The following is a 71,938-nucleotide window of genomic DNA, read 5'->3' on the forward strand; positions in this document are numbered from 1 at the left end:
CCATGTCCCCTGTGGTCAGGCAGGCAGTTTCTTCTTGGGGTCGGCGATGTCTGGGAAGTCGGGGCTCTGAGGCTGGAATTTGGAGTCCGTGGCTACTTGAAGGTTGCCACCCTCCACCTGGACCAAGCCCTCTTCTTCCAACAGCAAATTCTGCATCATCCAGTGTGGGAGGCAGCAGACGCCCTCGTTGGCCACAAACTCACAGTGGGCCATGCGCTCTGAGTTCTGGTTGGTCAGTTTCAACAGCATGGGGTAGGTGATGTTGAGTCCGCTGGGTAGATGGAGGCTGAGGGCAGCATAATTATCTTCCCTCCTTTCTCCACATCTGCCCTGTCATTAGGCCCCGCGATCATGGACCCCCAGAAGCAGCGGTACTGCGTGGCGAAGCGGTTCTGGAAGACCCGGGGAATCGGCTGGTCAAACACGTTGGAGGAGAACCTGATGGATCCTTGCGCCTGGCAGATGCCGCTTGGCCCAGAGAACGTTAGGATGCGAGCCCACCGACTCGCTAGGCTCACAGCCGCCGCCCAAGGGTTCCAGTTTCATCCAAGTTCCCCTGAGCTGGGGTCCTCCCCTCGGAAACCTATAGGGGGCACAATTCTCCTCTATTTGCTCACCACGCCTCTCCGATCTTGATCTTCCAATTTGATAACCAGGGGCTCTCATCCGCTGAAGTGGGAGGAAGGGCAAGGGCGTGGGCAGAAAAGTTCTTACTTAACTGGTATCGTTGGAAGATGATTCTCCACCGTCTGGGCTTGGAAAATGTGAAAGGGAACTTCCTTTCCAGGGGTTTCAGAGTGCCCCACCGTGACAATCCAACTACGCTTCTCACGCGGAGGGAAACGTATTTTTCGCCCGTTGCCGCCCGTGGGCTGTGCACGTGTGTGTGTGTGTGTGTGTGTGTGTGTGTGTGTGTGTGTGTGTGCATGCGCACACGCGCGCGTGTGTATGCGTTTTTAGTCGCTCACTCCACGCGTAATCTCTGTTAGAGACCCATTATTCCTCCAGGCACTCCCTCAGCCGGCATTTAAGAAGACTCTAAGCCAGCCTTCCCTCCCTCCTGGTCCACACATGGACTGTTTGTCCTGACGTTCTGGGAGTGCAAGTTGATTTTAATACAGCAGCAACTCTGCTCTGTTAATGATGCTTCGAGCCGATCCTTCTCTCCTCCCCTCTAGATGGCTCCAGATACAAGCCAGACAACCATCCACTGTGCTTCCTCATTGCGCAGAACGCATAGGAAGCTCCGGATGTCCCAGGGGAAGCCCTTCTTAACTTGGGATGAAGAAGTAAGCCATAGGGAAAGGATCCAGAAAGTGCCTGTCTCCAAATACACTGTCTTCAAACATTTTCTCACAGTTTCAGCTCTTTTATATATTTGAGTTGGCTGAAATAGTTATGAGTTGTATAACCAGTTTTCAATGGAATCCTGCTTTGAAAGCCCTCGGGGGTGGTCTTACAACTCACTTTGATATTTAATATCTAGGGTTCTTATGCCTTAGGCCAATACTGGGAAAGGAAGAGACCCATTTTTATAACCTTTACATGTGTATTTGAGGAGCATTTTTAACTGTGCTTAGTAAATATCAGCTGTTACTACTATCCTGGATAGGAAGCAAGATAACACCAGTAAAATAAGTAGAACGAAAACGAAAGAATTACTCATGTTGTCCTTCTCTAACAAATAGCCTGGGATCATTGATTTGATGTTGTGGAATATCTTTTCCAGTTTATTTCTGGAGTAGAAGAAATGTCCCCCTCCTTGGAATGAATTAACTATAGCTCAACTTAAGCAGGGCAATGGTGCGTCCTGTGACCTCTTATTTCCGGTCAGAAACTGTACTTTGAGACCATGCCACAGGATGCAAAGGCGTGTGTGTGGCTGAAAAGGTGGCCAATATGGGGCCAGCAAGCATACAGGGCGATGGCTCTCACACCAGGAAGATGGTTGAAAGACTGGCATCCAACCCCTTTGGCATAACGGTGATTAGCGCGTCAGCCTATGTAGGAGGGAAATTTGATGGTGCTGTCCACACTTTTGGAATGACTCCCTCATGGTTGACTTTTCTAGGGGAAAGGGCTTATTGCTTTTTAAAACTGAAAGATTTTCATAGATCGGGAAAGACATGATTTGTTTTTTTGTTTTTGTTTTTGTTTTTGTTTTTTTGCTGTTGTTACATAACTATAGTTTCTTTTTTCTATTTTCTTTTCCAAAGAATAATGAAAAGCTTACTGGATTTGAAGTAGGGAATGTAGTTTTTTTTTTTTTCTCTCTCTGTTTCTTTCTTTTTATTTATTTATTTATTAAAAAAAATTTTTTTTTTCAACGTTTATTTATTTTTGGGACAGAGAGAGACAGAGCATGAACGGGGGAGGGGCAGAGAGAGAGGGAGACACAGAATCGGAAACAGGCTCCAGGCTCTGAGCCATCAGCCCAGAGCCCGACGCGGGGCTCGAACTCACAGACCGCGAGATCGTGACCTGGCTGAAGTCGGACGCTTAACCGACTGAGCCACCCAGGCGCCCCTCTGTTTCTTTTTTTAAATGTTTATTTATTTTTGAGGGGGAGAGAAAGAGTGAGTGGGGGAGGGACAGAGGGTCTGAAGTGGGCTTTTTGCTGACTGAGCCCCCCCAAGGTGGCCCTAGGGGATGTAGTTCTAATTGGACCAGTCAACTCCCAGCTATGAGAGCCTGAGACGAATGTTCTCTGAATCTCTTGGCACCTACCTTCCCACTGCATCAAGTGGGACCACAGACGTGGCCTAACTCAGGGTAGTTGTTTTAAAGAATTTGATTGGCAATGTGTATAAAAATATCAAGAGTACTATTTCATCATTAACAAAAGTACTTAATAAGTACATCAAAGGGACCAGTTTTCCTGTTGTGTTTGGAATGGAATCTGCTAAAGGTACACTTTATACTGAACAGGCTGAAACAGAAAACGAAGCCCAGAGATCCTGAAGTTTTCTGACTAATAGAAGAACCTACTGCACAAGAATATAATCAGTCAGTTAACATATGCCTGGTGAGCTCATTTACTTTCATAAGCAAATTCCAGTTTCTTCAATCAGTATAATCTATGGAACAGAAAAATCAATTCCATGTTTCATAACAGTGCGCTCCTCACGTATTTTGTGACTGAAAGTCACATTTTCAGGAGATTGAATGACAGCTAAGTTTTTAGCAGTTAAGTCTCCCATGGATTATTTTGAGAAGCTTGTTTCTTGTCAATAAGCACAAATAATAGATTCTGCATAGATTTAAACTTAAGTAAGACACCTGAGTGAGGAGACCATAGGGCTCATGGAAATCGAGACAGTATGGGAGGGATACAGGAATAACCCAATGACTACACTGAGAATAATGGGAACTGGGCTTTTACTGTGGGAGAAGAGTTTACAAATATGAGAGGGGGAGATAAACTCTGAGGTGCTCGGCTGAAACTGATGGCATTGATGTGAACTCATAGTTTATATAAAGACTGGTAAATATAGAAATAGTCATGTAGAGTATGTATATATCTTCTAGCTCTGTTCATGACAGGGCTCATCTGCAATGGTGTCCCAGTAGAAATGGGCACATGGTTTCCAAATATTATTCTTCAGTAAGATGAACCAGGACTCCTTAGAGAAATGATTCCAAAGCCAGGGCCAAGGTGGGTAAATATATGGAGTGTTTGAAACATTTTGTTGCACAGGAAGTTGGGAAATGCTTTGAAAACAATGGAAACATGCCAAAAGGACACAGGAACTGGCATGAAAGGTCTCCCTTGGGCAAATCTGGGTCAATTTGAACATTAAACAATGATAGTCATGGAGTACACCCCTTGAATAAAATAGGAAGCCACGAGTCCACACTGATGTAAACAAAAATGCATGTAAATTGGTACAGTCATTATGGAAAACAGTAACAAAGTATGGAGGCTCCTCAACAAATTAAAAATAGAATTACCATATAATCCAACAATCTCACTCCTGGGTATATATATCCAATGGAAGTGAAATCATTAACTTGAGATATCTGAGAGTGTCCTTGTTTGGGTACACATTTATGCACGTAGAAGCTTGCACTTACTAGTTCAAACACAGACTAAAGATTAAAGTGGGGGGAGGAGGGGTGGAGAATGCGGGAGCAAAGAAGGTAAAACTGGGGAATCTGGATGAAGTGGATATGGGAATGCTTTAAACTATTTTGCAACTTTTCTACACACTTGGAATTATTTCATAATAAATCAATTAAAGTATTAATAAAACTGTTTTAGCATCTATCTTATTTCCACAACAACATACGGTCAGTGTTAATATGTACTTGGAATCTCTAAAGTGTTAAGTGAAAATGAAGATTCTGAGGATGCCCAGATAATGTTGAAGTAAAAAAAAATGAAATGAGGACCAGAAATCTACATTATTACCAAGCTCTCGGGTGATTTTACGCACACTGAGATTTAAGAGATCTTGTCACATGGTTTCTATGGTGTTGAGTTTAATACTTTTGATGATGACCAAAGGAATGCCTTCATGATAAATAAAATTATATCATGAAATGTTCATTTTAAATCTAATTATTTTCCAATTGCATGGAGTACTTATTCAAGTTTTATTTTTTTTATTTTTTTTATTTTATGGGCCCTTCTATATCTGAGAATTTCTCTTCACATCACACATGACAAGAAACTTGTTGAGCGAAAAATTCTTGGGGCATAAACTTTTCCCCTCAAAATGCTGCAGATATTATTAACTGACTTGTAGAATATATTATTTCAGAGAAATCTGAATACAGCTTAATTTTTGTTCTGTTTTTGTTGTTGTTGTTTGTTTTTTAATGTTTATTTTTGAGAGAGAGAGAGAGAGAGAGAGAGAGAGAGAGCAGGGGAGGGGCAGAGGGAGAGGGAGACACAGAATCCTAAGCAGGCTCCCGGCTCTGGGCTGTCAGCACAGAACATGACTCAGGGCTTGAGCTCACTAGCAGTTGAGGTCATGGCCTGACCTGAAGTTGGACACTTAACCAACTGAGCCACCGAGGCACCCCATTTCTATTCTTTTTTTATAGCTCTAGTGTTTTTCTGCCTGGATGTTTCTATAATCTTTTATTATTTTATTTTATTTTATTTATTTATTTTTATTAAAACATTTTCTTTTTATTATTATTATTTTTTTAAGTAGGCTTCACATCCAGCACGGAGCCCAACACAGGCCTTGAACTCATGACTGTGAGATGAACTGAAATTGAGAATCCGATGCTTCACAGACTGAGCCACCTGGGTACCCCTATTAGTTTAGTTTTTAAAATTTACCCAGATGTACCATTGATCTTGCCTGTAGTACTATTAAGAACGTATAATGCCAATATACTATAATACCAAGATTTTTTCAACGTAAGATAATTTCCTTCCACTGCATCTCTGGCTATTAGTCTGGTGAGTACCTTGCCAGTTACCTTCAATCCTCTTTACCTTTACTCATACTGCCATGCTGGAATCTTCCTGCTCCATCATCCTGGGGACTCCCCTTGTCTCAGTCCTGTGTTAGATCTCGTGTCTTCTGAATCCTAGATCTTCCTCTTTCTTGGCTTATTCTCACATTTTGTGGAGCACATCCTCAGTAGGGAAAGGAGACACAGAAGATAAGAAATCTTGTGTGTCTGAATACAGCTTTGTCCTACTCTCATGCTCTATAAATAGTTGATGAGGTATGGAATTCCACATTGCACATAATTTTCTTGAAGATTTTGAAAGATATTACTCCAGGGCTTTCTTGCTTCCACTGTTGGTAGTGAGAAGTCAGCAGCCCTTCTGTTTCCTAATACTAGGTGTGCTACAATTTTTTCCTGTCTGGAAATGTATAATATCTTCTTTTTACCCCTAGTATTCTAATATTTCACAGGAATATGCCTCAGAGTGACTCTATTGAGCTAAACACATTTTGGGCTCTTTTGACCTGGTAATTAATATCATTCAGTCCCAAGAACTTTTCTTAAATTTTTTCTTTTATTATTTTCTTTCCTCTACTTTCTTCTTTCCTTCTGGTACTTCTATTATTCATTTTTTTTTTTTTTTTATCACTTGGATGGTTCTGATTTTTTCATCTTTTCCCTTTGTCATCCTTTTCCTTTCTTTCTTTCTTTCTTTCTTTCTTTCTTTCTTTCTTTCACTTTTTTAATTTGAGACAGAGAACATGAGCAGGGGAGAGGGGCAAAGGGAGACAGAAAGAGAGAGAGAGATTGGATCTTAAGTAGGTTCCATGCTCAGCAAGGAGCCCTATGCAGGGCTCAATCCCATGACCCTGGGATCATGACCTGAGCTGAAATCAAGAGTCAGATGCTCAACTGACTGAGTCACCCGGGCGCCCCATTCTCTTCCATATTTACAGAGAACTCCTCAAACTTACCTTCTCAAGTGCTATCGACAGAACTTTCTGCAGTGATGGGAAATGTTCTATCTTGGAGATGTCCAATATTTAGCAACTAGCTGTACGTGGCTTTGATGATCAGAAATGCAACTATTGCAAATAAGGAGTTAAATATTTAATTTTATTAAAGTACTATGAGTTTAAATCTAGTGGCTAGTGGTTACCACATTGAACAGCACACGTATTTGTTTTCTGCTACTGTATTTTTAATTTCCAAGAGTTCTTTTTAGTTTTTTGTTTTCCTAAATTGTCTATTTCCATAGCCTTGGTTCTTGTTTAATGGATGCAATATCCCTTCTTATCTCTTTGAGGATTTGATTATAACTGTTGCTTTTAAGTCTTGAATCATTTGTTTCCTCCAAGATACTGCTTCTGCTTATGTTTATTATTATTATTATTATTATTATTATTATTATTTTGGTCTCTATCTTTTATATAACAGACTTTCATCAGATGTCTGATCTGATGTAATCCTTGGTGGTCTACTTAAAAATAAGAATGAGCTACAGGGCACTTGGGTGGCTCAGTTGGTTGGGAGTCCGACTTCAGCTCAGGTCATGATCTCACAGTCCGTGAGTTCAAGCCCCGCATCGGGCTCTGTGCTGACAGCTCAGAGCCTGGAGCCTGTTTCAGATTCTGTGTCTCCCTCTCTCTCTTCCCCTCTCCCACTCACGCTCTGTCTCTGTCTCTGTCAAAAATAAACATTAAAAAAACTTTTTTTGAAGTAAGAGTGAGCTTGTGAGTTTCACTATAGGGAGGTGGTGGGGAGGCATTTGGGAAAACCTTGATGTCAGTATCTTTAAATACTTTCTTTTTGGATAGCCAGATTCCTCCAAGGAAGAATCTTCTAAGTTTCCACCTACAGGGTAGGGGTCTAACTGCTGCTGCCTTCTGGGGACCATTCTGGGGAAGGGATTGGGACGGGGGTGATCTCTTAATCCCCATCATTGATTTGTGCCAGGGTGAAGGAGGGTCTAGTGCTCTAATTTCTTCTCAAATAGCTTTCACCTTGGTCCTCCTGATATTAGGTCTTCTCTCCCTTTGACCTCCAGTCCTCTACCTGTCATTCCTAACTTTAAGAGCCTAGGAATTGTGCCCTTTGCAGATTTTGCCGTGTAAATATAGTTAGTTTCTCAACTTTCCCATTGACAGCTTGGGATTTTGTTTTCTCAGGTCTGTCAAATCCCTTACCAATGTTACACAGGTTCTTCAGCTTCCAAAATTTTTTGCTATTGTTTCATCTCCTGCTTCCATAATGCTTGTGGGTTTAGGTCTGAAAACAAAACACTTCCTATTTTTAATGTTTGTTCAAGAAGAAAGAAAATTAAATGCACATGTTCAATCCACCCCTCTAACCTGGAAATTCAGTGTGTCTATTCATTTTCAAAGGTTCAGTTCTGTGAAACATTCTTCTCCCATATTTGCCTTTAGCAGAATTAATCCTGTCCTTCGCTGCATTCAATATTTTGTGTGGTACACAACAAATTGGATACTAATCCATTTGTTTATGTATCCCTCTTTACCCAGAGAAAATATTAATAGTAAAACGTGAAGACCAAGTTTTATCAACTGCACCTATCATAACATGAGCACTCAATAAATGTTTGCTATATTCAGAAATGTATAATTTGATTCCAGAAAAGGTAGTGATGAAAATTAAAAAATTAAACACCTTTTCAGATACATTTTCTACCAAGCTAAGACATTTCAATTCCTTTTCTTTCTTTCTTTCTTTTTTGCTGTCTTCCCACACTGAAGTTGAGAACCTGTTGGCATCTCCACAGCATGAAAGCCTATTTATAATAGGATAGAGTAATTTTTGGATTGATCGCCCTCTGGTGGCATTTTAAGAAACTAACTTCTTGTACAGCCTGGGGGTCAGGATCAAGGGAAGATATTTGCTGCTATTGTTATTACCATCTCAATGGGATGCATGTTTCTATTTTCTTAATTTTCCCAACTGAACACACATGGTTTTTGTAATCAGCGAAAATCTATAATTTTCTAAATAGTTTGATGAATTCCTGAGGATCAATCTTACAATCTAAGGATATTAGGAAGCTTAACAAAAGTACAAAATATACATTATAATGTGTTTTTAGAATACAATTTATTTCTAATGTTTACTATATTTTTCTTATTTCTTAATCTGACTCAGTTGAATTACAATAACCCTCAAAGGAATCATTTATAGTTCAAATGGTAAGTAAATATCTGAAGTTCTTTGTCATAGTAAATCTATTTTATTTTATATACCAAAAACCCAAATTGATTTCCTTCTGCTCAACTTCAAAATAAGTCTGACATCTTTAACATGCAGGTTTAGGCATGCCTATGTAAACAAACACATATAAAAATGTGCAAAATTAACTTTCATGGGTGATCTATTTAACAAAATGGTCAAAATTTGTACATACCTCCCGTCACTGGGTCATCATGTCTACGCTGCAGGTTGAGCAGAAGACCTATTTGTTTTGCTCAAAATGAGACATGACATGACTTATTCCAGGTCACATAAATGTTTCTCCGTCTCTTTTTTAAGTTTATTTATTCATTTTGAGAGATTGAGAGAGGGTGCGTGCGCGTGCGCGCGCGCGCGCGCGCGCGCGCGAGAGAGAGAGAGAGAGAGAGCGCGAGAGAGCGCGCGCGCGTGCGCGCGTGCGCATATGTGCACAGCATGAGCGGGGGATGGGCAGAGAGAGGAGAGAGGGAATCCCAAGGAGGCTCCGCACTGTTAGCACACGGATACCAACACAGGGCTCTATCTCAGGAACTGTGAGATCATGACCAAAGCCAAAATTGAGAGTTGGACACTGAACCCCCTCGGCCACCCAGGCATCCCCACACAAATGTTTCTAAGCAATTACGTGATACTATGCGAGAAGAGGAGGGAACAAGGAATTAAGGTACAAATTATATATGTATATACGTTTGTACATGCCTGTCTATAAATGTAAAATATATGTATATATAAAATTATATGTAGTTAATAAAATATATAAAGTAATTATAAGTCACCCAATAAGTTTTATAACTATATGTAAGAATATATATTATATATAAGTAATTTATAGGTAAAGTGTATTTTACTTTATGTATGATGTACCATATATATGCATGCATATATATCTAAACTGAATAAAATTATATAAATTAAAAAAGTTTTTTAATGTTTATTTATTTATTTTGAGAGAGAGTTAGAGAATGTGTGTATGCAGCAGGGGACGAGCACAGAGAGACGAGAGAGAGAATCCCAAGCAGGCTCGGTGCTGTCAGCATAGAAGCCAACACAGGGCTCTATCTCACCAACGGTGAGAGTATGACATTAGCCAAAATCAAGAGTGAGATGCTTAACCAACTGAGCCACCCAGATGCCCCTGAATCAGATAATTTAAACTTTCAAGTGTTTTACACGGCCAAGGCGTTCTGTCAAACAAATATAAGGAAAATGGATATTATCAGATGGGAGCCACAGAAGGTAAAGATGAGAGAGATAAATCTTCCCAATCCCCCTAAGAGCGGAAGCAGTGTTTGCCACGAGTTTAACCAATCTGGGCCCAGAGTCTCTTGAGTTCCTTGTTCAGCCAGTATTGGTCATTTGCACGGCCCAGTGACTGTCTATGTTTTCCGTTCTTCTTTTTTCCCCAAAGAAGCGTTCTTATTCCAGTTATCCTGGTCTTACTCCCACTATTTATGTCGGGTATGGTCAGAGCACATAATTTATCTTTTGGGTTTTAAGTGGTGGGAGCAAGAGCAAGAGCCCCGTCCGGGCCTGATGGAAGGGACTGCACATCAGCCAGAGACACTAAGGGTTGAGCTGGAGGCCCTGGCTGCTGAATGGGATCTGGGGGCGGGGGGCGTGGTCTCCACTGGAGAAAAGATGAGTGCGCTTCCTGTGCAGGAAGAAGGGTGGGTGTGGATATGTGCATTCACCGGGATTGTGGCAGGGACTGCCAGTCGACCGAATATTTGATCTGCCCTCTTTCAACAACGTACTTCCGACTCTCCGTGGCTAACTCTTCACAGAACCCAAGACAATATTTTCACCGGTCTATTCTGTGACTAGCGTGCGGTGATGTGACTAAGTGTCAACAGATGGGATCTAAGCATAAGTCGTATGCAGGACTTACCGGTGTGACTTTAACAGGAAACGCACATTCTCCCTTTCAATGCCCCCCTTTTCCGCCAGCTGGGATGCACACGGAATGCCAAGTTGCCTGTAACAGGGGGATGAGGTCAACATACTCTGAACTGTGGAGCAACTCGGTAAAATGACTCTGGGCCTTGACATATTGCACCACAGATCCCAACGAGGACTTCTGAGAGAAATAAAATCCCATACCATTTAAGCTACTGCTACGTAAGGTCTTTTCCTTACACGGTCAAATCTTTATTCTAACAAACATGCCAAGGAAGGAAACAGATCTCATAGAGGGCAGAAACGAACAAAATCTGGGAATCTGAGGGAAACATTCTGGAGAAGTGAAATTTAAATTCTAATCTGAAGAATGAGAGAAATTAGCTGGAAGATGCCTGAGATGAGAACCAGCATAGAATGCTGAGGTACTGAAAGAAGTATGGAAAGACACAGAAGGTATTTCATGCTAAACCTGGAGATAAGAACAACCCAGGTCATTCTGAGCTTTGCAGCCATATTGATTAAGGAAGGTGAAGAAGAGGAAAAATCAAAAGTGAATCCCACGTTCCTGGTCTCATCAACTGTGTGGATGGTAGAACCATTTACTGAGAAAAGAAACCACAGACAAGTGGTAGGTTTTGGTGGGAAGATGATGAGTTCACTTTTGGAAATGTTTGAGGTGTTTGTGAATAAGCAATTAGTTATGTGGATTTGGTGCTCAGAATTAAGACCTTGGGTAGAAATGTAAGTTTGGGAATCATTGGCAAATGGATGGTAAATAAAGCTAGAAGAATGGGTAAGAACACCTAGGGTGAGAGTCTACACTGAGAGAGGAATAAGAGAAAAGAAGAGGGTCTAGGATCCAGCCATGACAGAACCCTGCTTTAAACAACTGAGTACAAGAGGGGGGACTGACCACCGAGATTAAGAAGGAATGGACAGAGAGAAAGGAAGGAAGCTAGGCAAACGTGTTGTCATACAGACAAAGTAAGAAAGTGTTTCAGTACATAAATAATGGCCAACAATGCCGGATGCTGTTGAAAGGTCATGTAGGATGAGCTCTGAAAGGAGCTTACTGGGTTTAAGTTAACCACATGGAGTTAACTGGTGAGCTCACTGGAGAAGTAAAGGCCCTGGACTGTAAGGGTGGAATCCAAACTAATGCAGATTGTATAGTGAGTGGATGGTGTGGAAAGACAGACATTTCTTCCAAGAAGTTTCGCTCCAAAGGGGAAAACAGAGAGAGAAGACAGCAGCTGTAGGGGTTCTGAGGTTGAGGAAAATGTTTTGTTTGGTTTTTTTAAGTTGGAAAATTTTGAGTTGAGCCCATTTAAGTACAGAAGGGAAAGGTCCACCTGCAAGGAAAACATGGAAAATGCAGGAGAGAGAACGGGTAGTACAAAATTCAAGCTTCCTGAGAAGGTAGGAGAGGAGGGGAATTCAGAAAAACCTGTGGTGGTATTCACTCAAAAATTGATGGAGGGAAGGAAGAATGGATGGATGGATCCGGGGCGGGACTAGGGTGAAGTAAATGAGGCACTCACTCACAAAATTTAAGGAAGCACCAAAAACTCAGAAATTAAGATAAACATTATTTTGTATAATAAATAAAAAAGAATGCAAAAGATCTATGATGAACAAAATATCAAAATTTTATTTTTTTAAGTTTTTTAAAAATGTTTTATTTATTTTTGAGAGCGAGAGAGAGAGACAGATTGTGAGCAGGGGAGGGGCAGAGAGGGAAGGAGACTCCAGGTTCCCAGCTGTCAGCACAGAGCCTGACACGGGGCTCGAACTCATGAACCGTGAGATCACGACCTGAGCCAAAGTCAGACGCTTAATCTACTGAGGCACTCAGGTGACCCTAAAATACCAACATTTTAAACAAAAACAAGATCAGGTACGCATAGGTGAAGATTTGGGGGTGGAAAGCTAACATGGTTTTCTTTAGAAGGTTACTATTTCCTTTGTGAAGCAGGAGGTGAACATAAGCAGAAAGTAGATTGGAGGTTGGAGGTGAGAGCAGAGGTTCACAGTAGGAGTCGTGGACAGGAAAGGCAAGATAAGGAGAGAAACGTGGTAGGGGTGCCAGGGAGGATTAGTGCCCACAAGACTTGGTGGTCATTAATTTACCATAGTACTGATCTACCTGTTGTATGACCTCTAAGGCATCTCCCAGAACTCAGAGCAAGCATGGAGAAGGTAGCCAGAGTTACCATCATGGGGGGTTTTGTTAGGGAAACCAATTTAAGATATTGGCAAGAGACTTAATATAATGGACCAGAGAACCTGAGGTGGTGAGAGAGAAAGTCAAAACATGAGAAACAAGCTAAATCAAATGGGAAATGATAGCTCCAAAATAGAATGTAAATGCCATATATTAGGGGCTGAGTTGTGTACCCTCCAAATTCATGTGTTGAGGTCCTAACTGCTGTATTTCAAAATGTAACTGTATTAGAAGACAGAGGTCTTTACAAAGGTAATTATGTTAAAAGAAACTTATTAGGCTGGGCCCTTGTCCTACATATTTGGTGTCCTTATAAGAAGAAGAAATGTGGACACAGACAGAGGAAAGACCATGAGAAGACATAGGGAGAAGATGGCAGCTATAAGCCAAGGAGAGAGGCCTTGGAAGACCAACCTTGCACACACCTTGATCTTGGACTTCTAGCCTTCAGAATTATAAAAAAATAAATTTCTATTTAAGCCGCCCAGTCAGGGATACTTTGTTATGATAGCCCTAGGAAATGAATACACCATATATCTTACTATTATAGAAATAATGAAATAGCTTCAGAACTCATTAGCTTCCTTTCTTTCCCATGAACCCTAGAGAAATTCTAGAATTGGAAAAAGAGCATGGATTTGAGAAATGACCAACCACCACTACAACAAAAGGAGAAACCCCTTGGGAGTCTGAAGTTACTTTTGAAATGGTGTGGGAGGTACGTGTGTTTATTTGGGGGTGGGTTGGGGCAGGCTCAACCCGGGGTCGTGGGCAGCTGGGAGCGGCCATGAGAAGGCTTAGAGGACACCAGCAGCAACCTCCTAAGCCTTCCCATGTCTTACATCAGGGTAGAAGCATTAGGGCGAGTGGCAGGGGAGTGGAGTTGATGAAAAGAAAAACAGGCTGTCCAGCTCGCTTCAGACATTCGCTTCTTCACCCTTTCCTTGCACCCCAAATCCCAGAGCTGATGGAGTATGAACTAGGGAGTTGGTTTGTCAAAGATACTTCTTCCCAACAGATTAAAGTCCGAACTCTTAGAGTAGCTACCTGGTGGAGTGTCAATAAATGGGAGTGATTAGCATTCATTTTGCAGTGACTGGGGCTCAGTAACTTCCTTCTTAAATCCATCTGGAGGGTCACACATGCCTCCTCCCCAATTCATATTACCAGACGCTCCCGCGGGCACATGAGCTCACAAGCCAAAATAACCTGGCACCTGAAGTGGGACAAAGAGATCATAAAATGCACAACAGGTTGAATCACACATACCAATTGAATCAAAATTATTAGAACAGATGACCCCAAAACGTAAAATATGCATGATGAATATACGTAAGGAGTTACAGGAAGATATTAGCAATATGAACAAGAATAAGAAATAATTTCAAAGTGGGAATGTGAGTTTTGAAAAAGGAGAAATTCTGATGAGGGACATGGTGCAGATCTGGCCTTGACAAGGTGCCACGAAGACACTGGCAGGCATGACAGCATGGTACAGGCTCCCTAGTTAAGTTCTCAAGGTTTTCCAAAAGTCCACAAGCCACTGAAGTTGTTTTCTTTGATTCCCCCCCCCCCCCCATTGTCTCATTCAAGCTGCTGGCTAACCACATACCCCAAATATTGTGTACAACGGTCACTCCAGAATGTCTGGGCTTTTTCCTCTCTGCTCTGTCTTTTAAGTTCAGTTTTTGTCTCTGTTTCTTAACAATAGTTTAATGACTGCCTTCCTCGGGTGACTAAATTCCTGAAGCAAATTTACTGAAGGTCCCTGTGTTATTCTTTGACTAAATAAAATAGTTGGAGGGAAAAGACAATAAATAGATAAAAATGGCTGGGCGGATACAGCTGGAGGACAAGTTAGAGATTTGTAAAATCAGATCTTTTCCCAGAAGGTGGCAGCAAAAATATAGATATAGAAAATGTAGAAGTAAGTGATGGGGTTTTGGAGTGATGGAGGTTCAGAGATGTTGGCCAAGAAAGAATCCTTGAAGAAGTCTTTGGTGCAAAAAGGTGATTTTTATTAAAGCACAGGAACAGGACCCATAGGCAGAATGAGCTGCACGGCGGGAGGGGGGCGGGAGGGGGGCGGGAGGGGGGCGGGAGGGGGGCGGGAGGGCTGTGAAGAGTGACTGGTTATATGCTATGCAGTTGGGGAGGTAAAGTCAAGAGGAAGTTTCTTAAAGGGATTTCCACATGCTAAAGAAGACTCCCAGGATCCTGGAGGCCTAGCTGTTGTCAAGCTAGGGTTGTTTTTCCCTCTAGCAAAGCATTGACATTAAGACAGTAGGGAGTTCCTGGAGATTACGCTATTGATAAGATTGTCTTTTTCTTGTAAATTTACTAATTTTCTTGTAATTTGTTTAACCGTTTGTTTTCTTTCCCTTTCTTTGGTCCTTGGGCAAAAAGAAGCTCACACTAATCCCACCGGGGCAGGGTTGGGGGGGGGGGGGTTGTGGTTGCGGGCTGTCAGCTTGCTTTATGCTCCCTCATCAGTACCATTACTATTAAGAAATTTTCAAGGTTCCTGGCCAATGCAATAAGAAAGAAAAAGGTAAAAGTGGTCTAAGGGTAGGAAGGGTAAAACTAAAACATTATTTGTAGAAATAGTCATTCAACTTAGAAAAAAACCCAACAGAATAAAAAAATATTAAAGTTCATAAGCAAGTTTAGGAATTATAAAAATGAATAGTATTTTTTTCACCCCAAATAACCAATCTAAACTTAAAAATATTATACCATTTATAACAGCAACAAAAGTCATAATATAGCTAGGAATCAATTTAACCAATAATGTACAAGACTTTTACGGACAAAATCATAAAATTTTAAAGACATATAAAATTATCTGAATAGTTATATTTTTGAATAGGATGACTTAATATTAATATGTCCATTCTCTTCAAATTAATCTGGTAAATTCAATTAAAAATTTTTTTTCAACGTTTTTTATTTATTTTTGGGACAGAGCAAGACAGAGCATGAACGGGGGAGGGGCAGAGAGAGAGGGAGACACAGAATCGGAAACAGGCTCCAGGCTCCGAGCCATCAGCCCAGAGCCTGACGCGGGGCTCGAACTCATGGACCGCGAGATCGTGACCTGGCTGAAGTCGGACGCTTAACCGACTGCGCCACCCAGGCGCCCCAAGGTAAATTCAATTTTAATCAAAGATTTTTGTTGGATTTTTGAGGACTAATAAATTTGTCCCAAAATGTATGTGAAAGACCAAAAATGCATAAATAACTAAGTCAGTCTGGAAAAAGAACTGTAAAGAGGAGGAGGTGTTTTTAGAAAATATTGTTGCAGACATGTTGCAGAGCCAAGCAACAAAAACAGCGCAGAAAAGGTATGAGAACAACCACCACAGACCAATGGAACAGAGCAGCGTGCTCAGATACAAAGATAAACATATAGAGCAAAACATACAACTTGTGGCACCAGGAGGCAATGGGCAAATGACTTAGAAACAAATTCAATTCCGCAAACCTCATGTATGTAGTTCAGCCTAGGAAAATCTACAAATTCCAGTATCTAATAATATCTATACACAGATCTATCGCTGACAGTGGGCTAATTCAGGGACACTGTACCAAAATGAAAGGCGGGTATATTTTTATTGGGGTTAACAAGAGAATAACCAATTCTAAAACTCTTTTAGGCTGTGCCATATCTTAAATGTTCAGGGAGGCTTTCTTCTTTAGCTGTCCAACCAGGGCACATATTTTCTTAGGCAGAAGGCTCTAGGATCACTGACATTTCTCCCTTACTGGTATGTGAAAAGTAACAACAAAGTCAACATTGAAAAACATTTGTGTCTCCTACATGCAGATATCATATAATCAAAGGAAAGTATCGGATACTGGTATTTCCTGAATAGTCCAGGCACATTCTCAGCTCAGGGCCTTTTTACTTGTTGCTTGCTCTGCCTGAAATTCTCTTACCCAATATCCTCACAGTTCACTCCCTTACCTCCTTCAGGTCTTTGCTCAAATAGCACATAATCAGAGAGACCTCCTATAACCACTTGATTTCAAACCCTCACCCAGAGGCACGCCCCATTCCCCTTACCCGCTTAGTTTTTCTCCACAGTGTGAACATATTATTCATTTCTTTCATTGTCTTTTTTTAAAATGTTTATTCATTTTTTGAGAGAGAGACAGAGCATGAACAGGGGAGGGGCAGAGAGAGAGGGAGACCCAGAATCTGAAGCAGGCTCCAGGCTCCAAGCTGTCAGCACAGAGCCCGATGCGGGGCTCGAATCCATGAACTGTGAGATCATGACCTGAGCGGAAGTTGGACACTTTACCCACTGAGCCACCCCGACCCCCCCCATCTTTTGTTTATTGTCTAATTGCACTTTTCCAATATAAACTCCGCCAGGGCAAAGGGTTTTTGTTATTTTGGTCAATGCTTATTCCTGACACATAAAATTTTGTCAATAAATAGTTATTGAATGAAAGAATGGTTTTGGTATCTTATTCCCATAGATACAGGCAACAGTACTAAGTGTAAGCCCGTCATTTGCAGTGTAGATAAATTACCACTCCTTGATAGTGAATCTTTCTTAACAGTTGACACACCTAGATCAAAAAGTTCGAGTGCAACAGTTTGTAACTAGTGCTTATTAATGTTCATGTAATGTGGATCCTGATAGTGTTCACTGGGTCCTTTTTTTCTTCTTTGAGAGAAACAGCATCTTCTAGGTGACAGGGAGATGAGATTAGGATTCTCATCAATTTCTCTGCAGTTGTGTGTCAGGACTCAAAGTCATAATCTAAGGAGAAAATGAATAAATCTGGCAAACAGAGATTATCAGTTCCGTCGTATCTTAGAAATCCTTTTAATTTCTGAGCCTATAAACCTTATAAACACAAAGGTAAATCTGTAGTTATGAGGGAAAACATACAGTCCACTAAGGAGGAAGCAGGTGATAGCAGATCTGATAGCAGAGTAACAGATCTGTAGGAGATTTCCAATTATGCCCTTTCTCCAGTAAGGAATTATATGTCTTCACTGCTTCGAAGAATGAAGAGGTGGACACAGAATGAGCAGCAGGCAAAAGTTGATTAGAGTACAAGCTCAGAAAGTAAGAACAGTATGAAAACTCTCTTTACAGAGAGGGGACATTCGAAAGTGAATGTCCACGGACTATAGGCAAGGGTCCTTGCTTTATTTTTTTATTATTTTTTTTAATTTTTTTTTCAACGTTTATTTATTTTTGGGACAGAGAGAGACAGAGCATGAACGGGGGAGGGGCAGAGAGAGAGGGAGACACAGAATCGGAAACAGGCTCCAGGCTCGGAGCCATCAGCCCAGAGCCCGACGCGGGGCTCGAACTCCCGGACCGAGAGATCGTGACCTGGCTGAAGTCGGACGCTTAACCGACTGCGCCACCCAGGCGCCCCAAGGGTCCTTGTTTTATAAGGTTCTGGATGCCCCCCGCCTGGCCTTCCCTTACCCTTAGTTCCTTCTCAGATCCTACCCTAATGGCTTGATAACTCTAGGTGCTGGGTTGTCCATTCCAAATTGGCTCGTTACTATTGTATGAGGGGTGGTCTATGGCCATATCATTTCTTGTGGGTCATACATTTTATAGGCTACTATTTCTTATTTATTTATTTAATATTCTTTTTTTTTTTTTGAGAGACAGATCATTAGCGGGTGAGGGGCAGAGGGAGACACAGAATCCAAAGCAGGTTCCAGGCCCTGAGCTGTCAGCACAGAGCCCCTTGCGGGGCTCAAACTCAGGAACCATAAGATCACGACCTGAGCTGAAGTTGGAAGCCCAATGGACTGAGCCACCCAGGCGCCCCTACTACTTATTTTTAGTTATGTCTTTTGTCGAATTCCTGAGGGAAATCTGAGGGGAGAGTAGGTGGTGTCTGTTACATTCTTAAGAGGAACCTCATGCCCGAGGGGGTTTGCTGCAGTCAGACACTCCCAGCATTGTTCCAAAAAATAAATGTTTTTCCCCACCCAGGGACCTCAGAACCTAGCCTCTGCCGACTGAAGCCTATCTTTTCCTATCATAAAACCACCCCAGTGGCTTACAATAAGCAATTATTTTTCTTCCTCACACGTCTGCAGGTCAGCTAGGATGACTCTACTTCAGGATGTGGTTTTCCTGGGCTTGTTTATCTGGAAAGTCTTTGTTTCGCCCTGCTGAGTATAGACTTCCAAGCTGACAGTTGGTTTTGTTTTTGTACTTTAAAGTTATCATTTCATTTCTTTTGGCTTGCGGAGTTTCTAATGAGAAGGCCATAAAAATTCTTACTGTGCTCTGTGCCTTTTTTTCTCTAGCTACTTTTAAGCTGACAAAATCCAAAGGCAGAGAAACTAGTGGTGGTGAAACATGAGAGAAATTTGTTTCAGTGAGACCGACACCAGGAAGACTGTGGACTAGCATCTCAAAGACTGTCTCCAAAGTGCTGAAAATACCTATAGGGTTTATATATAGAAAATGTGAGACACTGGTCAGTGAGTATATCCAGGTGGGCAGTGAAGGTCAAATTGATTTTTGTCTGGAGGTCAATCATGGGTGGTGGGGTCTTGCTGGCTCAGGGCGGTCCTTATTCCTTGAGGGGGTAGTTTCAGGTCCCATCTGGGAATACTCTGCCCTCAGTGTTTTCTGCCTAAGTTAAAAGTAAACTGGAAGGAACTTAGAAAGTTTGAAGGTCAAAATGGAGGCAGTGGAAGTCTTCTCCTAAATGCATATATAGCCTCTTTATATTGTCCCATAGGTCACGAGAGGCTCTGGAAATTTTTTTTTTTCCTATTTTCTCTGAGCGTGTCATTTTGGATTGCTACCACTGGTATGTTACTTCTTTTTTCTACAGTTCCAAATGTGGTATCCATCCTCTCTAGAGATTATTTATTTATTTATTTTTGAGGGAGAGAGAGGGCGCATGCTCGTGCAAGTGGGAGAGGGACAGAGAGAGAGGAAGAAAATCCCAAGCAGGCTCCACACTCTCAGCACAGAGCCTGACACGGGGCTTGAACCCACGAAATGTGAGATCATGACCTGAGCCGAAATCAAGAGTCAAAGGACACTTGACTGACCCAGGTGCCCCTGCCCAGAGATTTTTTTTTTTTTTTAATTTCACATATTTTTCATCTCCAGAAATTCTATTTGCTTCTTTTTAAAAAGCCTCATTTCTCTCCCATCATCTTTTTCCTTTAAATCACTGAACATAATGAGTACATTTATAATAGATGTTTGAAGTCTTTGTCAATGCCACCATTTGTATCCTTTCTGGATATGTTTCTATTGCCTGTCTCATATATTCTCCTAATTACTTGGCAGGTCTATTAATTTTTAACTGGTAGATGCCTGATATTTTCAACCCAATGTTGTTGTAGTCTTCTAGAGAGAATTAGCCTTTGTTCTGGCAGGCAGTCAGGTTAGTTGCTGAGCAAGTTTGATCCTTTCAAGGTTTTAAGCTTTTGAAGAACCGACAATAGCTTTTTCTCTAGACCCCAGGGTCTCAGGAGTTGACCTCACAACTAAGACATGACACCTCTGGGTCTCAGGAGCATATTCCATGTAGTCAACGGCAGTGGGGAACTCAAACGAGTCCTCTTCCAGTGTGAACTCTGAGAATTGTCTGCCTTAACTGTTCCCCATAATTACTCTTTGTGGGCCTTGTGGAGGTTCACACCACATACCCGCTGATTTTTATTCAGCTAAAGATTCAAGGGTATGCCATGTGGATTCCGAAGCTCTTTCTCCAGGAACTCCTCATCAATTCCAACCAGCTTGGCCTCCCCAAATCCCCTTAACTCCGATCCCTGTCTTTTCAACTCAATAAGACCTGTCTTCTCAGTGAGATCTTAGGTCTTTTTTTGAGTTCCCCTTCCCTGCGCCTCAACTTGAAAACTAAACTGCCTTTAGGCAGAAAGCCAGGGCGATATAGGGTCGATCTTGTTTCTCTTCTCTCAGGCACAACGGTCCAGAATTTCCTATTGCCCAATGTCTGAAAACAGTTGTTTATATATTTCCTTCAGTCTTTTAGTAAGTCCAGACCCATTTTCTCTGGTCCAGAAGCAGACGTCTTGCACTCCTCACGGAAAACGGAAATTGTTTTACAAATGTTATTTGCCACGGTGGAAGTTCACCGCTCCCCCTGGTACCCCTCGTTTTTCTTCTCAGGAAATACGGTGACGGGATCTTGCATCCTGGCGGTATTCTTTACTGACTGGTGTACACTGGTGTAACGGCAGCCGGACACCTCGCCGCGCAGCGACGTCTAACTCGTAGCCTGCCGCGCGCGCCTCGCTCGCCTTCCTCCTCCCTCCCCCATCGGCAGATGCGCTAGCGTTCCGCGCGCGCCCGCTCACTGCGCCTGCGCGGCGTGTGGACGCCACACGCTCCCGGAAGTGGGAGGTGTCCGCTCGAGTTTGTGTGGCCGCCGCCGCGGGAACGCGAGCCCGGTAATTTTTCAACGGAGAAAGGCGAGGCTTTCGGGCTTGGCCGAGTGAGGGTGAGCGAGTGTCGGGCTCCGGCAGCGCTCTCCTTACGTGACAGCCGGCATGGAGCATGAGCGGAGCAAACAGCCTGGCAGCGAGGCCGTGGCTCCCGCGCGGCTGGAGTCGCCCCGGTCCGAGTGTGGGGAGGAGCCGCGGAACCCGAATCCTGAGGTGAGTCCGCCGCGCCCGTTCGTCGGTGCCCGGCCTTTCCGGACTCCCGCGCCCCTGCCTTCTAGGCTGTTCCGCAGAAACGTCAGCCTTTCGACTCCCAGCCCCGGCCGCTCCCCTTGTTCCCATCCCCGGCGCCTTTCCTCGGGTCGGTTGTCTCCAAGCCCCCTGTCGCCCGAATTATCCTCTGGCAATGTGATGGGAGGAAATAGTCAAGACGGGAAGTGTGTGAACTGTGGTTTTAGAAGTTCTGAGGGGAATTCTGCTCTAAATACTCAGGGCACGCTGTTGCTGTAGTCATTCTGTCTAGCCCTTTTAGGTAGGTTATGTTTTTAAAACTCGCACCATACGCTCTAGGCGTGTCATTTCTAGGACCCGAAGTCCATTACCCGCGCCCCGCCCCCCAGCCTTAACGGAGGGTGATTGCGCCTATTATCGGAGCTTTTTGCCCGTTTGCTACTATTTCATATAGATATTCTACACGACTGCTTTCTGTAGTGATTTTGACAACTCATTGGTAGAACCCCGTACGGAGCAGAACTGTAAAGACGGCCTCAAAACTTCCTTGTTCATCTCATTTGGCAGGTATACATGATTGGTGACTAGCGCTGCAGATTGTAAATAATCCTAATGCTGAAGTTGGCCCATTTCATTTGAGTAACGTATGTTGAGCACTTCATAGAGTGGGTACTTGCACGAGGCTTCCTTGCTCTTAACTCTTCCATCAACAGCCAGTTCTCCAAATAGCAGCTAGAATGATCTTTCAGTGACATGAATCTGATGTGTTTTTCCCCATCTTAGTCTTCAGTTGGCTGCCCGGCAGGACGTGGCTCCTGCCTCCGTTCCTGACTTCTTCCCTTTTGCTGTCACGGCCCTTAGCTTCATGGGTTCTTTTATGGTGGATAGTCTTTCTTCTTAAGGATCTCTGATGCTCCCTTTGTTCTGCACGACCTTCTTTTGGGTTTTTTGCATAGCTGACCCATTCTCCTTAAGATACACATTCCAAAAGGCCTTGGATGCTGCCTCTCTCTAACGAACCTCTTTTCCACCCACCTCCCTCTTCAGGCTGAGATGTTGTCAATAACATCGTCATGTAAGTTGGCTTAAAAATAATTGGATGTACTTCAGTATATTTTGAAAGTCTTCAAACTTTGAGATATAGCAACATAAGACTTAGGTCTGTGTTCCAAATTGGTTTTAGTGACTCATAGTTGTTAAAAACTTACTGTTGGATACTATTTTTTTTTTAATGTTTATTTATTTTTGAGAGAGAGAGAGACAGAGCGTGAGTGGGGGAGGAGAAGAGAGAGAGGGAGACACGGAATCCGAAGCAGGCTCCAGGCTCTGAGCTGTCAGCACAGAGCCCCCCCATGCGGGACTCGAACTCCCGAACTGCGAGATCATGGTCTGAGTGGAAGTTGGCCACTTAAACCGACTGAGCCACCCAGGCGCCCCGTATTGTTGGATACTATTAACAGTTTTGTTTTCCTATCTCAGGCAAGCAAAGTATTTTGTTGGAACATTGCTAAATCCATTTTCATTATTCCTAATGTCAGTTGTTTTTGTAAACTGATAGGTATTACATTTTCACATTTTTAACCAAGTAAGTACACCTTTAATCAGAACTCTTCTTTTGGAAGAATTTTAATCAGGCTAAATTATACTTCTAAGGTTTTTTTTTTTTTTTTTTTTTTTTAGCTTGTAGTTGTGGAGGCTGTTTGTTTTGTAGGTAACGCAATTTTTTTTGGCGATCATATATGAAAGCATTTCCAAAATAACTATTTTCAAAATATTCTTGCTACAGAGAAAAGTTTCTTTTGATAAGCAGTTATCTTTTTATCTCACTGTTAAAACCTTTTCTTTCATGTTGAAATAACAAGTTGTGTTGAAAGGAAAACCTTTTAAGTTTCAAGCTATTAATCCCTTTCTCATCACAGAAAATGACAGCAATTTTGGAATACCTGTCTTGCAAAAGAAAATATGTAAGTCAACTTTAAGTTCAAAAGCGTGGTAAGATAGTAAGCCTCTTTTTGGTATAAAAGTTTTTCATAGTCACTTCCCATACTGTATATGTTCTTTTATTTGAGATCATATAAATTGTACAGTCATTTATTTGAATACAGAAAAATTGCAAAAGGTCACAATACTTTGAAAGTGAATATTCTTCCCCATAACATGGAATCTGCCCACACTTTTCTCATTATATGTCTGGTACTTTATGCGACCTGTGACAGGTGGACATAGACATTGGGGAGGATGTCATTGTCAATCTATTGTTTAGTAAAATAATTATGCATTTTACTAGATTTATGGTACATGCGGGTTTTTAATATTTTCTTTTACTCCTTAGTGGGTTGACTTTAGTAACCTTCTTCAGAAACCATTAGTGTAGACCTAAAATTTGGGAGCAGATACTGACCACTGAGAACCAGACCTTCACGTGCCCTGAGCTTCATTGAAAGAGCTAGAGTTGGACCTGGGAGAGGAAGCAGATCTTCCTTTACAGAAATCATGATTTACAGCAGATTTAAGAGACCTTAGTGTTATTTTGGGTAATTTTTGTACTTGCAGTTTTAGATAAGAATTAAGCAAGTGAATCAGAGAGAGGACTTAGCCAAAGAATAAATTTGCTTAAATTGACTGAGCCATCTGTTTTGGTAGACAAACTGTTACTCATTGTTGACCTAAATTTTAACCCGACTGAAGATGAAGTTTAAAATTCACCGTAAGTTTAAAGACAAAGGATAAATTATCCTGATTAAATTCTAGCAATAAAGTAGCCAGGTATTGTAAATTTAATGTATTATTGAAAACTAATTACTTCCATAGCTTTAGTAAAGTTTTTTAACCATTTGTCAACAAGGAATTTCAGTATAGTTATTCTTCAGTATATGGACAATTTACACATTGGGATTTCTGATCTCTTCCTCTGAAGACATAGGAATAATTCTTGAGTGCTCTAGCACAGTACCTAGCATTACATTTCTAGTAAATGTGTGTTGTATTAAACACACATTTGAGAGCTTTGAGCGAGAAATAGTCCCTGAACGTTTAGGATTAGTGCTAAGTCAGGGAATTTGGCCTGTCCATGGTTATCCCCTCTTAATCTGTAATTAGTTCTTATGGGGACAATGTAGTAAATTATGACTAAATTAACAGACTAATATGGATTAATGCTAAGTACCAAAGTTTTTTGTTTTTAATTAAGTTTATTCTCTTGTTACTGAGTTGTTTTTTTTTTTTTTTAACGTTTATTCATTTTTGAGAGAGAGAGTGCAGGGTGGGACAGGAGTGGGGGGAAACCACCCCAGGGCTTGAACCCACGAACCATGAGATCATGACCTGAGTTGAACTCAGATGCTCAACTGACTGAGCCATTCAGGCACCCCAGTACTAAAGTCTTCTTGAAAATTCTGGAGCGTACCTAATATTTGTAACATTGCATGTGGAAAATTGTTAACTTATAAATGGAACTTTGAAACTAGGCATATTAATAACTTTGGACTACCTGTGGAGTGATTACAATTGAGTTCAGTTTTTTCTTAACACAGAGTTTGACTTAAGGAGAGGAAAGATTTATGATACACTAACTGTAGTTCTCCTGAATAATTGGTATACATGTGGGTTTGGGAAATTGTGTGTTTTGAAGCTGAATACATTTCCTTCTTTGCTTGGGGTTCTAAGAGATTATGAACTAGGTTTCTGTATAGTCCCTTTTGTTTTTATATTGGTCAATTCTGTTAACTTAGTGAAATGAAGTGAGGTTAAAAAATTCTGAGGATGTCACTGACTTATACATGCACAATGTTGTAAAAGTTCTTTTAAAAATTGGTTTGTTTAGAAATTTTAGAATGTTTGTGAAAAGGTCTGTTCTGTAGTCTATGATGGTAATAAAGTTCCCATTAATAGCCATGGTGATTTGGTAGGTGGCATGGTGTTGGGAGCCTAATACACATAATCTCATTTAATCCTTATAATAACCTTGTTTAAATACTGTTTACCATTACCAAATACCAAATGCAACTTGGAATAGTTATTATTCTTTATTTTATAGATAAGGAAACTGAAGATCAGAGGCTAGTAAGTAACTATTCAAGGTCATGCTGCTAGTAAATGGTCAGCTGGGGCTCTGTAGTGAAGTGCTCCCAGCACCGGTGCTATTTTTATTTAGCTTCATTTCCTTTAAGAAATCTCATGACTCAGAAGAGAGCAGGGTAAATTGTATTGGAAACATGTCTTCTTTCTATGCACTTTTCGTTGAACATGTAGTAATGAATAGGCCTCAGGAGTTTGAATCTTTAAGATGTTTGTATTAATTATAAGCTTATCTATATGTATATATATTTTTTTTGGTAGAAAAAGCAACAATGTAGATTTGATGGCCAAGAAACCAAAGGATCTAAGTTCATTACCTCCAGTGCAAGTGATTTCAGTGACCCAGTTTACAAAGAGATTGCTATTACAAATGGATGCATTAATAGAATGAGTAAGGAAGAACTCAGAGCTAAGCTTTCAGAATTCAAGCTTGAAACCAGGTAATTAACAATAACTTTTTAAAAATACAGAAGTAGTATATGCTTATCCTAGAAAATCTTGAATACACTGAAGAATTAGCCAATCATCTGTAATCTTACCATAAAGAGATAACCATTATTAACAATTCACATAGTAGCTACAATTTTCATTCTTATAAGTGAATCCTTATGTGCACCTTTGATTATTTATGTCAGTCTCTTGACCAGTAGGCTAAGAGTGCTGAGTTGACAACCGTTGAGTATTTTGACAGTCTGTCTACCAGCAATGTACAGAAGTAGCTATTTTATTATACTAAATATATTTAAAATTTTTTTAGTTGCTCATTTGGTTGATGGTTAATTACATCTTACTGAGATTGGATATATATATATATATTTTATTTTGTCCACTTGTGTTATTTTTATAAAGAGGGTTTCTTTGAAACCAAGTAATTTAAAAAAATTATTCACCTATCAGGAAATATGTTTTTTTCTGTTTTAGCTTTTAAAAATATGCAGAATGATAGCATGAATTATATTGAACTGGATATTGAATGAGAAAACAATGCAGCTTAGCCAACTCTGTGTGTGTGTGTGTGTGTGTGTGTGTGTATCTTCTGTGAAGTGTATACACTCTCTGTGTTTAGTAAATTTTTGCAAAACAAATCACTTTATGTTGACTTGGAGCTTGGAGTAGGAATGAATGACCTTTGGAATGCAGAATTTTGGTAGTTAATTGTCAGCATCAAGAAAAGAATGGACTGCATGTGGTAGGTGAAAATGGTTATTGTTTCTGGGTCCTCATTATCCTTTTTTTCTTATAAGCAATATTTATCCTCTGTTTTAAAGTTAATTTATTTTTTTGAGAGTGAGATAGAGCATGAGTTTGGGGAGGGGTAGAGAGAGAAGAAGAGAGAGGATCCCAAGCAGGCTCTGCACCATCAGTACAGAGCCAGACGCAGGGAATGAATCCACGAACTGTGAGATCATGACCTGAGCCGAGATCAAGAATTACTCAGGTGCTCCCATTTTGGTAATTTAGAAAATCTCAAGCAAATAAACATATTAAAACATTCTGTCTTAAAACAACAAACTGGTTAATTATCAATATTCTCATGAATAGGATTCTTTTTCAGTGGTAGTTTGGGAAGGAAAGTAAAAGGTTAAATTAAAAAAATTTTTTAACGTATTTATTTTTGAGAGACAGAGACAGAGTGTAAGTGGGGAAGGGACAGAGAGAGAGGGAGACCCAGAATCCGAAGCTGGCTCTAGGCTCTGAGCTGTCAGCACAAAGCCCAAAATGGGGCTGGAACCCATGAATTGTGAGATGATGACCTGAGCCGAAGTCAGAGACTCAACTGACTGAGGGCCCCCGGGTGCCCCTAAAATTTTTTTTTTGATAGTTATTAGTGATGTGTCGAAAATACCTTAGTTGTCACTGCACACTGTCTACAATTTAGGTCCTTTTATTTTTACTGCCATTTTGTATTTGTAAACCATTAATAGGACTCAAACAAGTAACACTGAAGGAAGTCTGAGCACTAGTCATGACTTTTAATTTTTAGAAGAAGTGAAGTACATACTGTTTGAAGTACATGACCACCATTACAAATGATTGTTATCTACTTAGAACAATCTTTTCTCCACCCACCATTTGTAGGACATGTATTTTGAAAATATCTGTAATCTTCTAAATAAAATTCTATCCATGTTAGATTAAGAAACCTGCTTCCAATTAAGAACCTATTGAGTATGGCTGTTCTTCTGGACATGGTTTACACTAGGGTATCTTCCAAATGAGTTTTCCTAGCTAGTAGACATTCAACTTTATATGCAAGGCTCATAATGCTTTCTTATTCATATGGGTATTTTAGTTGTCTAACCTATAAAAACCAAAAAGAAAGATAGCATAAATATTCCATTTACGTGAATTTTCTTACTCTGAAATTTGTGTTTGGCCTGTAGAATAGTTCAACATTAATTTCAGTTGTTGTATGATGTATATCATTTTGGTATAAGGCAGTATGGCTATATAGGCAGTGTATGCTAACAAGGTGTATGGCTTGAAATACCAGTATAGGAAAAATGCTCTTATGTACTACAAAAATGAAAAGTTACTTCTGAAGGAAAATATTCTGTGTTACATTTGATTTTAATTCTTTGCTAACTTAGCCTTAAGTCTTGCTTTCTTTACATTTATTCTAGTTAATATTTGCTAAATTATGCTGTGACTGCCAGTTCAGTCCTTTGCCAGCAGGTAAGAGTTCAGATTTTTTATTGTAAAACTCATCTAAGAGTTAATTTTCTTTTTCTTTCCTTAGAGGAGTAAAGGATGTGCTAAAGAAAAGGCTGAAAAACTATTACAAGAAGCAGAAGCTGATGTTGAAAGAGGGCAATTGTGCTGACAGTTACTATGACTACATTTGTATCATTGATTTTGAAGCCACTTGTGAAGAGGGTAACCCACCTGAGTTTATACATGAAATAATTGAATTTCCTGTGGTTTTACTGAATACCCATACCTTAGAAATAGTAAGTGAATTGTTACATTTTGATTTTTCATTTTTAGCAGCAACTATTCTGGTGTTCTCTAGTAGAGCAGGGATCTCATTTGCTATTTTTTTTTAAATTTTTTTTTAATTTTTTTTTTAACGTTTATTTATTTTTGAGACAGAGAGAGACAGAGCATGAACGGGGGAGGGTCAGAGAGAGGGAGACACAGAATCTGAAACAGGCTCCAGGCTCTGAGCTGTCAGCACAGAGCCCGACGTGGGGCTCGAACTCATGGACTGCGACATCATGACCTGAGCCGAAGTCGTTCGCTCAACCGACTGAGCCACCCAGGCGTCCCTCATTTGCTATTTTAAAGCTAGACTTCGAATTTAAAAGTGGGCTGTTGGCTCTTATTGTGTACTATGTATCAGCTTGATTAATAGAAAAGCTGTAATGAAATAATTTCAGAGGCTACTTCTCTCCTTTTCCAGGAGCTAAAATTACATTGTTTTTTTCTGTTTGGTTAGAACACATATCTGGCTGGACATCAGAATCTCTTAGGGAGTTAAAAAAAAAAAAAAAATGCCTGGCCCTCATCCCAGAGATTCTCATTTAGTTGTTCTGTGGTGGGGCCCCTGACATCAGCATGTTTTTAAAGCTTCTCAGTTGACATGCAGTCAGGATTAAGAACCACAGCTGTGGACTCCTATAGGCTCTGATCTCTAAAAATGGCAAATTACAGAAATTGCCTTTCAACTTAGAACTGGCTGTCTTTCTGGTGAAAAGTTTAGGGACATATGGCACTTGTAATCTTGGCTTTGAGCCATATAATATATTGGCTCTGTACTGTTGGTTGTCACTGTCCTATTGGTTCTGGAAATCGGAAGGAGTTCTCCAAAACACTACTATTTGCCTTGTAAAATCTGAGCAAACATGTCATAACATCTCATCTATCTAAAAGTTACTTCTCTTCCATCGCCAGTAGCCACCAAAACGTTGGGAGCAAGTATGAAAGGCTTGTGTATAAAAATGCATACATTTTTTTCTTAGTGTTATTCAGAATCTCTTTTAGTTATAATCAGCCTGTTTATATAATTTCCTTGCCCAAGGAAGATTGAAGTCCATAAATTAAAAGGAAGAATGACTGCTACAACTGTAATAATCTTGCATAACTCACTAGATTCCACTTTTTCTTTCTTACTCAAATTTACTGCTCTAGCCTTTCTCTTCCCTCATTGAGACATTAATGACTTACTGCTTTTTACTGTATTGTTCCCGTCACATACGGACATGTTATTTTTCACACCATAAAAAGCTTTTACTCGATTCCACTTCCCTGCCAGCTACCCCATTTCTTTGTTCTTTTCTGGTAAATATCTTTGAGAAAGTTACGTACTGCTGTTTCCTCCCATTCTCTCTTAAACTCCCACCACTGTGGGTTTAAGTTAGGTCTTCAATCCTATCCCTCCACTAGCATCATTTGTTAGTGCCATTTCTGACTCTCATCTAAATGCTGGTATAATTGACCACTCTGTCCTTGAAATATTTGCTGCAGGTGACTGCCAGCACACCTCATTCTCTTAATTCGTCTCCATCCTCATTGGGCTTCCTTCCAGTTTCCCTTGCTGGTTCCTTCTTTTCTTCATAGCTCCTAATATTGGATGCCCCAGGGTTCAATCCTAGGTCCTGTTCTCCCTACAGATCCTCTCCCTTAATTGCATCTACTTTCAAAGCTTTTAGAAACTGTCTGTATGCTAATGACTCCCAACTGTTTATTTTCAACCTGGACATCAATCCCAAATCCAGGCAGCTTATTTAATATCTCTGCTTGGACATTTAAACAGACCTCTTAACATGTCCCAAAGTGAATTTACTCTCCACCTGTTGTGTGTTCAGCTTTCCCTAGCTTGAGTGATGGCAATTCTTATTTACTCAGTTCAGAAACCTTGGAATCATCCTGGACTCCTCTGTTTCTTCCCATCACACATCCAGACCAACTCTGGTTTGCTTTGCCTCCAAAATTCATCCAGAACCCAGCCACTTAACTGCATTCCTGTGACTCTAGTCTGAGTCCCAGTAATTTCTTGTCTGGATTTACTGCATTCACCATCGAACTGGTCTCTGTTTCTGTCCTTGTCTCCTAAAGCAAGTCTCAACATAGTGTGTGGAGTGATCCTTATAAAATAGAAGCCATTTTCCTTCTTTGGCTCTTTTCCATCTTCCCTTCAGTGGCTCTTCTTTTAACTCAGAAAAAAGCCATATTCCTTAACATGATCTGGCCTCTCACCACCTCTGATCATGCCATATTGACCTGCTTGCTGTTTCTCAGAGATACCAGGCATGTTCCACCCCCTCACCTCCAGGGCTTTAGTTCTAATTCCTTTCTACCAGAAGTCTTGCTGTTTATTCCTCCCTCCTACACTCCCTCTCTTCTTTCCAGTCCTTCCTTGGTTCTCACCTTCTGCATAAAGGTGATGATCTATTTAATAGTCTAGCTGAAACCATCCCCCACACCCAATTTTTCTGATCCTGCTTATCTGCTCTACTTTAATTTTTAATTCCCCTTATCATTTGATAACTTACTATGTAATCTGCTTACGTGGTTGCTAAATATTTGCTCATCGAGTGCATAATTCTCTGTGGTAATCATTCTGATAGAAGTAAATGAAGTTTTTTATTAATGGTATATTTGATACTACCTGCTTGTATTGAGAAGGGAAGTTGCAGCATATTTTTGAAAGATTTTCATTGAAAATTATGAAAATATTGATACTTAAAAGGATAGAGCCTTCATTTATCTGAGAAATTCAGTTAAGTAGACTTTTTCTTTCTGCAATGCATTTGGTAAGTAAAGAGCATCTAACTTTTAAAGTTCAGACATTCTTTGCTGTTGTTGAATGTTGCTCTTTGACAAGAGTTAACCTTTACAACTCATTGGCTTAATGTACTAATGTGAAGAAAGAATTTATTAGGAAATGGAACATTTTTCTTAATTTTTTGAGTCTTCTGTCACAAAAAAAAAGTCTTTTTCTCTGTATCTACCTAGTATTAGCGATTGCTGCCTTTAGGCTTCAAAATTGTCCTTAAGTTTTAAAAGTGACTTAGCATGTTCTTGTTTAGGGAGGCAGTGTTGGGCTAGAGGAGAAAGCGCTCGGAGGTCTGAGCTTCATGGTAACAGTACCGGCCTTATGAGCTCACAGACTTGTTGGGAGCAGATGAGAAGGCAAGCATGAGAGCTTCTCAAAGAGGATAAAAATGGCTACAAAAATATAGTATTCTTGCTCTTTAAACTACTACATCTCATGTAGTTCAATTTTGATTATTAGATTTCAGTTTAATGGAATCAACATAAAAATAAAGACTATTCAAGAGTAAATGAGAGAGCAGTAATCTAGAACTAATTTATTATAACTAAAGATTGGCATTTTTTTCAAAGAGTTTACTATTATTTAAAAAGCTGGTAGCATCTTGAAGTTGAGGTTGCATTATTAAGCTTTACAGTTTCAAATAGTACAAAATTATCAACATTTTGCTTCTCAAGATAATGTGTAAACTGGTTTGAAGGCTTGCTTTCAGATACTTGTTTTATCTTTAAAAAATTTAAACTATGAAGCATAGTTAAAATTAGAGTGCTTTGGGAGTAGAGAATTATCCTGAAGTGGTTAAGATTCTAGAAAGGGTTATGTCATAAGCACCTATAAAATTATAGTCTCCTGTGGCTTAATATTTCATGTACCTTGTGTCATGTATCTGAAGTCATAGAAAATACTTTAACTTGCTCTCCTTTCCTTGTAGGAAGATACATTTCAGCAGTATGTGAGACCAGAGATTAACACCCAACTTTCTGATTTCTGCATCAACCTAACTGGGATTACTCAGGTTCTAATTCTGTGTTCTTTTTTCTAGAGTTTGAAAGAGGTTCTGAAATTAGGGTTGTATTTCATAGTTTAAAAAATTATTATTATAAACAACGTACTTACTTGATAAAGATTTTCCATATTATACTATGAAAAAAGTAGGAAAGCAAATTTTATACCTGGTAAAATCTTTCTAGCCTTTCCTCTTAAGGACTGGCAATGATGAGTCTAAAGATTTAATTTTTTTGATCATTGGTAGAATAATTGTTACCATGCTGGACTTGGAAGTTTTAAAATGTATCTGTTTATAACCTGACCTTCTATATAGGTTAATGTTTTATTAGGTCTCTGATCTTTTTATTGTGTTGTAATGTGTTAGGGCCTTTGTTTAGTTAGTTCCCTTATTCATTTATTCATTCACTCAACAAGTATTTGAGTGCTTCCTGTAGTATTTGCCAAGGTACCTGGGACACAGAGATAGTTAAGTCAGTCTCCTCAGGTCACTCGACAGTCTGTATTCAGGAGGACAGACAGACTAAACCAGTGAGTGGTGACAATATTGTTAAGACTAATGAGCAAGTCGTTGTTTTATCAGGGTAGTATGGGCATCTTATGACAGAGGGAAGGGAGGGCTGTCCTGTGCCAGACTTCCTCAAGTTAGTGAACTTGGGCTGAATCAGTAGTTGGGGATGGTCAGGTGTGCATGAGCTAGTAAGAAAGTGGTCAAAAATACAGCTAAAGTGGTAGAAAATACAGCTACAGTGGTAGGCGAGGGAGGCCAGGTCATGAAGAGTCTTGTGTGTCTTTTTATCCTGAAAGCCTTGGGGAATGTTTGCAGGATTTTAAGTACGGAAGTGATGTGAGGATCAACTGAGGAAGCTCAGTCTGGCAGCGGTGTGTTATCTGTTGTGGAAAGATCTGAGCTTTGAGATAGGGAGACCGTGTTGGAGGGCTGTGGCTTGTAGCTGGGAGATTTCCCTTTTCTCCACTCCGGAGAATTAGTCAGCCACTAGGTTGAGGCCTTAAAAAAAGGGAGAACCACTGGGGATGATCTTAAATCTTCGTTTGGGGAGGATTGTAAACAATCTTTAATTATCTTAAAAATGCAATGTTAGGTGGATCTCAGCCAAGGAAATCACATAGAGTTTAAAATATCATAGATGAGACTTCCTCTTACTGTTCCTTTCTCTGCAACGTTTGTGTCTGAGTATTTGTAGGACTACATGTAGCTACTCTGATTTTTATATATTTTACTTTTATATCCTCAGGATCAGGTAGACAGAGCTGATACCTTCCCTCAGGTACTAAAAAAAGTAATTGACTGGATGAAATCGAAGGAGTTAGGAACAAAGTATAAATATTGCATATTGACAGATGGGTGAGTATTTAGCAAAATTATCTTTTGTAATTTTCTTTTTAAAGATAAAAGATGTTCATGTTCATTTAACGTTCAGAATAACCACAAAAAGTATTATTTACTTACAGTTCTGGGGTCTCCCACAAGACACCATATTTTTCTTCTCACATTCTTATTTCTACCTAAACTTTGAATCCTAGGGACCAAAGAGAGGAGGGAAAGCAATGGTAACAGTCGAATCCAGGACTAGAAGACTAGGGAAGGATAAGGGTTAATGTGTAAAACTAAAATGACCTTTTTATCATGACACTTCCTTGCTCAAAGAAGTCCCAAATCTTCAGTCTGGCTTTCAAGCCAGACCTGAAGCCTGTGTATCCTAATCCACCTGCCATTCTTTTCCACTGTGGTCATGCTGGCCCATGAACCATATGGTGTGTCCTTTGTGCACTTTTTCATGCTTTTCTTCTACTAGAAGGCTCTCTTCCTTTGCTACTTCATTAAGCCCTCTGTTTTACTATGCATACTTCAACTCATACTGATTTTTGGTTTTTTTGGATATCTCATAGGCTTTATATATGTACCATTTGTGTTGGCATCTAAATATTCTGATAGACTTAAACTTTATTTATGTAAGACTTATGTGTGCAAGGTGATTAAAAATCCTTTCAGGGTAAGGACTTGGGCTACTTGATAAAATCTTCCATAATGCTTACTGTAGTCTGAACTCAAAATTTTGTGTGCTCAAAAAGCATTTGTTAGATGAAAAATTTAGAGGGAAGATCAGAAAGATTAAAACAAGGATTACAGGCATTGTGCCAAGGCAGCTCCTAAAGGATAGTGCTATTAAGATTGAAGAAGAAAGTCCTAATCGACTTCTGTTTCAAACTGTGGACAGATTGCACACTAAAATGGAGATGTCACTTACATAAAGGGTTTAGTGACCCTTACATAGGAAAAAAGCACTGAGTGTAGTCACATTATAATTGTGTTTAAAAGTAGAAATTTGGGAAAATGTTGATGGACCTCTTTAGAAATCTGTTGATTTTGAATGTGAATGAGCAGTGTGCCTGCCAAAGTATATAGGTGTTTCTGTCATAACACAGTATGTGTTATTCTGTAAAAACCTCACATTCTGGGACATAGCTCATGCCTCCAGAAATAATTTGGACCACGCAGGCAAGCAGTTCACATTAAGTGGAAGTTGCCTCAGAGGATATTACAAATGCACAGAAGCAATAGGATCCTGGGGACAAGCACTCGTTTTTAATTTTTTAATAATATACTTGAAAGTACTGTTGGCAGTACAGCAGCTGAGTTGAGAGTTTTTTCTTTCCTGCTGAAGGTTATAATTTCTACAGCTATTGTTCCGATTCCTTTTTTCCTAGGAAAAACCATGTACAAACCAACACAACGTCCATATTGTACAATCAGTATTTTCCTACTTAACTACATAAGTTGATTAGTGTTGTAGAAACCTATGCTGTAACACAACAAATTGTATTCTAATCCCTGAATAGCTACTTTCTTCTCTTTGAAATATTTTGTTCATTTGTTTTGTTTCAAAACACACCCTCAAAGAACTTCCTAATATGATAAACTTGCCATTAAAAGTAAGCTTAGCAGAATTATTTTTGGCTTATGAAAAAATAATTAGCAACATAGAAGTCTGCCCAAGTAATCAGAACCATGAAAATGGTCATGATGAGCCTAGTAAGAATTAGTCAGTTTGTGAGAAAAATTTAATATACCTGACTTGTACTTTTCTTTGTTTTTTTAAAGTTTATTTTTGAAGTAGTATTTTGGAGGTAGAGAGGTTAATTTTGTAAGTTTGATATATGTGAATATCAGCAAGAAAGGTGATGTGTAAATCAAAAACAAATAGAATGATTTTACTTGTAAGAACAGTATGGTATTTATTTCATTGTTTTTCACCCCTGTTTTTGATTTTACAAGTTCGTGGGATATGAGTAAGTTCCTGAACATTCAGTGCCGGCTAAGCAGGCTCAAATATCCTCCTTTTGCTAAAAAGTGGATCAATATTCGAAAGTCATATGGGAACTTTTACAAGGTAAAAATTTTCATTTTATTGATTATATTGCTCTTGATAAACTTAATTACATTTTGCATGTACATCACATTGTGTTTTACTAGGTGCTTTTCACAGGAAAAGGCAATATACCTATGTTACTTACTATCTAAACATGAATATGATCATGATCTTATGAATTTAGAAAGTTGAGCTGTTTTTCTTTAAATCTATTACCATTATTTGAATAGGTTAACTGTATATACATGCTCTTCAGTAACAGAGGTTTGAAACTATAGGGGTATTTAATGTGTGAATTGTTTGTGGAACAAATGCTCCCCACTGAATTTTAATTTTATCAGAGTTAATGCATAGGTGTAGTGTAAATTTTTAAAAGTAGTATTACAAGGCTTATGACAAGTGGCAGTCATCCACTCTGGCCCTTACCGGCACTGGTTCCTATTCTCCTAAGGCAGACAATTTCAACTTTTTGTAGCTCTTTCTTCCAATATTTACCTTCATACTTCTAAATGATAGGTTAATGCTATTTGTTGAATTTTCGGTTTGAGGTATCTCTTGAGTTCCTGCAATGGAAGATGAAGATTTAGCTCTGTGAAAAAGCCACAGTACCTGCATGTCCTTCCCCTCTGTGTGTCTTCCTAATTAGTTACATTATCTTTGTAATCAAATTATTACTAGGTGTTTCTGTTCTTGTAACACTAGAGACTTCACAACTTCTCCCCAGATTTAACAAGTGCCTCCTTCAGTCATTATCCTATTACTTTCCATTCAAACTGTAGACTGCTCCCCAGTACTCAGAACACTCAGGTGCCCTCCAGTGTTCGTTCTCTCTCTCTTTCTCTCTCTCTCTCTCTCTTTCTCTCTCTCTTTCTCTCTCTCTCTCTCTTTCTCTCTCTCTTTCTCTCTCTCTCTCTCTCTCTCTCTCTCTCTCTCCTTTTTCCTTGGAGATTACCTGCCTGGAACTTTTAATCCTGTTCTAATTTGAACTTTTTGTTTTTCAGGCTTTTTCTAAAATCATCCTAGGAGATTTTTCTTTTTCTTTGCTTCTCTATCACATGTAAGACCTTGTGCTGTCTTCTTTCTTCCTTTACAACCTCATTTTGATGAAGCACATCCTAGTTTCATGAGAAAAGGCACTTTCCCTTAAAAACATTTTTTGTAGTTTTGACATTTTTAAAGCTGAGAAGTGTACATACAGAAGAGTGGAGTTTTTTTTAAAGTGAAATCCCTTGTAACTTCCGCTCACTCAACCCCTTTTCTTCTTCCCAGGGCCCCTACCCCACAGTCCATACTTTCATGGAAATCATTTTCTTGTTTTTCCTTACAGTTTTACTGTTTATATGTACATCCGTTATACTTTTGCCTGTTTTTGAACATGTTTTAGCATCGTGCTGGCTGTATTGTTCATTTTGCTTTTTTCCCCGGCATTATGTTTGAGATTCATTGATGTCATGTATGTAGCTGTTGTTAACTTCACTGCCATGTAGAATTTCATTGTATGAATATCAGGAGTTTGTTTATCTGCTCTATTTGGCTGGTCATTTGGGGTTTTTACGAACAGTGGTGCTATAAACATTCTTACGCATGTCTTCTGGGGCTTCTTTGCGCTCATTTCTCTAGGGTATAAACCTACGAGTAGGATTGCTTGTTGTAGGATATGTGCATCATTGATGTTAGGTAATGCAAAAATAGTTTTCTGAGGGGGTTGTACCAATTTGCACTCTCCCCAGAAGAGTAGATGAGTTCATAATTGCTCCACGTCTTTGCCAGCATCTGGTGTTGCCAGACATTTTAAGTGTTTATAAATCTGGTGGATGTGGGATGCCATCTCATTAAGGTCCTAATATGCATTTGTTTAATTGCTTCTCGGGTTGAGCTTGTTTTCCTATAATTATTAGCCATTTGAATTTATTTTGTAAAGTTCCTGTTTAAATCTTCCCATTTAAAAAAATTGAGTAATCTGGGGTGCCTGAGTGGCTCAGTCAGTTGAGCATCCGACTTCAGGTCATGATCTTGTGATTTGTGGGTTCAAGCCCCACATTCTGCTCTGTGCTGACAGCTTGGAGCCTGGAGCCTGCTTCAGATTCTGTGTCTCCCTCTCTCTCTTCCCCTCCCCCACTCACCTGCATGCCCTCTCAAAAATAAACATTAAAAATTGGGTAGTTCTTCTGTAGCTGTAGATTATAAATTGTGGTTGTGTATAGATATTTATTTTGGATACTAGTCCTTTGATTATATTTGGTGTTTTTTTACTGCTTTGTGAATTTAGCTTTTCACTCATTTTATGATTTTTCAAAAAAACTTTTTTTATGGAAAATTACAAATGTATACAAAAGTTGATAGGTATAATGAACCCTCGTTACCCAGTTTTAATAGTTATAATCTCATGGCCAACCTTGTTTCATCTGTATCTTCACCTGCTTACCCCTTTCCTTACTCGATTGAAGCAGATCTCAAACTTTATTTTCATTTGATCTGTAAACATGTTATGTAATTCCAAAAAATAAGGAATTCTTTTGAAAAGCATAACCACCATACCATTATCACACAGAAAAACCAACAGGAATTCCTTAATGTTCTCAAATAGTCATAAATATCATAGTTTTCTTTTTAAATTTAATTAGTTTTTTAAATTGAAACATAGTCGATATCGATGTTATATTAGTTTCAGATGTACAACATAGTGATCCGATAGTTCAGTACATCACCCCCTGCTCACCATGATCCATGTTACCATCTGCTAGCATACAGGCTTATTACAGTGGTATTGACTGGTCCCTGTGCCGTGCATTTCATCCCTGTGACTTCCTTTATGCTTGGGAGTTGGTACTTCTTAGTCTTCTTCACCTTATTTTTTTCTTCTACCTTTTGTGGTTTGAATCAGAATAAGGTCCACACATTTATAGTTGGGTGACATGTCTCTTAAATTTTTTAATCTCTAATTAAATCCCCTTTCCACCTGTTTTTCTAACAATTGTTTTATTTTATTTTTAAGAAACAACCGTTTGTCCTGTAGGTTTTCCCACTGTTTGCATTTTGCTAATGTGATAATTCAAATGTGTCTCTATGCTCTGTGTTTTATGTAAATCTGTAGGGTCTTGGTCATCTTTAGGCCTTTTTTTTTTTTTTTTTTTTTTTTTTGCTGTACCTCAGGTGACAATGCATTCTTATATTAGGACATCTTTCCCAAACCTTTATTTATTCCAAGGATAATTATTAATAATTTAATAATTAATTAAGCCATTACATAATTTTTAAGTCTGCATAAAAATATCTATTGTTCACAATACATTAGAGTGTTCAGAAAGTTGCAGATATATTAAGGCAATAGCATTGCCAGTGCTCTTTTTTTTTTTTTTTTTTAAGTTTATCTTTGAGAAATAGAGACAGAGTGGGAGAGGGGCAGAGAGAGAGACACACACACAATCTGAAATAGGTTCCAGGCTCTGCACTGTCAGCACAGAGCCTGATGTGGGGCTTGAACTCATGTGCTGTGAGATTATGACCTGAGCTTAAGTCAGAGGACCAACCGAGTGAACCACCCAGGCTCCCCACTCTTTTCTTTTTAATACATTTTTTAAAGTTTATTTATTAATTTTGAGGCAGGGGAAGGGGCAGAGACAGAGGGAGAGAGAATCCCAAGCAGGCTCTGTGCTGTCACCACAGAGACGAACGCTGGGCTCGAACTCATGACTGTGAGATCATGGTCTCAGCTGAAATCAAGAATCAGATGCTTAAGCAACTGAGCCATCTAGGCACCCAACCAATGCTCTTTTGAGTAGAGAATAATATTTCTTTGTGGATCTGTATATGTTGACCAGTTTATTAGGCTGCTCTTTTCTATGTGGATTTCTTCTGTTCATAAATTTATTGACTGTGATGTCAATTAGTGTAAGTTGAGGAAACTTAACATTTATCTTTTTAAAATGTTTCCTTCTCTGCCACCCCCCTCCCCCCCCCCCCCCTTATCCAAGCAGGCCTAAAAGTCTTAGCACAAATTTTTACTATATAGGAGTCTAACAATGTATGGTCTTTGGCAAGTACGAAGTATTCTTTTTTCCAGGGGCACCTGGGTGGCTCAGTTGGTTAAGTGTCTGACTCTTGGTTTAGGCTCAGGTCATGATCTCATGATTTATGAGTTCAAGCCCTGACTCAGACTCTTCGCGGACAGTGCAGAGCCTGCTTGGGATTCTCCCTCTCTCTCTCTGTCCCTCCCCCGCATGTGTGCTCTTTCTCCCTCTCTCTCAAAGTAAATAAACTTAAAAAACAAAAAAACAAAAAAACAAAAAAAAACAAGTATTCTTTTTTTTCTTTTTTAAAACCAAAAATTACTCTTTATCCAGCCTTTCTTAGGAGTGGAGATAGATAGATCTCTAAATTTGAAATTAATCTCTTTCCTTTTCATAAATTAAAAAATTCATAAGGCAAACATAATACTTTTCTGTTTAATAACTGGCTGAAACTTAAAGTGGGTTTGAGTTTTCTATGAGTAGGCTGAAACAATATGGATACAAATACAGCCTACAGACACAATTTTATACAAGATTTTGGAAAATAAAAAAGCTTATTTCTGCGTGGCATGATCAGACTCAAGTGTAGGTTTAACTCACAAAATTATGCAGACATGTTAGTTTTTAATTTCTTTTGTAGTTCTTTATACACATTAAATGTCATTTTTGAAATAAAAGGATGAAGCACATTGGTAAAGTGATAGCTGTTTGTTTTCGTTCTTTTGTTTTTGTCTTTCTTTTTCCTGTACAAATACTCAGTTGTGGTTAGGATTTGAGACAAGCTTGCATGGATTTCGTATTCCACTGAAATGAGACAGCTTCTGCGCTCGCTCTTCATATTGTTAAATAAGAAGAGGTTTATTACTCACACACATAAAAGGTTGAAAGCTGCAGTGAAATATTCGTTGGTTTTCTGTGAATGACTGGACTCTCTTCTTTGGCAGAAATCCACAACTGTTTTTTTTTCTTTTTAAATTTATTTATTTTGAGAGAGAGAGCACAAGCAGGGGAGGGGAAGAGAGAGAGGGAGAGAGAGAATCCCAAGCAGGCTCCTCACTGTCAGCACAGAGCCCGACTCAGAGGTTCAGTCCCACAAACTGCAAGATCACGACCTGAGCCAAAATCAAGAGTCAGACGCTTAACCAACTGAGCCACCCAGGCGCCCCTAAATCCACGACTGTTCTAAAGACAGATCAGTAAATCTCTTCTCTAGTGTACAGTCAGACTGTACATTACAAAGCTCTTTTCAAAGTGAAGTTCTGTGGCTGAGCAGAAGATTCTGAGAAAGGGTTTTTTACCTAGTCACCCTCTGGTGTTGAAAGGGAGGAAAAATACTGTCTAATTTTCTACAATTTGTCCAGATGGCTTACATTAAGTCTTAAGACTTGCTAATAGCTTTTCTCACTGTCAAGCCTAAGCAGAAGTGTGAACATTGGCAGTTTTTTTTGCAATATGATTTTCCCAAAGATTCACTTTTCCTTGAAATCCAAGAATCTTACCACTTGAAGGTAAGGGTTTTCTCCAGGGTCTTACGGGTGCTTGTTGAATTAGTTCATGTGATGAAAATGTCTAGGCTAGTTTCTGCAGCTCTTCTGCAAACCAGTCAGCAATTTCTGGCCTACCACTTTCCTGCCATTCACCTTCCAAGTCAGTCACCGTGCTGAGAACTTCTTGCCAGGCCAGAGAATGCATGAGGTTTATGTGCTCTTTACCCAGGTTCTCACACAGCTCTTCAGTTTTAGACAGGATTGAGTGAATTGGCCCTTGTTTAATAGAGCTGATAATTTTTTTGGCACAATCCCTGATTTTTCATGTTACCTCTGATTTATTTTGTGGTAAAATAGGCATAGCATAACCATATGCACCATTTTGACCATTTTAACTGTACAGTTTAGTGAAGGATGGACATTCATATTGTCATGCAGCCATCACCACCATCCATTTGCAGAACTTTTTCATCTTCCAAAACAGAAACTCTATACTTTTTAAACAGTGACTCGCTGTTGCCCCTTCCTCCAGCCCCTGGCAGCCACCATGCCACTTTCTCTGTGAATTGTACCGCTCTAGGTACCTCATATAAGGGAATCTTCTGGTATTTGTTTTTTTTGTGACGGGCATATTGCACTTAGTGTAATGTCTTCAAGGTTCGTGTGTGCTATGGTAGGTGTCAGAATTTCCTTCCTTTGTAAAGCTACGTGATAATTCCATTGTTTGAGAAGTTCTTTCCTTTTGAAGGCTGAATAATATTTCATTATATTTTTAGATCACATTTTGTTTATCCATTCATCTGTTGATAGACAGTTGGGTTGCCTCCACCTTCCAGCCATTGTGAATAATGCTCCAGTGAACATGCAGGTGCAGATAACGGAGTTCTTTGGGTATATACCTAGAAGTGGAATTAGATCATACAGAAATTCTATGTTTAATTTTTTGAGGACCTCCCAAATGGTTTTCCATAGTGGCTGCCCCATTTTACATTGTCACCAGCAATGCACAGGGGTTTCAGTTTTTCTGTATCCTTGCCAGCACTTATTTTCCATTTTCTTTTTTTCTCTTTTTTATGTTTTTTATGTTCTGAGGTAGGGGATATAGAGAGAGTGTGCACACTCCACTGGGAGAGAGCTGGAGAGTGGGGGGTGGGGGCAGAGGATCCAAAGTGCGCTCTGCGCTGACAGCACAGAGCCTGACAGAGGGCTCGAACTCACAATCCCTGAGATCATGACCTGAGCCAAAGTCTGACACTTAACCAAATGAGCCACCCAGGCACCCCTCTTTTTATATTTTTAAATGATGGCTATGTAATGGGTATGAAGTGGTATCTCACTGTGGTTTTGATTTGTATTTCCAGAATGATTAGTGATGTTGAGCAGTTTTTCATGTGCTTATTGGCCAGTTGTATGTCTTTGGAGAAATGTCTGTATAAGTCTTTTTGCCCATTTTGAAATCATGTAATTTTTTTTTTTATTGTTGAGTTTTAGGAATTATTTGTATATTCTGGATATTAATCCTTTTTCAGATCTATGATTTCCAAATATTTTCTTCCATTCTGTGGGTTGTCTTTTGCTATTGATAGTGTGTCCTTTTATATACGAAAGTTTTAAATTTTTATGAAGTCCAGTTTATCGAGTTTTTCTTTTGTTGCCTCTGCTTTTGGGTGTCATATCCAAGAAACCATTGCCAAATCCAATGTCATGTAACTTTTCCCTTAGGTTTTCTTAGAATTTTGTAGTTCTGACTCTTTCTTAGGTTTAGTCTTTGATCCATTTTGAGTTAATATTTTGCTAGTGACTATACTGAATTTGTAGATCGTGTTAAGTATTTCTGATTATTTAGCAATATTAAATTTTTCAATTTATGAACATGTCTCCCCATTTAATGTATGTTGTCTTTAATTTCTTTCAGCAACATTTTGTAATTTTCAATATACAAGTCTTTCACTTCTTTGGTTAAGCTTTTTTATTTTTTGCTACTGAAATGGAATTTTTTTATTAATATCCTTTTTGGATTGTTCATTATTATTGGATAGAAATACAACTGATTTTTTAAGTTTATTTATTTTGAGAGAGAGAGAGAGCATGAGCAGGGGAGAGGGAGAGAGAGAATCCCAAGCTGACAGTGCAGAGCCCTATGCAGGACTCAAACTCATGAACTGTGAGATAATGACTGAAATCCTGAGTCAGACACTTAACTGTCTGGGCCCCCTGGGCTCCATGCAACTGATTTTTTGTGTGCCGGTTTTGTATCCTGTGACTTTGCTGTCTTTGCTTATTAGTTCTGACAGTTTTTTGGTGGAATCTTCAGAATTTTCTAAATAAAAGATCACGACACTTGCAAACATAGATAACTTCTTCCTTTCCAGTGGAGATGCCTTTTATTTATTTATTTATTTTTTTTTTTGCCTACTTATTCTGGTTAGAACTTCTGATACTGTTTTGAATGGGGAAAGTGGGCATCCTTATCTTGTTCCTGATCTTAGAGGGAGAGCTTTCGGTCTTTTCACCATTGAATATAATGTTCACTGTAAATTTTTTATATATGGACTTTGTTATTTTGAGGTAGATTTCTTCTCTTCCTACTTTGTTGAGAGTTTTCATCATGAAAGGGTGTTTAATTTTAGCAAATGCTTTTTCTGCATCAATTGAGATGATCATGTGTTTCTTTTTCCCTTCATTCTGTTAGTGTTGTTTGTTACATTGGTTGATTTTTGTATGTTGAACCATCCTTGCTTCCTAAGACTAAATCCCACTTGTTCATGGTGTATAATCCGTTTAATATGCTGCTGAATTTGGTTTGCTGGTATTGTTGAGGATTTTTGCATCAGTATTTATGAGGGATATTGATCTGTAGTTTTCTTGTAGTGTCTTTGTCTGGCCCCCATATCAGGATAATGCTAACCTCATCAAGTGATTTAGGAAGTGTTCCCTCTTTGGTTTTTTGCAAGAGTTAGAAAAGGATCAGTGTTAATACTTCTTTAAATGTTTTTTAGAATCTACCAGTGAAGCCGTCTGGTCCTGGGCTTCTCTTGGTTGGGAGGTTTTTGATTACCAATTCTGTCATCCTCCTTACTTATTGTAGGTCTGTTCAGATTTTCTGTTCCTTAACAATTCAGTCTTGGTGGGTTGTGTGTCTAGGGATAGTCCATTTCACCTAAGTTGTTCAGTGTGTTGGAAAAATTATTTTTGGAAGCACATTTTCTAGGTTATATTTAGTGAAAGGACCAGGAGGTGATATTTCCAGCTAAGGATAATTAATGATGTTTATCATGGTTCTTTTATATCATTTACTTTGTGATTCTCCCAATAACCCAGTGAGTAAACAGGATAACTATTAGTCTTATTTTATTTTTTAAAGTTTATTTTTGAGGGAGAGAGAGCACACATGTGAGTGGGGGAGGGGCAGAGAGAGGGAGAAAGAATCACAAGCAGGCTCCACGCTCATCGCGTAGCCCAACCTGGGGTTTGATCTCACGATTGTGAGATCCTGACTGACCTGAGCTGAAATCAAGAGTCAGGTGCCTGACTGAGCCACCCAGGTGCCCCTACTCTTACTTTACAGATAAAGAAGCTGAAGCCCCAAGATGTTTAGGTGACATAGCTATACAGACTACAGAATGTAAAACTTAACAGATCTTCCCAGTAGTGATATACAGAAGGTAGAATGGTGCTTCTCAAAAGTGGAGGGGCATATTGAAATTTGGGTTGTGAGATTTTTATATTTATCAAATATTTAAATAAATTTAAATATTTATATTTAAGTAAGTTGAAAAGTATCACATGATAATGTCTTTCATTCTTGATCTTCATCATTGTTTTTTTAAGTTTATTTTTGAGAGAGACGGAGACAACGTGAGTGGGGGAGAGGGAGAGAGAGAATCCCAAGCAGGCTCCGTGTGGCCAACACAGAGCCCCATGTGGGGCTCGAACTCACAAAACCACAAAATCATGACCTGAGCCAAAACCAAGTCAGACACTCAACTGGCTGAGCTACCCAGCCGCCCTGATCTTTATTGTCTTTAGTCATAGAAAGGCTAGATTTTTTTCAGTGTATCCACTGAAGGAGTCTATCAAGTAAAATAACACATTACGGTAAAATACCATACAAAAGAATATTTGAGTTCAAATAGTAGAGCTTTAACTTAGATGTCTAAAACAATACATTTCTCCACCTCCGTCCCCCTCCCCAGGGAAAGAATAAATAAATAAATAAATAAATAAATAAATAAATAAATAAAACAATACATTTCCTTTCATAAATGATTTGTCAAATTACAAAACTAGATTCTTTAGATGTCTTGAGGATTCTGTCTATGTATTTTCATCTATAACTTCATTTTTTTAAGCTCTGAAGGTTTGAATTATTTGCTCCATATAACCAAGAGTATTTGCCCTATTTGCCCTTTGCCTAACTTTATTACTGTTAATTATCAATTTCTTATTTTTCACAGTGATTTATAGAATACTAAAGAATTATTTACTAAGCTATTTATTTTTCAGGTTCCTAGAAGCCAAACCAAATTAACAATAATGCTTGAAAAACTAGGAATGGATTATGATGGGAGGCCTCACAGTGGTCTTGACGACTCTAAGAACATTGCCCGAATAGCAGTTCGAATGCTTCAAGATGGATGTGAACTCCGAATTAATGAGAAAATGCATGCAGGACAGCTAATGAGTGTGTCTTCTTCGTTGCCAATAGAGGGCACTCCAGCTCCACAAATGCCACATTCTAGAAAATAACAACATTTTTGCCCTTTGCCCATGGATCATTCACTCTAACTGGAGTTGCTACAAAGAGGTAGCAGATGAATACTTATTGAATTAGTCATGCAGTGCAAAATTTGAGCACCTTAAACATTTAAACTCTTACTACAGTTACAGTTATATATAAATGTATGTGAACAGATTCTGTGGAGAGGGCGTATTGAATTTTTTTGTCACCAGCACTTTTAATATGAGCAGTATTTGTTACACAGTAACAGTTCCTGCTTAGAAGTGAATTTTGTAATTTAAGGTGTCCAAGATGTGTCCCTTTTGGTTTTAAAATGCGAACGCTTTATTGGCTCTTCCCTTGAATGTCCTACCTTACTGATGTTAAAATATATAATGTATTTCTACATTAACATCATTAGATCAAGTCATTTCTTACAGTGCAGAAAAGATTGGAAGGCCTTATCTAGCCTTTGGGTTTTAAGAATATCATAGTCCTTTTGATTTTTGAAATCTATATGTGAAGTTCACCTGTGCATAGTGAATTTCATAAGGTACTTGGTACACATACCTGCCCACATTTCTTTTCAGTTTGTAATTGGAAGACTTGTGTGTTAGATTATAGAGCCTTGTTAAAAGTTCAGTTACTGGTGAGATTAATGGAAAGTCAGAGGAAAATACCATTTAAAAGAGTTTAAGGGCTGTACCTCAAACTTTGTAACATATAAACATATCAGTGGGTTTTTTTTTAACTTGGTTTTTTGGTTCCCCTCCCTCTAGTGACATATATCTGCCCTAATTCTTAAATCTAAAAGACCATGCTTTGAAATAGACTAAAAATAAGGGTCACCACTTAATTTTGCATTTGTATTCAACACTATAAGGTTAATAAAGTCAAATAATGGTTTTTAAACATCTTATGTTTTTATTAAAAGTTGATTTTACATAGTGAGTACCACTGTTAATTCTTAACTAATTCTAAAAATGTAAGTGTGTTCATGGGGTTGAAAAAGCAACTTTTATCTCAAAGCTAAAAATATTTTCTGAATTGAATTTCCCCCTATAGCTTTCATGGAACAATTTACTTCTTTTCTTTTACTTTCTATTAGTAATTATGATGCCACTTTATTTTAATGATTTACATATTAATTAAATGAGTTTTGTAGAGGCTTCCAATACTGGTGATTGGAAAAAAGGAGGCATTTTTCTCAGTCTGAGAATTGTCTCCAGAAAACTATAGAAGGAATGAGAATTCTGCCTTTGAGTAGTAGTTAGAATAACAAGTGGATAACAAGGCATAAGTGAATATGATGTCCTTAGACACACTGATATGGGTTATAGTAAAAGAAGGAAATGTAGATGTTTTAGATTTATGCTGTAAACTTTGGGGATGAAGTGGATATATGCTGAGATTTTTGTGAATCCCAAGTAGTGCCATATAACATACCATAAAGAATTACTGAAAATTTCCAAGAATTTCCTTCGTACCTTGCTGAGTTACAGGGCCAGGGCAGAGTAGTAGAGAATAGCAAATCACTATTGAGATGTGAATGCCAGGAGGTCCACTGGCACATATTTTAGGTGATTTTTTCCACATAGCCACCTTACTGCAGAATTCAAATTTCATGTCATAGCAAAACCATAACTATCTTTTGCCAGCTTCTGTTGCTCATCAACAGCTGAAATTGCAATTGGGAAATCTGAGAATGGCAAAGAAACATTACTCTCTTGTTTTGTTTGTTTTTAAATTTTTTTAAGCTTTATTTATTTGGAGAGAGAGAACATGAGCAGGGGAGGTGCAGAGGGAGGGAGAGAATGACATAGGGGCTCAAACTTACAAACTGTGAGATATGACCTAAGCCGAAATCAAGAGTCGGACGGTTAACTGACTGAGCCACCCAGGCGCTCCTGTTTGTTTTTAAGTCAGACTTCTAATTTCTTTGTCAATTTTTCTTTTTTTGTAAAATAACCCAAGTACTGGCAAACTTGTATTTCTTTTTAAGACCTTTAGCACTATAAACTCTCAATATCCCTTTGGCATAGTCTGATATTTTATTTGGTGATGCTTTACTCTTCTCATTTTTTAAAACGAGGAATAATTGGCAAATGTAAGTGTATATATGTAAAGTGTAGGTGTGATGATTTGATAAACATTGTGGAATGATTACCAAGATCACATCACCTCATATAGTGAACTTTTTGTTGTTTTTGGTGAGAATGTTTAAGGTCTACGCTCAGAAACTTAAAAAAAATTTTTTTTTAATGTTTATTCATTTTTGAGAGAGAGAGAGAGAGAGAGAGAGAAACAGAGCATGAGCAGGGGAGGGGCAAAGAGAGAGGGAGACAAAGAATCCGAAGCAGGCTCCAGGCCCTGAGCTGTCAACACAGAGCCCGACACGGGGCTCGAACTCCTGAACTGTGAGATCATAACCTGAGCCGAAGTCAGACGCTCGTGCCTGAGCCATTCAGGCGCCCTATCCCGACTCTCAGAAACTTTGAAGTACACAATATTGATTTAACCATAGTCAGCATGCTGTACATTAATTCCTCAGAACTTTTTATAACTGAAAATTTCTACCCTGTGGCATATATTACCCCATTTCTTTCATCCCTAGCCCTTGGCAACCACCATTCTGTTATATTTCTATGAAATCGGAGCTTTTTTTGTTTTTGAAGATTCTACGTGTAAGTCAGTGATACCACACGGTATTTGTTTTTTCCATCTGGCTTATTTCACTTAGCTGTCCAGTTTCATCCACACTGTTGCAAATGGTAGTATTTCCTTTTTTCTTTATGACTGAATGATAATCCATTATATATGTACCATTTGTTTCAGTATATTTTTTGAGTTCTCTGTTGATTTCTTCTTTGATCCATTGGTTGCTCAGAAGTGTGTTATTTAATTTCCACATATTTGTGAACTTTTCCAGCTTTCCTCCTGTCTTTGATTTGTAGTTTCATACTATTGTGGTCAGAAAGATAGTTGATATGATTTCAGCCTTCTTAAATTAGTTGAGACTTGGTTTGTGACCTAACATATGGTCTATCCTAGAGAGCGTTCTGTGTGTGTTTGAGAAGAATGTGTTTTCTGCTGCTTTTGGTTGAAATATTCTGTATATGTCTATTAGGTCCATTTGGTGTAAAGTATCACTCAAGTCCATTATTTCCTTATTGATTTTCTGTCTGGATGATCTCTCCATTGTTAAAAGTGGGGTATTAAAGTAGTGTACTATTGGATTGCTGTCTATTTTTGCCTTAAGATCTGTTAGTAATTGTTTAATATATTTAGGTGTTCGATATTAGGTACGTATATATTTATAATTGTTAAATATGCTTGATGAATTGCCCCTTTTTATCATTATATGATGACCTTCCTTGTCTCTTGTTACAGCTTTTGAGTTAAAGTCTATTTTGTCTGATACAAGTATAGCTACTTATATTCTCTTTTGTTTTCCATTTGCATGGAATATCTTTTTCTATCCCTTCAGTTTTAGCTCCTGAAGGTGCCCTGGAAGCTTAAGTGAGTCTTTTTTGGCAGCATATAGTTAGGTCTTGTTTTTATGTACATTAAGCCATTCTGTGTCTTTTAATTGGAGAATTTAAACCATTTACTTTTAGAGTAATTATTGGTAAGGACTTACCGTCTCCATTTTGTTAATTGCTTTCTGATTGGTTTGTAGTTCCTTTTTTACCTTCCTCTCTTTCTTTGTGAGTTGATGAATTTTTGTAGGGCATGCTTTCTTTTTCTCATTTGTGTATCTGTTACAGTCTTTTACTTTGTGATTACCATGTGACTTTCATGGTACATCTCATAGTTATTCCAGTCTTGTTTTAGCAAGCTGATAACAACTGAACTTCAAAAGTTAAGCATTTTGCTAGCGTTTCTTGTAAGGCAGGTCCAATGGTGATAAATTCTCTCTGTTTTTGTTTGGGGAAGTCTGTATCTCTCCTTCATTTCTGAAGGACAGCTTTGCTACGTAAAGTATTCTTGGTTGACTGTTGACAGTTTTTTCTTTTTCTTTTTTTTTTTAAAGGCAGAGTTTTTTTGTTTTTGGTTTTTTTTTTTAATGTTTATTTATTTTTGAGAGAGAGAGAACACAAGCAGGACAGGGGCAGACAAAGAGGGATAGAGGATCCACAGCAAGCTGTGCGCTGACAGCAGCAAGCCTGATGTGGGGGTCGAACTCTAGAACTGCAAGATCATGACCAGAGCCTAAGTCAGACACTCAACTGACTGAGCCACCCAAGTGCCCCTACAGTTGACAGTTTTTTATTTGAGCGCTTAGAATATATCATCCCACACTCTCTGGCCTACAGGGTTTCTGATGAGAAATCTGCTGATGGACTTATCGGGCTTTTTTTCTTTTGCTGTTTTCACAATTTTCTCTTTTTCTTTGATTTTTGAGATTTTGATTATACTGTGTCTCAGCAAAGATTTCTTTGGATTGAATCTATTTGGGGATCTTTGAATTCCATGTACCTGGATGACTATATCTTTCTAGATTTGGGAGGTTTTCAGCCATTAAATAAGTTTTCTGTCCCTTTTCTTTTTTTCTCCTTCTGGGACTCCTATAAAGCAAATATTGTTTCAGTTGATATCTTGTAGTTTGAGTAAACTTTCTCTTTTTAAAAAATGTATTTATATGAGGGATATTTTTTAAAAGGCGGGGGGGGGGACACTTTTATTTAAACCTAGGGAGGCAGGCGTTAACAATCCTACTTGCTAAGTTGTGAAGCTAAATTTAATGGCTGAACCAAAACCTTCTACTGTCTGGTAGCAAATCCAGGTCCCTTTTTCCAAGTCTGAGACTCTTATAAGAACGTTAAAGTCGCAGTCCTCCAGTCCCGTGGGCCCAGAGCAGGGTGCTAGGTGTGGACTGTAAACAGAGGGGTGATCTGCACACACCATCGAGGTTGAGGGCAGGGAGGTGGGGCACACCCCTCAAAAGCCCTCAGGGCTCAGCTCTAGCAAAGGAGTTAGGGGTGGGGACAGTGAGACCCAAATGAGAGAAGCCCCAGTGAGGTAACTCTGCGCACCTTGCCCCTACCTAGCACAGTGCTCACACCGGTCTGTGCACCAAGGGCTCCTGCGCCTCCCCGCGGCCCAGACCGGCATGTCCTCATCCCAAGCTCAGGAGCCTGGAAGGGAGGGCATCTGGCCCATGGTGGTCCAGGAAGTGGCAGAATGCCGTACTCAGGGGTGCCACCTGGGTGCAGGATCGCCAAGGTGGCTGGGCCTCCATGGGCTGTGTCATCTGCACTGCAGGAGGAGTGTAGGCAGCCTGAACCAGGAGCTCCAAGTGTCTTCTCTCCCCAGCAGTGGTGCTCCTTGCTGCCTTCCTTTCTGTGGGTGAGCCTCCCACCCTGCCCAGGTTCTGCCACCATCTTTCCACACACTGAGTCTGTGCTGTTGTCTCTCCACTCTTTTGTTGCTAATTTTTTTTATCCTCTGACTGGATATTATCAAGAGATCTGTCTTCAGGTTCTCAAGATTTTTTTTCCCTGCCTTATTGAGCCTGCTGTTGAAGCTGTCTATTGCATTTTTCATTTCATTGCTCAGGAGTACCCCCCACCCCCTTTATCCATTGGGGATGCATTTTAAAACGTCCAGTGAATATCTGATACCACAGATAGTACTGAATCCTATATATACTGTGGTTTTTTTTTTTAATGTTTGTTTATTTTGAGAGAGAATGAGTGGGAAAAGGGCAGAGAAGAGAGGGAGACAGAATCCCAAGCAGGCTCCGTGGTATCAGCACAGAGCCCAATGTGGGGTTCAAACAAACCGTGAGATCATGACCTGAGCCAAAACCAAGAGTCAGAGGTGTAACTGACTGAGCCACCCAGAAGCCCTATACAATGTTTTTTCTTATGCACACTTACCTGTAATGAAGTTTAATTTGTAAGTTAGGCACAGTAAGAGATTAACAACAATCACTAATAATAAAGTAGAACAGTTCTAACAATATACTATAATAAAAGTTATGTGAATGTGGTCTCTCTCTCAAAATATCTTCCTGTACTGCACTCAACTTTCTTCTTGTGATGATGTGAGATGACACAATACCTACATGATGAGATGAAGTGACGTGAATGACATAAGCACTATGATCTAGTGTTAAGATATTGTTGACTTTCTGGAAGTATGTCAGAAGGAGGATCATCTGCTTGGGGTGATCCTGGATCATTGAGCCATGACAATGTTAGTGGTTGGATGTCAGGAGCACACAAGGTCGATGGTTGGGGATCTTTGATAGTTGAAGGGTTTTGTTTTTTGTTTTTTGTTTTCTTTTTTTGCTAAAATCTTTTAGAGGAACATTGTAATCAGAAAGCGTGGTCTTTGTAAGTCATCAAAGTATTGCTGTAGAGGTTGTAATACTTCAGTGATCATATGGGTGACATTAATGCTGTGTTCCATCTGAGGATTGTATTCTGTAATTTTGTCCTTTAATGTCCATGCGCTTCTGTACACTTCAGCAAATTTTGGGAATGTCTACATTGCTGGTTCTGCTTGAGTTTCCTCTTCTGTTACAGCAAATACTTGGCGCCCAGGAAGAGAGAAGCCACATGCACTCAGGGAATCAGGAAAAGACTTTATTGTGCACCAGTGCCAGCCCAGTGGAGTCACCTCCAAGTGCTGAGCCCTGAACCGTGGCATCGGCCTCCTTTTGTGGCTGGGATGGTAGGGGTTTGAGAGACAAAAGAAAAAGGGGAGGGGGCACTTACCAGTGGTACTATCCAGGCAGTTGGTAGATACAGGAGGCAAACAAGATTACAGAAGCCAAAAGTATGCAAGGGGAGTATCCAGCCTCGGGCATCTGGCTGGCCCCTTTTATATAGTTTTTACTAGCTTTTCTTCTCACTTCCTCTTCCTCTTCTGTAGATGATTCCAGAATTTCTTCTAATTCCTCATTTGTTAACACTCCTTGATGGCCTTCAGTATATTCTTCCACTTCATCAAGAATGTGGGTAGTTCCTCCTACAACACCTTGTCTTGCTGTGTGAATGATTTTCCTAACTTCCCCATCAGTCCCTGGGCAGCCTTTAAAATTATCCCCAGGAGTGCCTAGGTGGCTCAGTCGGTTAAGCGTAAGACTCTTGATTTCGGCTCAGGTCGTGATCTCATGGTTCATGCGCGAGTTCCAGCCCTGCATCGGGCTCTGTGCTGACAGTGTGGAGCCTGCTTAGGATTCTCTCTTTCTCCTGTCTCTCAAGATAAATACATAAACTTAAAATTATCCACTATCTCACTTGGTAAGTTCTAGCAGGCATTTACAGTTTCTGGTTTTAATTCATCCATTGCAGTTTTGATGAAATGTTACTGCATCAGCAGTAGTGAGTGATTTCCAGCCCTGCATCATATCCAGATTAGGGTCTGGATCAATTGATGGTTGAATGCAGTCAAATACCAGGCAGGTGTACGTGGCTTTCACAAAGCAAATGGTGCCCTGGCCGAGGGGCTGAAGCAGTGAGGTTGCATTTGGTGGTTAAAATACAACCTCAACATTTCATTTTCCTAGCAAACCAATTCAGGATGGCCAGGTACGTGGTCTACTATTAACAGGACTTTAGGTTCCAACCCTTCCTCTTCCAAGTATCTTTTTCACTTTTGAGATGAAGCAAGCACCGGCACTGGTGGAACCACTCCCAAAAGAGGATGGCTGTCACCCATGCTTTTTGATTGTGTTGCCAGAACACAGGCAGATAATTTCTGTTTTCGTTTTTGAGAGTGCATGGGTTCTCTGCACGCTGCGCCTGCCTTTATCATCCGCCTTGCAGTGTTGCCACGTACATAGTACAGAGTTAACCTGCCGTTCTATGTTTTATGCCCTGGGACCCTTCTTGTGCTTTTAGGAAGCGCTGTACGTGCTATTGGACGTCTTCTTCCAGAAGAGCCTGGCTTCATTGCAGTTGAAGACTTGCTTTGGATAGGATCCTTTCTCTTTAACCAACTGCTTCAACAGATTCTTCACTGGTCGTCGCAGCCTCTCCAGTAATTTTTATATTTTTTAGTACAAACCTATTATTGAATCTCTGTAATAATCATCAGTTACTTGCAGTAAAGTGCTTGGTGTCACTTGTTTTAGAGGATCGCCCGTCATTGGAGGGGCCAGGCTCCCACTGTTGTGACTGCAGAGGTCCTGCAGGTGGCAGTGGTGGCTAAGGCTGCTGAGATCCTCAGAGGCAAAGACTGGGGGTCCTTCAGTTCTTCTGAAGTCTTTCTACAGCCTCGGTGCTTTCTGGCGTAACGTGTGGCCATCAGTCAAAACATATTTTCTGTTTGTGTCCTCCAACCATAAGTCTGGTGCCTGCTCCATCCTAACTAAGCGCTTACCACACACTGTGGCTTTAACTTTTGCACTTTGAGGTGAAACAGCAAAACTAGCACACATCTTTTTCCTTCACAATTTTACAGATGGAAGATTCATTTTTACTGTAGATCTTAGCCTCAGCATATGATTTTTTTTCTTTCCTTCCTAAGTCAGAAACTTTCACCTTTTCACTTAAAAGGAAGTGCTTTATGGCTTTTCTTTGGCTTCTCTGAATTGCCGGTATCCCTACTCTTACCCCTTCGGGCTATTACTGAGTAATTTGGGGGGTTACTTAAACACTAGCACTGCAATACCGCCACAGTCCATCTGTAATGCACATGGTTACTAAGTGACTAGTGGGGGGTAGCATATACAGTGTGGGTATGCTGGACAGAGGGATGATTCACATCCCAGACAGGATGGAGCAGGACAGCTTGAGATTTCATCACACTGTTTGGAATAGAGCGCAATTTAAAACTTAGGGATTATTTATTTCTGGAATTTTTGATTGAATATTTTCAGACTGCGGTTAACCACAGATAATTGAAACTGTGGAAAGCAAAATCGTGGGTAAGGAGGGACTACTGAATTCTTCAGCTCCAGAATTTCTGTTTGGTTCTTTTTTATGATTCCCCCACTCTTGAACTTGTTTATGTTCATGCGTTGTCTTCCTGAGTTCATTGAGTTACCTGTTTGTGTTCTTTTGAATCTTTCTCAGCTTCCTTAAAATGATTATTTTGAATTCTTTTTCAGGAAGCTCACAGATCTTTATTTTGGGGGGCTCAGTTACAGGAAAATTACTGTGTTCTTTGATGGTATCATGTTTCCATGCTTTTTCATGTTTCTGTTGGCTTTACATTGATGTCTGTGCATTTGAGGGAGTAGTCATGTCTTCCAGCTTTTTCTTCGGCCTGGCTTTGATGGGAAAGACTTTCACCTGAAGGTGGCTGTGATGGGATGCAGGGTCTTTGGTTCCTGGGAAAACACAGTGGCTAACTCACACAGCCCTATTTGTTAGCTGAGGTCAATGTTTGCACAGATCAAGGCAGTCTTCGTGTCCAAGACTGCAGAGGTCCTGCGGGTGGCAGTGGTGGCTAGGGCTGTTGGGATCCTCAGAGGCAAAGGCTGCTGAGGTCCTCCAGTTCTCCTTTTGCCTGTGGGAGAAGTTTCTAGCCGAGAGGATACTTCTGGGCACTTGACTGGCATATTGGCGCTCAGAGCAGTAGTGGGGTGGGGTCCTGGGACACAGGTGCATTCATAGTGGCACTGGTGTCTAAGGTGCAGATATGTGCAGATCTCCAGTGAAACCAGGGTTTGAGTCTTGGGCTCCTCTCAGCGACTCAGGTCAGGGGTGGGGAGGGAGATACAGCCGCACAGGCCCTGGGATCATAGGGTGCAGGGATGGCTTGGGTGGCTTGGGGTCCAAGGAGGAGAGTGCAGTCCCAGCACAGCCTGGGGGTGGTGGGTTAACATCCCATCTCTGGTCCCAGGGGGGCAGTCCTAGGATGGCAGTAGCACATCGCTGGTGGAGGCCCAACAAAGCCACATGTTGGGACCCAGGGAGAAGGTTGCAGAAGAGCGGGAGCTTAGCTCCTAAGATGGTGTCAGAGCCGTGACCTGGGACTTGGTGGGCGGGAGGGGCAGGGCGGGGAGGGCAGGTCTCACAGCAGTGGCAGCATGGCCCCAGTAATGGCAGTCAAAGCGTGACTTGGGATTTTGAGGGTAGGGTATGGAGCAACAGCAGGTGCCCCCGTAATGGTGGGACAAAGTTGTGACCCGGGGTGGGGCACAGAGCAGTGGCAGCTCTGGTGCTGCACATGGCAGGGTGCTGTGGCGCCCCGATCTCAGAGACTGGTGGGCGGCCGCAGTGGGGGCCCCTGGGGGCAGGTCTCATGGCAACCGCAGCACCAGCCCGGAGGCCAGAGGAAGTGCAACAGCTGGAATCGGTGTTGGCAAAGACCGCGGGGTCGTCTGTCGCAAAAGCTGCAAACGTCTACGGCAGGGAGGCGTCCTGGGGTTCTCTTCTCCCTCTTCTCATGGGGTGAAATCTCTGAGGGAATCCCTCCTGGCACCCGCCTGCCACTGGGGGCTGGGAGAGGAGGTGACACAGCTAAATGCTGCCTGTGCTTTTCTGTGCGGCCTTCCTTGGTCTTCTAGCTCTGCAGGGTTTTTGCTGCTGCTTGGTAGTTCAGAGTTTTCCCTGTTGTAGGGAAACCTAGCTTTCCCTATTTTTGTCAGCTTGTAGTTAGTTGTTTCTTAATGGTTTTTGTGGAGGAGGTGAGCCTTGGGCTCCTCCCAGCCTTCCCATCTTGTTGACACCACTCTCTTCCTAACCTTTGTCGCCCTCCCCACCAATTTGATACTCCTTCTGCCAAATGGACTTTTTTTTTTTTTTGGATTTTGCTGAGACTGATCATGCCTGTTCTGATGAGACAATCTTAACATCAGGAGTACTGCTTTCTGCTGTTTGATTTTTGTTGTGCTCTGTTGTCTTTGAGGGTATACAGTATTGCTCATTCTTGCAAGGAAAATGTCTAAGAGATGAATGCCATTTAGTAGTCCAGAAAATCATCAATATTAGAAATATTTTTGTCATTTTAATTATTAATAACATCGTAATGTATACTATGTACTATAATGATATTAATATTTATTAATTATTATTAGTTACAAACAACCCTTTGTTTTTTCCTTAATCATTAGGTATGTTTAGTTCTTTGCTTTCTGATTTTCACTTGTTAGGACGTAATAACAATGCTGGTTCCTGCTGTATTATTTCAAATCCACAGTCTTAAGAACCAACTGAGATAGATACCAAAACACTGTACTTTGTGTTTTATTTGTTTTGTGTTCTTTTGGATAAAATACGTCTGAAGTGTCTTTTTGTTGCCTAATGATAGATGTTTAATCTGCCTCCTGGGGACAAGTTTCTCCCTGGATTGAAATGAAAAACCGTAGGAGCCCCTAATGCGTTATGTATTAAAAGGAAGATGTATCCTTGAAAACCAGATTAAATGGTCATTTTTTTAAAGATAAGACCACTTCCCTTGCTCTTTGTAGTATATCACCATGAATGTTACCCCCAAAATGGTTGTGCAAAACAGTAATCTGGGGGGGAGAGGGAAAGAACAGGTAGTGAAATTACTGAGAGGAAGACATACAGGTAACTGCTGTTTGGTGTGGGCTGCAGGCGGTGTCACAAAGAAGCTACTTTACATGTGAACTACATGCCCGATAGGATGTGTTGTATTTTGAAGGCAGACTTTCGGTTTCTAAACTGCTATGGAGAAGCACAGACTCTTTGAGAGCAGGGACTGTGACTCCCTACATGTTTGATCCCAGCCATGTGGGATCCCAGTAATAGTTGAGTCCAGTGTTAATGAACGAATGGCAGCATTAAATAGGGTTTTTTTTTTCCTCTTATAGTTAGAAGTTCCCTCATTATTCTGCACCATGAACCTGTATTTGAAATCTCCCTGCCCCCACAAACCTTCCAAACCCCATAAGCTTCTTAGTCCAGAGCAGGGGTTGGCAAACTACCACCATAGGTCAAACCCAGCCTGCTGCCTGTTTTTGTATGGCCTATGAACTAAGGATAGTTTTCACATTTTTAAATGGTCGAAAACAAAAGAATAATATTACTTTGTAATGTGAAAATAATGTGAAATTAAATTTCTGTTTCTGTAAAGTCTTATTGGAACATAGCTACTATGCTCATTTATTTGCATATGGTCTCTGGCTGCTTTTGTGTTGCAGTAGCAGAGTTGAGTGGTTAGAATAGAGGCCATCTGGTCAGGAAGGCTGAAAATATTACTGCCTCGCCCTTTGCAGAAAAAGTTTGCCTACCCCTACCTCCTTGATCTATAGAAACATAGGAGTTCCATCAGTAAATAAGAAATGAACTAGCTTTAGAGCTGGATGTTAAGGCACAATGAGAATTGCACCTACTGTTGAACACTGTGAAAGCACTTTAAACTCCTCTTTATAAGGATCCTGCAGGCTAGGCATTATCATCTCCATTTTACAGATGGAAAGGTTGAGGTACAGAGAGGTTACCTTGGCAAAGATTAAGCAGTGGGAATTTCAAAGTTAGGCAGTCCCACTTGAGTCTTTGCACTTTGCCCCTCTGCTATGCCACCACTCCTTAGAGACCTTTGCTCATTTGATATTCCAAGAACAGATAGGTTGTCCCAGGTAGTCGGAACATCTTGCTGCAATTTAAACTAGCCATTTTCAATGTCTGGTTGTACTTAAATGTTACATGTCAGGAAATCATTCGATGTTCATTTTGAACGGAATGCATGAAATATTGTTAACTTTAAAGGTAACAAGCTTTCAAGGCTTGTTGGGGCTGTGGGTCAGTGGGGAAGGAAAAAGATTTATATTTAAGTTTTTTTCACTGTGTACTCAAAGTGAGGTCTATAATGAGGCTGTCGAGGGGTGAGAGGTGGAGGTAACTGTTTTTAATGGAGCCTGTATTAAGACTTGAGTAAAAGGCTGATGTTTCGGAGGCTTTAAGCTCCATCTCCTTTCGTACTTCTAACGGAGTGAAAATTTGTCTGGATTTCTTTAGGGTGAATACTGAAAAGTCATTTTGGAGTCATATAGTGCGATCAATAACAAATTTAGAACATGAATCCTTTTTTCCCCTATTGAACGAGAGAACAGAACAGGACAAAACATATGGTCTTCTATATAGCTGGTGTTGGCAGAGGTCAGAGATTGAGCCTTCCCCTCCACACGTCCATCCTTGCTTGCGGACCTTGTTCCATTGAACATAAACCTGTGTTCCTTTTGGATTTATTGTTGTCAGTAGGCCCATGATTATCCCAGTCACGTAGGCTTGAAGCCTTGGAATTCCTTATGGTTTCCCCTCCCCACTTAGCAGTATGTCCTTTGATTATTTTTCAGTCACAGGATCCTTAACCCCAGTCTGCTTTCATCCTGGCTACCCAGACTGTTGCTAAAATTTAACTGACTCTTCTCTCTTGCTGTCTCTTTCTACACACTACTACTGTCATTAGAGAAGCTTCCTAAAATGTTGCACATTGATCTCAGAAACATGCCCATTTCTCATAGGGTAAAACATAGGCCTCCACAGGCATTTAGGCCCCTCCACAGTCTGGTTTCCACCTACCTTCCAACTTTCACAGCAGCCGCCTGCTCTGGACTAATCACTATTCCACTCACCATCATACCTGCATCACTCCTACACCAGCCTGCTTCAGTCCCCAGCAAATTAGCTCATCAATCTTATTCTCTTGCTTCTAGTTTTTTTTTTTAACACCTGCTGTGATCTCAGCCTTCTCCTTCCCAGACTACCCAGACTTTTGGCAATAAGTCCCGCTATTTGTTAACACTTTCCTTATAGTCATCGCACAGGTTCCTATTTACCTCTGTGTTTTTTCTGTTCTTCTGACGAGGTTGTAAATTCTTCAAGTTCACGTTCTTGCGTGTTGTATCCCTAGGACCTAACACATAAAGGATGCTCAGTTAAAAAGAGTTAACAGTAACGAAATATATTCCATGAGATCAGTACCTTTTTCTGAAATTGCAAAGGGTGGAGAAATTAAGTCTTGACTACTCTCTGATAAAAGAGTTGCTGCATGGGCAGAGTTATAGCTATGGGCTGTTCCCTTCCCTGCTACTATGTGCCATAAATAGGTTGTTAGAGACTTTGACTCTATAGCAGTAATGTGTAATCCCTGTCTATGCTTGGCTTTCCCTCTAGGTGCCAGGAAAAGCAAACAAATGTTAAGCTCTCCTTCCCAGTTTACTCTATACACTTCTGATGAAAACTCTGCTCCAACTATCTTTGGCTTTGAAAAGATCATTGCTTACTTTTCCTTTGTCTGGAGCAGTGATTTTCGAACTTTTATGCACAAGTACTTACAACTTTTTTATAAACTAGTTTTAAAAGGAAACTGTTAACACTGCATATTTAAATCTGTCCCTAAGTTTAAATATTGGCAAAAGGATATAATTTCCAGCATTTTAAAACAAAATGTTCATTACTCTTTCAAATATATCCAGTTGAGTCTAAATAGCATAGAAATTTAATACCACCAATCACTATAGAAAATACACAAGACATTTTACATTTTACAATTTTTACAATTTTTAATCTTTCCTTTTTCTTGGACTTATATTTTCATTGCAGTTCCCTCACAATATTTTATCCTAATGTAACACAGAAAAATCCTACCATAATACCAAGATGGGACTTAAAAAAAAATTGAATTATTAGGGGCACCTGGGTGGCGGTTAAGCATCCGACTTTGGCCTAGGTCATGATCTCACGGTTCATGAGTTCAAGCCCCGCATCAGGCTCTTTGCTGACAGCTTGGAACCTGGAGCCTGCTTTGGATTCTGTGTCTCCCTCTCTCTCTGCCCCTCCCCAGCTCATGCTCACACTCTGTCTCTGTCAAAAATAAAAAAACTTAAAAAAAAATTGAATTATGAAAATGTGAGGTCATATTATTATAATCATTATGGCAAAAAAAACAAAAACAAAAACAAAAAAACAAACCCTGTATGTTTTAGTCTATATTGTCACACAGGGCAAAAGTAATGGTAAGACCAATCACTAAACAAAGTCCAAACTGATAACAAGGTGATCACTTTCTACCCACCACCACCAGTACTTGCCTTCCCTAGAGAAGCTTAGAATGTTTGAGAATAGGGGGCTGGCTTGGAGGATAGGGGCCAATCCCATTAGATCAGATTTTCATTTTCCTGGGGTTGGTTGCCTTAGAATTTTACTGTATATATATTTACTTAGAATTATACTGTACGCTCAAAAGTCCTATCAATTATGCTATCCACGTCTTTGCAACAAAAGCAAGTATATACATTTAAATTTTTTCTTGTGATCCTTAAAGCTGTGCTAAATTTATATGTTGAGTTATTTAAATAATTTTATGCAATAAAAATATAAGTATATTTAAAAATTTGATACTTATTAAATGAGATGTAAAGTTTTTGGAAGTCCTCTTTTAATGAGATTATTTTTCAGATTAGTTTATGTGTCCTTGGATAAATGTGGCATTTTGAGAATGAAAGACAGATCAGCATTAATTCCATTTCTGTCTTTCATTTCTGTGTAAAGGTTGATTGAAAATTGCCCCTAAATCAAGGGATGGGAATAGAAGTAGCTTTAAAAACCACTTTACTCAATTCTTTAAATTCCATCCCCAAAATCACATTGTGGTTTTAATCATCCTTCAGCCGACAGCATGATTAGTTTATTCTTCATTTTTTAGAAGAATTCTTCATTTTTAGAAGAGTTTGTTATTTAGAATTGTTCATTCTCAAATTTAGGGACATAAACTCAAAGGGCTTTATCAAGACTATCAAAGATTGCTACTTGTATCTGTTACTCTTTCACTTAGAAAAGCTTTATATATATATATATATATATTTTTTTTTTTTTTTAATTTATTGTTTATTTTTGAGAGGGGGTTGGTGAGAGTGAGTGGGTAGAGAGAGGGAGAGCCAGAATCCGAAGCAGGCTCCAGGCTTCGAGCTGTCAGCACAGAGTCCGATGTGGTGCTCGAACGCACGAACAGTGAGATCATGACCTGAGCCAAAGTCAACGCTTAACTGACTGAGCCACCCAAGCGGCCCAAAAAAGCTTTATTTAATTCAATATATTTAATCCAATTGGGAAATCCAATCTGTTACTTTCAAAACACCTTTCAGATATATTCTTTTGATAAATTAGTGTTTTAAATATATTTTCATCATAATATATGTTTCATTAAATATGTAATTCATGGGGCGCCTGGGTGGCTCAGTTGGTTAAGCGTCCGACTTCAGCTCAGGTCACGATCTCACGGTCCGTGAGTTCGAGCCCCGCGTCGGGCTCTGGGCTGATGATGGCCCAGAGCCTGGAGCCTGCTTCCGATTCTGTGTCTCCCTCTCTCTCTGACCCTCCCCCGTTCATGCTCTGTCTCTCTCAAAAATAAATAAACGTTAAAAAAAAAATTAAAAAAAAATGTAATTCATGAAAACTTTGGAGCTGCACATTTAATCAATTTATGGTAAAAGTCCACCATTTAATGAAACCAAGTCAAATATCCACTGTATCATCAATAAATCAAATAACTAAATCAGACTTTCTTTCTGTCTGAAAAAGTCTGACTTGAAAATTTCAGTGTTGTGTTAGTGAATTTTGAAGAATGTTATAAAAAATCATTAAGCACATGATAGAACACTTTTTGTAAGAGATGACTAAAAGCAGTCAAGGTCTAAAATCACACAGATTTAACATAATTTTTAAAGAAGCAAGATAAATCAATGTACTCTTTCTCAGTATTTAACTTGTAACAAGTCATCTGTAAGCTAAGATTATGTTATTTAAGAAGCAAGTAGGTTTATAAGGCAAAATATTCTTTCAATAAAGCTGTGTGCTTATAGTGAACTAAAGAATTGGTTCACTCAATTCTTGGTAGAATTAAGAATCAAAAATAACATTGAATTTATTAGATGGGATCAGACTTTTCCTATAAAATGTTATACAGGTTGCTAAAAACTAACTGGTGTGGCAGCCAGAATCTATTTTCTGTTAGTAGGTGGTAGGAAATATTAATCATCTCATGAGATTAAATTAAGATTTGGCTGTATTTGGAATAAATATTTCATGATATGCATGGAAAGTTGTTTGCAAATTTTATTCAGTGCATCATGAAAATTTTGGTAGTTATATTTTAAGTTAGAATTAAAATGGTCAGCATTGGGGCAACTGAACCACTCAATTGGTTGAGTGTTCTGCTGTTGATTTCGGCTTGGGTCACGGTCTCATGGTTTGTGGGTTTGAGCCCAGCATTGGGCTCTGCTGGCAGCGTGGAGCCTGCTTGTTTGGGACTCTCTCTCTCCCTCTTTGTCTGCCCCTCCCCTGCACACACCTGTTCTCTCTCTCTCAAAATGAATAAACTTTAAAAAAAAGGAAAAGAAAGTTCTCCCCCTTAAAAAAAATAAATGATCAGCATCACTAAACTGTTCTTGTTTTGACTGCTCAAAGGTAGTTTTCTTTCCAGTCAGTGATGGTTCCAAAGATGAGTATTTTATTCTGTTTTTATTTTTATTTTTATTTATTTTTTAAGTTTATTTATTTTGAGAGAACATGCGAGTGCACGCATGCAAGCAGGGGAGAGACAGAGAGGGAGTGAATCCCAAGCAGCCTCTGCACTGTCAGCACAGAGCCTGACTGAGGGCTTGATCCCACAAACTAAAATGATGACATGAGCCGCCAAAATCAAGAGTTGGACGCTTAACCAACTGAGCCACCCAGGCACTCTAAGATGAGTTTTAAATAGCAGGAAAAATTACTTATGAGAAAAGATGTAGCATTTGGTATTTCTTTCTTTTTTTTCTTTTTTGAGTTTATTTGTGAGAGAGAAAGAGTGTAAACAAAAGAGGGGCAAAGAGAGAGAGAAGAGAAAGAATCCCAAACAGGCTCCACGCTGCCAGCCCAGAGCCCAATGTGGCTCACGAACCATGAGATCGTGACCTGAGCTGAAATCAGGAGTCGGAGGCTTAACCGACTGAGCCACCCAGGCGCCCCTAGCATTTAGTGTTTCTCGCCGGTATTTCCTGCTTTGCTGGTGTGGCTTCCATCAGGAGGGATGTACTTCACAGGAATCTGAAGATGAAGTGGCCAGTTTGTTAAACAAAACCCTCATCCCTTCCACTGTGCTACACTTTACCACATGCCCAAAACTTGAGCATTCTTACGATTCCCCAGATGCCCCCTCTCTAAATCTCCCTTAACAGAAATACAGAACAAGGAAAGTCAGGAAGCCCCAAAGACTAACAACACACTGTGCTCTGTAGATCTTAATCCCTCAGGGCGGTACAGTCTAGTACAGGTTGGAGAGATGACTGATGTGCCTGTGGATGGAAGGAATATTGTGGATTCAGTGTGGTTGTCTTTCAGATTGCTCAGTTTGAGGGAAGGGTACGTATGGAGGAAGTTTCCTTTAAAATTACCCTTGAGGTGCCAGGGTGCCTCAGTCTGTTAAGCGTCCAATTCTTAATTTGGGCTCAGGTCGTGATCTCAGGGTTCATGAGATCGAACTCCATGTCAGTCTCTGTGCTGGCAGCATGGGCCTGCTTGGGATTCTTTCTCCGTCTGTCTCTCTCTCCTTCAAAATAATTATTTACAAGAAAAACTTTAAAATTACTCTTGCTCAAGGACCCCTTTAAAGGTTTTAAGGTACCCCTCATAGGGTTAAACAAACCCCGTATGAAGGCCTCTGGTCCAGAGTGTTGAAAAGTTCTGCCCTTATTTCTGTGTGTTGTAAAATGTTTTCCATGAGTGATACTGTGGGTTTTCTTGAGTCTACGTTTGATAAAAGCTCTTATTTAGGACTTTCTCGGTGAGCACTGAGAAAACTCGTTTAATCTTTTGTAGGGGGGTGTAAAACAAACTATCGTGCCCCTGCCTCATTAATGTCATAAAGCTTATCCATCAACCAGCCAACACCAAGCCTTTTGAGTTCCCTTTATCAGATAATGTCAAGAACACCTGGGTTAGCGTTCTTCCCACCTCAGTCTAGTGCTTATTCAGCCCTGAGCTGTGTTGAAATTGCACACATACTAGGTAGAATGTTATGAAACAGTTTTCAGTGCAGACAGCTGAGACCCAGCCACTTTCTCTGTTGAGTGTTTGAGCGATTACACCGTACTTCTGCTAGCTTGCTTAAAACGTATAAGGGGCCCCACAGGGAACAATGGCCATGACTTTTGTTCGTGCTCTGTATATAGCGAGAAAAATGTGGGAACTACAAACAGTAACTTAATGATGACTCAAGAAGTTCAGGAAAGACAGGTATGATATAATAAACAAACCTCAAGTCCTAACACTTGTGTTAGATCCTGCATTCCTTATACAGGCAGCTTCTTTGTGTTGTGTCAAGTGGTGTTTGGGGAGAAGGGAAGGGAGGGGAGCTTTTCAAAATAAGATGTAGTAGGGGCTCCAGGGTGTCTCAGGAGGTTAAGTGTCTGACTCTTGATCTCAGGGTCGTGAGTTCAAGCTCCACATTGGGCTCTGCACTGGACGTGAAACCTACTAAAATAAGAAATAAAAAATTAGATGTAGTGAAGTTTCAACTTAACAATTTAATACATTCTCATATGTGATTTTTTGCTCAAGTTGTATAGACCAAATGCAATAAGAATCATATGCTGTCTCTTGAGAAAAAGGTTCTTTATTTTTTGAGAAAGGTTATTAATCCATTCAAAGACTCCACTCTACTACAACACTTTTTATGGACTTTCTGAGTAAAGTCATTTGTTCCAAGGCTCTATTTGACTGTCAGGTTTGGGGAGAAAATTTACTACTTCTGCTCAAGGTAGAAGGGAATATATTAAGATAAGCATTAGGAATTTCTCAAGGCTAAGAGGAATCTCTGTATAAAGAAGAGGAAGCACTTGGAGGCTTTATAACCAGAATGCCTCAGCCGGGGGATATTTCCCTAAGCTTGTGTCCTTGCTCCTCACCTTGCTTTACTGTCTCCCTGAGACGCACAAGATTTTATCACCTCGCTGCAAGAAGTTCCTAAAATCGATTGCCCTGACCCCTCTTCCGAGTTCCCAAAGTTCTTCTGTACCAGCTTGCTGGATATTTCATGAGAGTCGCCAGCATCTTAAAGTTAACACATTAAGAAATAAAACGTAGTTGTCCCCCCAGCCCCACCCTCCAGCCTATACTTCTGTCACCTGCTCATCACTCACATTCAGAATCTGTGGCAAAGCTGCCAATTCCCTGTTCTTTATGCTTCTGGGGAGGCCTCATTTGTCACACTGCAGTGTGGTTTGGCGTTCTGCCCTTGGAGGAGGCCGAGATGTGATTACCCTTTGCATCTAGAATGAAAAGTTTGCTAATGAAGCTGGAGGAAAATGTTATGCTTTCAGGAGGTGACGCCTGAGCTTGCTTGAATCAGCCTTTCCCTCTCTTGCTCCCAAGTATAGGGCCATATATCTGCCTGGTGCACCTGTCATCTCTACAAGGCCCTGGACTAGTTTGCTGTAGCCTCTGGAAAGAGAAGAGTTGGCTACCGACTCCTTGCCATTGACGTTTCATCTCATTTGTCGGAATAGGTGGGCTTTGCCTTTATTTTTTTTTTTTCAAGTTTTTATTTAAATCCCAGTTACCATACAATACGAGATTAGTTTCAGGTGTACTTTATGTCTAAGTGCATCTCTCTAGGTTTCTAGCCTTTGAACCATACTTGAGCATGGAGAGGGTAACATAATTCTGATTTAAATTTTGAATTTTCTTTCTACTTCTTCACTTATAATTCATGCAAACTATTTCTGATATCCCCTAGAACTCTTGTGTCTTAAACATCCTTCCTGTAAGGCGAGTGATGAATGTGTTCCCGTGTGGGCTCTCAGATATGGAGATGGTGTGTTTGGGGAAACTATGCAGTGCTGTCGCCTAACTGCCCAGTTTCAGGCTTGGATGTGTGACTCTTTGATGACTCGGTTATGAATATTCTGAGAGCTGTGGTTGGCCCCGTCACCCTGTCCTCATACAGTCCTTACACATTCTCAGACCCTGTCATGCAGGGGCCACACCTAAAAGAGCACCGTAGAAGTAGGGCTTCCTTGGAGTTTGGTGGTTCCATGGACAGCAGTGGAGAAATCTTCTCCTCAGCCATGTTGAGCAGAAGCAATGCAAATAAGCATAGGCTCACATTCTGGTGGAAGGTTTTAGGTAGACACTTCTAGAAAATTATGTACTTGATAACAGGAGAATGTTAGACACGTTTTGAAGTTCAGATCAGTGATGTATCATCCACAGTTATGTATTTTCAACCAACGAATACTTATTGAATATTTCATTCTAACTCAGAAAGGAAGGCATAAACAGGGAAAGATAGCTACCTACATAAAGTAACTAGCTAACTAAGTAGCTGACCATGTGAAGTAGGTTTCAAAAGGGGCCTAACTGTGCAGCCTGGTGTTTAAGAGTGTAAGGGTTTGGAATCAGATCTGGGTTTTGATCCTGGTTCTGACATTGGTGCTGTGGCCTGGGCAGGTTACTTCATTTTTTTCCTCCCAGTTTTCCCTATAAAGCTTTCTTTGTAGGCTTGTTGTAGGAGTGAAATGAGCTAATATCTGAATCATGCCTAGTGAATTATGGCTGATTTAGCTAGACTATCTTAGAGTAAAACACAAATAAAACATCTTCAAAGTGCATCACGATGCTAAAGGGTGTCCTAATAACCATGGCACACTGGAGGCAGGGCCACAGATCGAGGGCTCCTTCATTTTCTATGATTAAGGAATGAGTGATCCCAGAACCTGGGATGGTGTTCAGATTGGTGGCTCTGACTGTTACAGGGACAGAAAGGAAGCCAGGGGCCAGGTTGGCAGACACATCACTACATCAATTCAGCAGAAGGAGAGTTCACACCAACCCCCAAACAAGCAGATTTAGTTACCAAAGTGCCAACTACCCATCATCAAGTGGAGGTGATGGAAAGTAACATGATTACAATCCATGATACGATCATGGTACATGGAGGATGTTAAAGGCGCAGAAGAAAAGATGAATAGACTAGAGAGTCAGAGAAGACTTCCTCTAAGTGGAAACACAAGTTAAGTCTTAAAGAACAAGGCAATAGACATTAAAAAGAGAAGAGGTAACTGTTTATCAAGCAGCAGAAACAGCATGTTGTAAGAAATGAAAACATGGGAACCAAAACATAACCCGATTCTCTTAAGATTGTATTTTCCCAATGGAGTTCTGTTTTCTCCCCCAGCGTGAAGACCTAGATTTTAAACCTGTTCTGGACTCTCACCCTGACCCACAGAACCTGCATCATCTGCTTGGGTAACACCGAACCAGATTTCACCTGGTAAGAACCGTTCTTGAAATGTTGTCTAAAAGTCCTGACCATGAAGCCTTTAAGAGCAGTGATATTAGATCCAACTCTGAGCTGGCTTCTCAGATTTCCACTCGACTGGTTCTACAACAAGTGCTCTTTGGGGTAGGGAGTTCCTCATCCCACTCACGTATATTCGCACTGAAATGAATTGCTCACTCCAGCCTTATAGTAATAGCCTCCAACAAACAGTAGATAGCTTAAAAGGCAGTCTTTTGTTAGACCTTAGTAGAAAGATTAATGGGTACCAAAGAGTTTTGTCTCCTTGGCTCTCAATCTAATTTATCATCAGAATTGCTTAAGGGATTTTTAATGCAGAGTCCCAGGACCTACTCCTACAGATTCCAAAGCAGAGCCTGGGTCTGTATTTAAAAAAAAAAAAAAAAAATCTCCCACAAATGACCCTAGTCCGAAGCTGTATCTGGGAGCCTTGGTTGAGAAGACAGCCTCTGTGTTCTCTGTCCACTGACCGTCGCTGATGGAATCTGACCAATCACACTCTCTTGAGTCGATACTGGAAGCCACGAGTCATTTTGGGCACCTTTCACATGGAAGTAATAAGCGCTGAGCTCTGATGACAGCAGCATTTCTCCTTGTCCACAGAGGCAGTAAAAGCCGGTCAGCAAAGAGACAAAAAGCAGCAGAGATGCAAGGCTTCAGAGATGAGACATGGCAGACATGTTCTGGCAGCTTTCCATTTCCAGTTTCTTCCGGAAGCCTAGCCCCCCTCCTGTCTTTGCTTCCGTGAGGTGTTTCTTTATCCTATAATAAATTCCTGTCTCTGGCTCAAGCCAACACCAGTTGGTTTCAGTTACTTGGAATCAAGGAGCCCAACTACTCCAAGTCTAACTCAAACAGCCACTCTAAAGAACAATCAGAGAAAACTCTTTAAACACACTATGGTATGAAATATCAACTTTCTTCCCAAACAAGTCTGGAAAGGGGCTTGGGGGAGGGAGAAATGAAACACTCTTACTATCGAGTAGTTTATTCCGTAACTAACTTGGTACAAGGGGTACTCCTTTATGGAAACAAGAGCAAAGACATTATATTGATTTGGAAGAAATGAAAGGGAGCAGTGGAAGCCACACAAACGAGCAGGGCCCAGATGGGGCTCCCTAATGGAAAAGGAAATCTAGCCAATCTTGTGGCACAGATGATTTCTGAGGCCGAGCCAACCTCAGTTATGCTGGTCCCGATCTGTACCTGCTGCCTCACCCTCTCTGAATCAGCCCAAGGCTGGTGGAGGTCTCTGAACCGGGCCAGGGTTTTTGACTGGTTGGGTTCAAACAATCAACACTGCCTAAGAAACAAATAGAGCACAGCTGTTCTCAAATGGGAAAACAGGCAAGCTAGTCTTTCCCGAAGGGAGCCGTCCTTGCCAAGCCAGGATGCCTTAAGGGTCTTCCTGCGCAGGGCATTTAAATACTCCTCTACTCTTGAACAGGAAACTCGTTCAACCCTCCTGGCCACCATCACACACCTGAAAACCAAACAGACATTCATCCAGCCAGGGGACTGGGAATTTAGAGCAGCGTCACCGAGCAGCTGCTTCCTCCCCTGGTAAGCCTGAGGCCACAGAGGCAACGTGGGAGGAGCAGCCCTGCTCCGTTGGGTCCTGTGGCCGCAGAACAGCCCCTGAGCTCAGCCGGCGGACGCCTGCCACTGGAAATAAGATTAGAAATGGGCCAGAGCAGTTCTGAGGCAGAAAAAGCCACCCCAAACAGAGTAAAATTGGGTTCAAAATGTCATTACATGCCACACTAGTGGTCTTTGAATTACTTCTTAGAATTCGCAGGGGCTCTACAGAACACACTGAAAAAGAGTGGGGTCTGAGTCTCCTCTCACCCCTGGATTCTAACAGAGTGGTTCTACCTTTGTCTATTCACTGGTCTTCTTGTCTCTTTGCAGAATGGATTCGTAACTAATAATAGTAGTAGCTCACACTGAATGTGTGGTTGCATGAGGGCTTGTGCACACACGCACACCAGACACTATGCTAGGTGTTTCAGATGCCTCCGCATGATTCCTTCAACCAAGTTCAAGTGGTAGATTCTGTTATCATCTCCCTGGCATAGTTGAGGAAACAAAAGTATCTTGTCCGAGGTCACAAAGCTAGCAGGTGGGAAAGCCAGGAATTAAATCCAGCTCCCTCAGATCCTGGAGCCCTGATATTGTCCCTGGGACGGACCACAGGAAAAACCATCTAGGGGAGGAAAATGAAAAGGGAGCCTTTCGCGAGAGCTGTCATTCTCAACCTTGCCCACATACTAGAATCACCTCAGAAGCTTTAAAGATTATGAATGCCAGGCTCTTGCCCCTGGAGATACTGACTTAATGGATCTGGGGAGCAGCCTGGGCATAGGGATTTGTTTTTAAAGACTGAGAACCACTGCCTTAGAGAAACAGTGATAGGAATTCAATAATTGAAATTACATGTCAACACTAATTTGAGAGTGTCAAAGACAGGAATTTCCCTCCTGGCAAATTACTCAGCTGATGGTATAAAAAGTGTCCTTTAAGACGGAGAAAGAAACACAGCCAAACTCCCATAGCTCTGGAGCAAAGGTGGAGAAGACTGTTTTCTCCTTCTCCCCCACGGCTCAGCTATGACCTTGAGTACACATGGTGGTCACTTATTTGGTGGGGCTGACACAGAGGATAGCTGACATGAGGAGGACACAAGGAAAGATGTGGGAAAAGTGTAAACTGGGAAACAAGGCCCTCCACCTGTGATTCCAGCTTTTATGTGCTCAGGCCAGGACCAAGGATAAGCTGAGGTCGGTGAAGCCTCGAGCATAAAATTTAAGGGGACTCCAAAAAACAAAACCTAAAACTCATCCATCATGAAGATGAATAACGTTTTAGTGCCATATTTAAAAAAATAAATATCAATGCAAAAAAAAAAAAATCCATGGTGAACTAAATGTCAAGAATTTCAATACAGACAGTATCCAACAGGGCTCCAAGGGGCAGGGGTGAGGTGGAGTGAGTGGTGCAAGTAAGTGTAGGATTGGATCTTTTGTCTTCATTTAAAAAGGACTTTTTGGGACATTGATCTTGACTTTTAAAGTTTTTTGCATTAAAGCATTATTTTTCTTAATTTTTTTGTTCCACTGTGAATCCTAGTAAACATTCCCGCAAGGGGAGTAAACCTCTTTTTGGCTTGTTCAGATCCTTCTGAACTGAGGGAGGGGAATATCACAAAAGCACCAGAAGAACACTAGCCTCCCAGAGGCCTGATGGGATTTCCTGTACCAGAACGACTTGGACAGAGAAAGAGCCTCATTGTTCAGAGCCCAGCAGGTAAGGAGGGAGGGAGAGTGGAGAACCATGCTCGGGGAGGCTAAGGTCAGCCGCTGTGCCCAGGGCAGGCTTGGAGTTCCTGTCTCTGTTGACTCACTTGGCTGGGAGAACACAGCTCTCGGTCATACAGGATTCTAACCCTGGTTAGAATCCCTTGGTCAGTTAACCTGTCTAACCTTCAGATCCTTTATCTGTAAAATAGAGCTAATAATGTACCCCCCACAGGGGATATTTTGGGGGATAGATGAGGTAATATCTATAAAGCACTTTGCACACTACCTGGTACGTTCTAAGTGCTAAAACGTGGCATTTATTGTAAGGTGACTATTCCATTTTCTAAGTCTCTTCTAGAAGCTCCACCTTCCTATCTCAGTCCACTTTTGGTACATTTCACTGCTCACTGATAACTCACCAGAGAGGTAGGCCAAATCAGTCAGGTTTATTACTTGTTAATAAATCTGGGAGGTTGTCACTAAAATGGGTCAGGGTTAGAGAAGGGAATGGAGAAGACTGGATTCTTGACTCACGTTTAGAACT

At 40.2% G+C, this 71,938-nt stretch overlaps 1 protein-coding gene, 1 long non-coding RNA gene and 1 pseudogene across 4 annotated transcripts in view; 2 read left to right on the forward strand and 1 right to left on the reverse strand.

Moving 5' to 3' along the window:
• LOC121039970 (ubiquitin recognition factor in ER-associated degradation protein 1-like) overlaps nucleotides 1-542 on the reverse strand; it is a 1,040-nt pseudogene extending 498 nt beyond the window's left edge.
• A 20,594-nt stretch (nucleotides 543-21,136) lies between these two features.
• ERI1 (exoribonuclease 1) lies at nucleotides 21,137-46,840 on the forward strand. Of its 3 annotated transcripts, none has more exons than XM_040490143.1 (7): nucleotides 21,137-21,407; nucleotides 25,761-25,939; nucleotides 28,240-28,450; nucleotides 32,207-32,290; nucleotides 33,537-33,646; nucleotides 35,579-35,693; nucleotides 45,676-46,840. In XM_040490143.1, exons 1-7 carry the CDS (start codon nucleotides 21,300-21,302, stop codon nucleotides 45,916-45,918), a joined length of 1,050 nt encoding a protein of 349 aa, XP_040346077.1. In that variant the 5' UTR covers nucleotides 21,137-21,299; the 3' UTR covers nucleotides 45,919-46,840. The 3 variants fall into 3 exon arrangements, with proteins under 3 accessions (XP_040346077.1, XP_040346080.1, XP_040346078.1); XM_040490146.1 differs by lacking the exon at nucleotides 21,137-21,407 and adding an exon at nucleotides 22,480-22,497; XM_040490144.1 differs by lacking the exon at nucleotides 21,137-21,407 and adding an exon at nucleotides 23,367-23,386.
• A 19,340-nt stretch (nucleotides 46,841-66,180) lies between these two features.
• LOC121039775 (uncharacterized) overlaps nucleotides 66,181-71,938 on the forward strand; it is a 156,594-nt gene continuing 150,836 nt past the window's right edge. Inside the window, exons 1-3 of the long non-coding RNA XR_005794977.1 lie at nucleotides 66,181-66,302; nucleotides 67,973-68,068; nucleotides 71,270-71,401. This is a non-coding gene — a long non-coding RNA (uncharacterized LOC121039775). The remainder of the gene's footprint in view (nucleotides 66,303-67,972; nucleotides 68,069-71,269; nucleotides 71,402-71,938) is intronic.

Source organism: Herpailurus yagouaroundi, unplaced genomic scaffold (genome assembly GCF_014898765.1).
Source record: "Herpailurus yagouaroundi ecotype Mexico unplaced genomic scaffold, PumYag 181, whole genome shotgun sequence".
Taxonomy (NCBI): domain Eukaryota; kingdom Metazoa; phylum Chordata; class Mammalia; order Carnivora; family Felidae; genus Herpailurus; species Herpailurus yagouaroundi.

Coding starts and splice junctions, on each gene's coding strand:
- ERI1 (XM_040490143.1), top strand. CDS start 21,300: ATGGAGCATGAGCGGAGCAAACAGCCTGGCAGCGAGGCCGTGGCTCCC. Junction 25,940..28,239: donor GAATTCAAGCTTGAAACCAG/GTAATTAACAAT, acceptor TTCTTTCCTTAG/AGGAGTAAAGGATGTGCTAA. Junction 33,647..35,578: donor TATTGCATATTGACAGATGG/GTGAGTATTTAG, acceptor TGATTTTACAAG/TTCGTGGGATATGAGTAAGT.